This window comes from Rhamphochromis longiceps, linkage group LG20 (assembly GCF_057381845.1).
Source record: "Rhamphochromis longiceps isolate RC_006_pf linkage group LG20, R_longiceps_female_GT1.1, whole genome shotgun sequence".
Lineage (NCBI taxonomy): Eukaryota > Metazoa > Chordata > Actinopteri > Cichliformes > Cichlidae > Rhamphochromis > Rhamphochromis longiceps.
Genome location: NC_140576.1, coordinates 4,989,263 through 5,061,351, shown reverse-complemented (window position 1 = coordinate 5,061,351; position 72,089 = coordinate 4,989,263). Strand labels below are relative to the sequence as shown.

The 72,089-nt window shown below is 41.3% G+C and overlaps 3 protein-coding genes across 3 annotated transcripts in view; all 3 read right to left on the bottom strand.

Moving 5' to 3' along the window:
* Nucleotides 1–17,201: 17,201 nt before the first annotated feature.
* Nucleotides 17,202–43,530, bottom strand: ctnnbip1 (catenin, beta interacting protein 1). The gene is made up of 4 exons (XM_085394253.1): nt 43,390–43,530; nt 31,416–31,530; nt 30,830–30,920; nt 17,202–17,335 (listed from the first exon to the last, which is right to left on the bottom strand). The coding sequence occupies exons 2-4, from the start codon at nt 31,509–31,511 to the stop codon at nt 17,277–17,279; spliced, it is 246 nt and encodes an 81-aa protein (XP_085250379.1). The 5' UTR covers nt 31,512–31,530; nt 43,390–43,530; the 3' UTR covers nt 17,202–17,276.
* Nucleotides 43,531–44,751: 1,221 nt separating this feature from the next.
* On the bottom strand, nt 44,752–64,294 carry pik3cd (phosphatidylinositol-4,5-bisphosphate 3-kinase, catalytic subunit delta). The gene is made up of 23 exons (XM_085393917.1): nt 63,936–64,294; nt 62,921–63,118; nt 61,948–62,176; nt 60,383–60,609; nt 59,882–60,058; nt 58,676–58,831; nt 58,118–58,207; nt 56,890–57,111; nt 53,737–53,833; nt 53,297–53,427; nt 52,958–53,008; nt 52,688–52,855; nt 51,808–51,929; nt 51,575–51,718; nt 51,360–51,459; nt 51,102–51,268; nt 50,637–50,746; nt 50,391–50,469; nt 50,128–50,295; nt 48,807–48,930; nt 48,458–48,603; nt 48,019–48,151; nt 44,752–47,932 (listed from the first exon to the last, which is right to left on the bottom strand). Exons 2-23 carry the CDS (start codon nt 63,059–63,061, stop codon nt 47,795–47,797), a joined length of 3,120 nt encoding a protein of 1,039 aa, XP_085250043.1. The 5' UTR covers nt 63,062–63,118; nt 63,936–64,294; the 3' UTR covers nt 44,752–47,794.
* Nucleotides 64,295–70,857: 6,563 nt separating this feature from the next.
* Nucleotides 70,858–72,089, bottom strand: part of tmem201 (transmembrane protein 201) — a 12,667-nt gene continuing 11,435 nt past the window's right edge. The window contains exon 11 of the mRNA XM_085393804.1: nt 70,858–72,089. This exon is cut by the window's right edge and continues 570 nt beyond it. The gene's annotated coding sequence lies outside the window, so the exon portion shown is untranslated.

Genomic DNA, 72,089 nt, shown 5'->3' with positions numbered 1-72,089 from the left:
AAGTCCTGAAAGATCAAGCGCAGTCATATCTTAATGACCTCATGGTGACGTTGCAGTAAAGCCCTTTGGACAACGAGAGGCGGAGCCATCAGCTATCAGGCTCCTCTACTTTCCCGTGAAACCAGCTCAGTTTGGGTGTATTGGATACGATTAGTCTCCTAGCCATGCTGCTATAGGCCCAGGAATGCTCCCACTGAGCTCTCTTTCACCCATCATCACTACTGCATGTCATTAACTTTGTGTCCTCTCTCTCCCCAAGGTTTGACCCCTTTTCCCCCTCGATACTTTCTCTCCTTCTACATTTCTGCAGCTGTTTCTGGATCTAAAGTGCCACATTTCCCGATCGGCATGTTCCACTAGTTCATGCTCTTCCTTTGCCTTACTACCCCCACACTTCCCAGCCCAACCGGTTAAGCCTAGTTCTGAGATTTTTTCTTGTTAAAAGGGAACATTTTTTTTCTGCACCGTCACCAAGTGCTTTTTCAAATGCTCCTTTGGCATGCACTAAGTGAATACCAGCGTGTGTTTAACATAATGCATGAGTCAAGTGTTAGAGGCACACAACAGTATATTATTCAGCAATAACCACACATCACCGGCCAATTCAGGACTCATTCTTTGTGTATGTACACTACACATATGCGTGTGTGTGTGTTGGTAGAGCAGGATATATATTTTGCATGAATAAAGCCCTGGGTACATTGGTGTCAGCACTCCCAGAGACCTGATGGGATGAGGAAGCAGCAGATTTTGGCAGCTGTGTGTTGAGAGGATTATTTAGTGAAAGGACCTTCACTTTCTCATTTCGTGTGACCTTTTAATTATTGATTTTCAGCTCACTAGGACTCATCTCGCCTCTCATCTCCTTTCCTTCTTCTCGTCTGTGCCACCGCCTCTCCCTTTATCTTCGCGGCTCTTCTTCTTCCAAAACACAAAATCACTCATAGCAACCCAAACGCACATGCACCAAATTCGTCTTGTCCTTTCTCTCCCACTCGCTTCTCCCTCATGTGCGTCTCCCTGTCTTGTCTCCATATTAAAATGCGTCGCTGCTGGCCGCTAGCTGCAGTGTCAGCAGGGGGGAATGAGGAAGGTAATTCATACCGGGCTGTCACTGAAACTGGAGGTGAGTAAGCACACCTCTACCCTGAAAAGACAGCCAGAAATGAGCCCAGCAAAGGACCTTAGAGGCATCAATAATACAGCATCTCTCCTTGCACTAACAACAGCCTCACACGATCTCATTAAACACTGCACGCTCCTGGTGCTGGCGTATATTTGTACTGTCGGAGCTCAGATTGAGATAAATGGGAGCTCACGCTACCTGCAACGCCCCTGAGAGCACACACCCCCTGAGTTATAGCTATCAGTGAATTATATTATTTGGTCAGATCCACTTAGTTCTCTGTGGAGATGGTGACACAAGCCTCTCGATGAGAAGCGATTCCTGTGAAAAGATGTCGGTTCGTAGAAAGCCTTGGATGTGTTTACACCCACATGAGGTATATTTTAGAGCACCAGCCCAGTTCTCTGAGACACCAGTGTAAACAGACTGTCACGGTTCTCACTGGAGCTCTATTACCAAACCCACAAGGACACACACACACACACACACAGAAAAGCAAACAGCCACATTCCCAGTGACAAGCAGACACTCATTGAGACAAAAATACAGTATATAGAGCATATGTCTGTGTATCTTTGTGAGGGGTTGGACTCTGTTCCAATATGTCACTGTCCCTTGTGAGAGACAGTTGAGTGGGGGTGGGTATACTTGTATCTGCTTCGGTTCTCTGACTGCACATTGGGGGTTTTCTCCAGTGAACAATCGGATTGTTTCCCTGTACCTTAGGGTCTGGGAATCGGTCCTCAGGAGCCTTTGAACTCATGTGTCAACTGAAAGTTCAGAGTACCCAGCTTTGTTGGAGTACCTGGGTGTTGTGCTTGCAGGTGACCCTGCTGGGGATTCCACTGTTCTGGTGCGGGACAACAGCGAGATCTGGAGGTGTGTGAATGAGAGGAAGAGCCTGTCCAATGTGTTATTGGACTTCTGTCACTGATTGTCTATAATGATGTTTGAGCATAAAGGTGTTCGTAAGGAAACCACAGGTTGCAGATCAATCAGTGATTTTGTAGTTGTATTGCTTGTCTATGTCTTGGACATTCAGGTGAAAAGAGGAGCGAGTTGTCAACTGATCATCACCAGCCATGTGGTGAAAGTGTGCTAGAAATCGACGGAGGTCCTCAATTCCCACCTTCAGCAACGCGTCGATTGCATTCCAGAAAGGCTGCCGGCGTTTAATCTGAGTGGACCATGTTCTTCATCTCCATTGCCGAGGGGGCTGCATGAAGATGTGGCTGCAAGGTAGTTGGTGCTTTTTGTGACAGTAAACCCTAAATCAGGTGGTGAACACTGGAGGTGAAGTTGCTGAAAAAGGAGTTCTGTCAGGTTTGGTTTGCTTGTGAGACTCTGGAGGCAGTTGGCAGGTACCAACAAGCCATTGGAGCGTGACTCTTCGAAGTAGCTGAAGCATAAACGGGCGTGTGAGGAATTTGGTGGGGTGAATGAGCAAGATACTCTTTCAGCCTTAAAATGATTCTGGCAAACTCTTTGGCAACTCAGTAGGGGTAGTAGTTCCATTTCGTGGAATGACAAGTCTGAGGCCTTTCATACAGGAAGCAGAGTCTGAGGACGAGCCCATTATTGGGGCAGGGGTCAGTGAGGTAGTTAAACAACTCCTTGTTGGCAGGGTCCCCGGGGGGGAATGAGATGCAGCACGAGTTTCTCAATTCTCTGGATGTTGTTGGAGTGTCTTGGCTGACACATAAAAGTCTGGCACAGTGCCTGGTGTGGTAGTCTGCCTTTTAAGAAGTGAGACCAGTGACTGGCTTCCAACTTTAAGGTGATCACAGTCCTCAAATGGGGTACGCCAGGGTACTGAAGAGCAGAGTCCGTCTGTTAGTCAAACTTCGGATTCAAGAGGAATGATGTGGTTTTTGTCCTGGTCATGGAACGCTGGACCAGGTCTTTGTCCTCTCAAGGATTTAAAGGTGCATGGAAGTTTTCCCAACCAGTCTATGTCTGTTATGTGGCCTTTGAAAAGGCATTCAATCACATCCTTTGGAGGATCCACTTTAGTTGCTGAGGAACTTGTTTCTGCTTCTTTTTGATGAAGTGCTTCTGTTGGCTTCAATGTGTTGGGTGACCTCCAGCTCACACTGGGCATTTTGCAGCCAACTGTGAAGCGGCAGGAATAACAATCATCCTGTATCTCTACCCTCACCTATAGTCACGAGCTTGCCTCAGTGAGCCCCCAGATGAGGTGAAGGAGGTAGCCAGGGAAAGGGCGGTTTGGATCTGGACCTGATAAGGGGTAGAAAACTGAATGGATGGATGAACATCCTGACACACAAAATGAAATACACAACTAAGCACGTCATATAATCCTAAAATAGATGGTTTAAGGCACTGGATTAAGTGTGATGCCCTAGCTTTGGCAGTTTGTTATAGAAACACAAACATTCATTCCTGCCAGGCTGCTGCCTGAGTACCAACACAGTTCAAAATAGTCATTTATGTGCACTCACCTCTAAAAGAGGCTCTCTGCCCCGCATCTCCTCTTTGCATCACCCCCAGGATAATTCTGTCCCAGGTATTTTAGGAATCTGTCTCAGGATAAGACAATCTGGGGACAGCTGCTCTCTAATTTTAAGTGGAGGGCCTGAGGATATGGGTGTCACAGAGAGAGCTGAGAGCCAGTGGATATTAAAACCAGTAAGAAAGCTACGTGTTGCATGTGCGTGGCAGAATATCATTGCACCAGCACCTCTGACTACCATTCCCAAGGGACCCCTCCCGAGGAGGTCAGGACCTGATCTAAGGGCAAAGAGTGAACCTCACTCCCCATCTCCACCAGTCAATTCATGATCCACTATGACAGTTTCAGTTGTTGTTGCCGTGGCAACACCATCTGCCGATCCAAGGAAAGCATTCACAGTGACACCTCCCCCTGTGTCATGGGAGTATAATTAAAGGGTTTGTTTGCTGGTGCAAGTGAGGCAATTGTTAAATGAGAAAATATATAATTTATGTCAAGAAAGAAAAAACAAACTTGTTTTGTGTGATCTGGTTGGTCCATATGCCAGACCTGAAAATAATTAGCTTGAAATGTTGTCATCAGTCACTAATATCTGCATCATCATCTGATGCTAACAGGTGCTAACAGGAGCTGCTGCTGCTGTTACATAAGATCCAGTTGGTTCATTACAGTGCATTAGCATCAGACCACTGATGCTCTGAATCAAAGCTGGTTCTATTACAATCGTGCCAGCAACGCTTTCCGGAACTGGTATTGGCGCATGCATTTCCAAATTCTTACGTGGGAGTCATGCACGAGGTCAATAAGGCGTTCCAGAGTGTGTCCTTCAGCCAGAGGCTTGCTGAGGTGGTTCACAGAGAAGCTACTGCAGGGTGCCGTCTTCCAGATGATCCCGACCTCTGCTGCCTGTGATGGAGGAGGCGAGAGGAGTTAAAAAAGGAGTGAAAAATAAAAACTATGTTTTGTGCAGGGCAAAGGTAGATGTAGCAGCGCCGGGGCTGCAAGAGATCAAAACAAATTTGAACCTCCGTGATGTTATTGATTCTTTGACACAGAGGTAAAATATGGGGATTTCTTACAGCTGTGGCTTGTGGTGTTATCATTATTAGATTGTAATCATTTGTAGAAGGTGTTGAAGCTTTTTCTTGTCCATTTTCTTTGTGGGAAGCAAGAAAGTTACAAAAGGTAGTGATTGCTCTGAGTGTGATGGGCTTTTTGGATGATGTGTTTCTCAGTCTAGGCTCTGTCAGTGGAAAGGCCTGTTTCTCTCAGGCTGATTGCTCATTGTTAGTGTAAAGGGATGAAGCTGGGAAGAAGAAGTGATCTTGTGCTAATTTCTGGAAACAAACAAAAACTTGGCGTGGTGTTGAAAGAGAAAGATCTAGCTAGGCAGGATAGTTTCCAAGCATTGGAGCTTTTGTTAATTACTTAAGGGGGCTTAAGGGAAACTTTAATGAAGATGCCCCACGACTCATGTTTGCACCAGAGGTCCTGCAGCTTGTTATAAAGCAGGCATAATCCCACCGAGACAGTCAGTCTTCATTCAGACCTAATCACAGTTTATAGTTTGGCTGTTCCTCGAAATGACTTCTGCTCAGATTAGTTTGACCTCTGCTCAGAAAAAGACTAATATTTCTTCTGCAGTCAGCAGTGTCTGCTCCACCTGCACAGAGTTATAATGTCAGAGGAGTCACTATAGGCTACGGCCACACCGTCACAGTGGCGTGATGGATGTCAGCTCTGCCAGCTCCTGCTGAGAACGCTGAGTCATTTATCGCATTCCCAGCGTTCAGCAGTACGCTGCACTGGCTTCAATGCTCCGAATGTTTACCTGAGGTCAAAATCCACAAATAGCTCCGTGCATCACTCTTTATCCTGCTTTGAATGAGTCTGATTTGATAGTTTATCATATTTAGCACTTGCATCAACAGTTTGTTCCAGTTTATAACCTGAGTTTCAGGCGAGGGAAAACAGAAATCTCAGTCTACAGACTCCATCGTGTAGCGAAAAGAAAGCAGAGTAATAAATACAGCTTTGAACTTGAGAGCTCCGAGTCTGTTTCATTAATCAATGCCAGAGCTGCTGCTGGCTGTTCATCTTTCTTCTCCTCCCCTGCCTCCTCAGGGAGGAATTTTATCACTTTAAGGTTTGAGCATTTTTACATTCCTCCCTCACTCATTCGGTGAATTGAAATGAGAGAGGGAGTCTGGAGAATTTTATGGAGTGTCTACTTTTCATTTTCTTTCATTGCAAACCAAACAAAAATAAACAAAGTTGCGACAAACGCTCCAACCAATCCAGGGTTGTGAGGAGAGGCTGCAGTTGAGCCCTGCTGTCACTGGAAGACGGGCGGTCAGTATCTAAAAATACAAAATTTGCTCCCAGTTTTTTGAGTTGTGAAATCCAGCTGTCCTGTTTGAGGCACAACTGTAGTTGGCTGCAGTACTCGTGTTGTTGTTGTAGCTGGATCTTCTCTAAACACAGTCTAAGAATATGCCGGTCATCCAGCAACAGCACCCTCACTCACTCAAGCTTATTTCAGTCAACATACTTCAGGCCTGATGGCGCACCCATAAACTGACACCAAGTTACAGACCTGTGTTGATATTTTAAGGCTTGAGGGGAAACTTGTGCGTATGATTCTTGAATAGTAATTATATTTATACCCTTTGAACTGTTTGTATTTGCACATATACAGGATGTTGGGTCTGGATTTACCACCTGTTAAATTATGTCACTACACTCTGATAGCATAGAAACTATTAATTAACCATTAATAGATACAAAAATTAGACTAGCTTTCCAAATCTCATTGTAAGTTCTGGGTTTACTCTAGAATGGTTTAACACATGCAGTCTCTGATTATCCAACACACCCTTGTGAATTCTCTCCACAATATTCTCCTTTTCAGTGTGTCAAATGCAAAGAGCGGAGATGACATCTCCATATATTTTGCCTACGCGCTGTAATGTGTGCACGAAATAAATCTCATTCAGAGGAAGCACTGGAGTGGGAATCCTGGAGGTGGACAGGTATTTTGATCCCGAGAGTATATTGTGGAAATAAGCTTCTGTCAAAATGATATCACAGCTAGAAAGAAGTCGAGCAGATGGCGGGAGTTGGTACGCCTTCAGGGGAGCTCAAAGACTGAGTGGAAGCTGTGGATCTTTGTTGCCACTGTTTTGGCTGTTATGGTCAGTGGTTGACCCCACAGCAGCTCAATGGCCATATGGCCTGGTTTCACAGCTACCAGGCACAGCAGGGATTTAGCACAGCATGGAAGAATGTGGAACTGACTCTGGTGGGAAAAGCAATGTTTCATTACTGCACTAAAGAAATGCTGTTATGAATTAAACAGCACTTAAAGGCACACAATACAAATGCAACTGTGGCATTGAAACTGATAGCAGGTACGGTCAGCATAATAATAAAACACCAGGGGAAGTAGCGGCTAAGTGCTGATAATCAAATACCCTTGGTAAACTGATCATCAGTATGTGTGATCACCTCTATAAAAACAGAGGTTTTGGCATTTTGCTGGTCCGTCACATTCAGGTGTTTATTAACAGAATTTTACAATCTTCCCAGGAGTGAACGTACCTGCAAATTCAACCGTTCAATGCTCACAAAAATGCAAGAAACTCAGCAATAGCTGCACTAGACTCTACAGGCCTCAGTTAGCATGTTGAATGCTAAGATTCATGACAGCACACACCAGGAGAAAGCCTCTTCTCTCTAAAAAGAACATGGCAGCATGCCTCAGGTTTGCAAAGTTGCATCTGGGCAAATCACAAGACTCAATGACAAACAAGATCTAAGTGGAGATGTTTGGTCATATTGCACAGCATGCCATCTGGTGAAAACCAAACACAGCACATCAGCACAAATGCCTCATAGTAACTGTGAAAGTTATGATGGAGGGGTGATGATTTGGGCTTGTTTTACAGCCACAGGACCCCGACCTCTGGCAGTCACTGAGTCAACCATGAACTCCTCTGTATACAAAAGTATTTTCGAGTCAAATGTGAGGCCGTCTGTCCGACAGCTAAAGCTTGGCCGAAAGTGGGTCATGCAACAGGAGAATGATCCAGAGCAGACCCGGTCCGGACCTCAACCAGACTGAGATGCTGTGGTGGGACCTTACAAGAATTCTTTCACAATTATGTGAGAGACTGATAAAGTCATACAGGAAAAAAACAGCTTCAAGTTATTACTTGACTCATGAGGTGTTCACAGGACTGCAGAGAGTCCTGTGAAAGAAATATCTCTGTCACAGGACTGCACGTGAGCATGAGGAAGAAATCGATTTGCAGTGAGAAGTAATTCCTCTACTTTCATGGCAGAAATGGAGAGCAGTAATGGCGGGTATGTAATTTCAGATGCCTTTTCCTTAAAGCATCGGCACATCAGAGGGACACATTTTATGCAGGATGTACCAAACGTAGGTGAGTTTTGGTGATATTCCCCTCAGGATATACATAAATTAAATAAAAGTTGTTTTTAAAAAATAGTTAAATTATTTCTTTGTTGTGGTGTTCAAAATATGGATGAGTTAAAGCAATATGTGAAGAATCTTTGGAAATTAGACACTAAATTAGCAACATTATTGAGTTTTGTGGAAAATTCTATTTTAGCAGATGAAGCAGTGCCTTCAGTCTGATGGGATGAGTGGGAGCATGAAGAGAAAGCCTGACAGAGAATATGATATGATAAGATAGTCCAGCCAACTCAATTTTTTTTATTATTAAGCTTCAAGTACATAATATATAAAACATGACAGATTCATGTGAGATATAGTCTCACACCATGGAAGGAGATTATTCTACACCCTACAGGGGTATAGAGTTACATGAGTTTTCAGCAGGTACTATCTACTAAGAGGGTTAATATGTTTAGGATAACAGTAAGACAGGAGTTCACAGCCATACCGGCAAAGCTGTGAGGCTGTATGCACATCTGCATGTCCAAGACAGCTGTAGGTGAACTAAAAGTGGCAGCCCAGCTCTATCCTTAATTCATGTGCGGTCACGAGCTGTGGGGAGCTCGCGCTTTATCGAGCACTGGAGAAAGTCATGACGAGTAAAACAGATAAAACTGAGACAATTGTGCACCAAAGAAGTTTTGCAGACTCCAAAATGAGCCAGAAGGTTTGTGGAAAGTATGGACTCAAGCCTAAACCTTTTATCCACATGAAGCTGCTTCAGTATTAACTTTAAGAGTAGCTGAGAAATAAAGGTGGTCTGCGTCAAAAAGACTTAAGGAAACCATTGTAAGCGCTGCTTGTTGTTGCTGCAGAAAAGGGAGTCACATCAGTCCAACTTTTTTAAAAAGCATCTTTCTGATTGGCTCGTCCCAGGCTCAGGTCATGTGACATGGCTGCTTAACTAAACAAGGAGAAGCAGCATTATTGTTGGATGTGGATGGACCTGTAGTCAGTTTTATGCATCACCAACATAGAACCAAAATAATAAATGTATCATCAGGTATGTAGACTTTTCTGCTTGTCACTGCATTTTGTTCAATTAAACTCGGGCCTATTTTTTGCATATCTTGCACTGCACTGCAACTACTAGCTAAATTTCATTATTTTATGGAGCTGATTGTATTTTCGCTTTCATTTTATTTTACTCTTAAAATAACCCAGCCCTGCCAGTTAGGATGTCTTTTATGTTGGCTCGCATCTCTTTCATCTCGCTGAAAAAGCCTTTGATGTCTCGGGGAAAGCTCGCTTTGAAGAACACAAATAAACCTGCCTTGTATTTTCTTCATAAAAATATGCGTTTCTGTATGTAACAGTCATGCTGCGGACGAGCACAAGAATGATCAAAGTTGTCTTATCAGCAGAGCATCTGATGCAGAAAACCGGTTTCATTTCTCTCCGTGAAGCGAGCATGAGGTGCTGCAAGTAGATGAAACTTGGAGCAAATCTCATCTATTAGTCATGAGGTTTAGGGAGTGTGTATCTGCAGAGCTCTGTGCATGCCCATGAGTGACTGTGCAGTGCTGCATTACTCCACATGTGCCCCTCTTTGCCTGCCTCCCTTTTCTCTGGATACTCTTGGCTTTGCCCAATGTGTTGAGTCACAAGGTAGGAAGGAGCGTCACCTCCCTCGCTCCTGGAGCTGCCACGCTTTCAACTCGCTTTTCGCTTTGAAGATGAAAGTCGGAGCTGATCACATTCATTTGTCCCATAAAATTATATCCTTCCCCCTCAAACGTATGGGGGTGGAGTAATTTTTAGTGCCGGTCAGAGAGTCATGTGGCTTTAAAGTTTCTTACTTTCAATAATGCTGACTTTAAACTCTGGTAAAATTTTCAGAATGCTGTCAGGAGTCCAAGAACCCACTTGGGAAAAGAAAAAGAAGCAGTACTTTTCAATTGCACACCGATCAACCACAAAATTAAAACAACTGACAAGTGAAGCGAATGACATTAATCTTCTCATTGCAATGCAAAGGTCTGCCACTGCTGGGAAAGCTTGCGTCCTTGCCCAAACCTTGCTCCATAATGGCAATGACACTCCCCCACAGCTGCAGTCCAAACTGCTCAAGACATCGATGGAGACCTACCGAGAAGTTCATATCTTCTATAATCAAATCTTATAATTAATTTTTTAGATAGGTTAATAAAAATACTGAAGTCCTGAATGTCATAGGCATTTTTTTTTTTCTTTTCTTACAGTCGTGTTTACAAATTGATTACAGGCTAGGCAGACAAACTACCCCTACCCTACATTCATCCTCCTAAACTTCTCCCTCCCTCTTCCTTCATTTTACCCCATCCCTAGCATCCTCCTCAGTCACACCAACTCTCTGCATGTCCTCCTTAACTACATCCACAAACCTCCTCTGTGACCTTCCTCTTTTCCTCTTGCCTGGCAGCTCCATAATAAGCATCCTTGGTCCAGTATCCACTGTCCCTCCTCACCTTGCCTCTCTAGCTTTGCCTCCAAATTGCTCAACCTGAGCTTTCCCTCTGATGCGCTCATTTTAATCTCGTCCATTCGGATCTCTCCCAAAGAAAATCTGAGCGTCTTTAGCTCGGCCACGTCCAGCAACACCTCGTCTCTTTCTGTCAGTGTCACCGTCTTCAAACCAAACAGCACAACAGCTCTCACTACCATCTTTAATATGTTCCCTTACTGCTCTCCTTCTTTCACAAATCATCCCTGACACTCATCTCCACCCACTACAACCCGCCCGCACTCTCTTCTTCACCTGTCTGTTACTTTGGGTAGCTGACCCCAGGTATTTAAACTCAACCTGTCCATCAAAGAAGAAGGGACTCAGAGTCAATCCTTGTTGTATTCTTGCTCCCAACTTGAACCCATCTGTCACTCCTGCCGTGCAACTCATCATTGTCTCTCTGTCCTCACATTTGTCCTGCACCACCCTCACACACTTCTCCGCCACTCCTGACCTCCCCATGCAATACCATAGTTCCTCTCTCGGGATGTTATCATCTGTTTCCTCTAGATCCACAAAGACACGGCAGAACTCTTCGATACTTCTGCATCAACACTCTCAAATCAAACATCACATCAGTAGTTCTTTTTCTCTGCATGAAGCCATACTGCTGCTCACTGATCGTCACCTCTCTGCTAGCCTAACCTAACTTCAGCAGCTCTTTCCCTCATCTTCATTTTCTTCTTTCTTGAAACACTGAAATCAGAAGAATCAAACTTAAGTAAAGTTGTGTGTAAGTGGGACTGCAAGCGGGCTTTTGTCCACCAAGACCTTCAAGGTCATCTTCATGATTTATTAGTCAAAAAGTGACACATGCACACCAAACTTCTTAAAGTACGTTTAAAAAGAACAAAGAAAAGGAATATATACAAAACACAGCACTATTCAATTAAAAGTGAATATTCCAGAGAGCGCTTCCTTATAATGCAACAACAGGCGCTGCTTTAAGAAAAACCATCCTTTCAAACTTATTTCATATTTTAAAGAACTTAAATTCACAAGCACTGATGTGACTGCGCATCACACAGTTGAAACGTTTCTTAAACAGCTGTCCGCAGTATATGAACATCATGATGATGAGCGCTGCACACACACACACACACACACACGCAGAGTTGCGTAATGCAATGCGATTGTGCCGGTGGCAGTTATCAGCTGGTTGGCGCACAGATCAGCTGCTGCGCGCCGAGCTCTGGGTCTGATCTGCCTGACATCAGATAAACACAACGTCAGCGCTCACGTGTACAGTGAGAGTGGGAGCTTATGCTGCCGGGGAGAGAGAAGTCCTCTCACATGCTGGCAGATGAGAGTCGGGCACTGATGTTCCCCTGTTTGTCTGAGAGGCTGCGTTAAAAATAACTGATGGACAAAAAATGTTTCCCCATGTGGATATGCATAATTGTTTTTAAAAAAACAAACAAAAAAACCCATGCAAGTTTATTATATGCACACTTTCATCTACACCTTGGTCCAGTTACAGTTAAAAGACATCTACAGCAGCTGGCTTGTTATCCCCAGAGCTGATAAAGGTATGGGAACAGTAAACAGATGTTCATCATTAGCAGAGGGAAAAAAAAAAGAGGGAATCCCTTCTTCAACTTGGCGACCAAGTAGCGCCCCCGGTAATTTAAACATCTGCCTCAATGAAAAGCCGACAGGGAATTGCACAGTGCTGTGGTTGGTTATTGCTAGATAATGAGGTAAATGAGAGAGCTTCAAATTTTTCTTTTTTCATTTGGAAAGATGCCAGTGCAAAAGTGTGTCATTTCAAAGGACGGTTGTTAAAAGTTTTTATGGGTAGGGTCATAAATCTAATAATTAAATGAAGGTAAAACTATCTGAAACCTTCTTTTGTGGTTCCATGTTGGTCCCAGAGTGGTTGGGCACAATCGCTGCCACATCAGTCATTTGTGAAACCTCATTGAAGCCTCGTTGGTACCATTTCGGCTGCTGCTGTGTTAATTTCTTAAGCGACCATCATCAGACTAATAACAAACTGGACCAAAACTGGATCACAGATTTCACAGGTGGTTTGTAAGTAGCACTAAGACAATCCCACAAAAACACCACAAACATCATGTGGAGGTTCACTTTAGTTACTTGATTGAAGGAGGTGAGTCCTGGTGATCACTTCTCAGCTACAGCCGGCATTCACTAGCCAGTCAGTCACATCTCTTCTTTAAGCCTTAAGTTTAAATTGGTGGTTTATACTTTTTCCTACCCTGGCCTTATTGATATGAAGGGGTAAATTAGCTTTAGAGAACAGGTTTTTGTCCCAGGCTAAAAACATGTATTTTAAGCTGCAAAATTTGGCATTTTAACATGTTTGTCTATGCAGGTTTACTTGATGTTGGATCAAGGATTAAGTGGCAATTCAAGGAAATCCATTCTGGCTTCATGTCTTGTTTGCCTGTAGATGGGTTCTGAATCCGGCACTATCACTGTGATGTATGTGGGAAACAGTTACCTGCTTGTTTTGGAGACAATTTAGAAAAAGTAAGCCAACAAAGAAGTGCCAAACACTACAGCCACTACAGGCTGCCTCCAAAAGTGAGTCACTCCCCTTACACCCCAATGTTAAAATGCCAAACTTTAAGGAGTCGTACACTCGAAGCAGTAAGCAGTGACCATGAAAACTCAGTGACATTCAGCAACGACAAGGGAAATAACTGGCAAAGCAAACTGGGCGGGTCAAACTTTTCTGAAATTTGAGGTGAGCAATTGAAACGACTGCCAATGAGGGTGAAGAATATAAACAGCTGCAAATAAATTGCCATCCTGTAGCACCTATGTCACTATTTGTGGAGGAATTTCTGTTTAATGTGAATTTCTGAGTATAGAGCCTGTGATTTATCACAGTTAATTGCTATAAAATCACAAACAGACTGCATGTAATTGTCAGCCTGTACCGATTCAATTGCAAACTGCTAGCAGGCATGTTTCAGTCTCAATGACATTTCAAAGGAACCATTTTGAATGCAGCAGATTGTGAGTTCATTGTACATGGATGCAATAATTATTGGTTGTGTTGTGGTCTCCAACCACTCTTGTCCCTAGTGTATCTGTAGCATAAACAAAGATAAAAATAAAACCTTGACACTTCAAAATTGTAGAGTACAAAACCAGTGGGAGATGTCACAGTAGATATGTCCATTGCTGCAGCTCAAGCTCACAAGCTAAAGCTCCCGCAGTTTTGAGATCAGTGTCTTAAAATTCAGATTTGATCAAATGTGGCCCCTTGGTTTGGTCTACAAACTACATTTTTCACTTATCAACAGGAACAAAAGGTTAATTCTCTTTCTAAGGCAGATAAGCTGAACACAAACAGCTGTGATTTTGCCCTTATTATGACTCCAGAATGCTTTTGTTCCCTGGATCTGGCCTCACCTCAAAGTTTATTTGAGTTTGATCGACTTTAACAGGAAGAAACGAGAGGAAGACGTTTTCACCGTTTAAAAGTTCTTTAATTGTTCAGTTGGTATAGGATTTGGAAGCATTGAGTCAAGACATGGTCAGCAGCCATACAAAACGAAACCAACTAATTAACATCGACTTGAGAGGGGGAAAACAAAACAAAACAAAGGCAACACACATACATTAAAAAAGAAGACAATTTAGCCATCGTCAGGTGATCACAGTAAAAAGACGCACAGTCCTAGTCTCAACTCAACAGCATGCTGAAAGTTCAATGATTCGCACAAACTGACATTCACTCACAACTCGAATAAAAGGCTGCAGAACAACCCTGATAGGCAAAAAAGTACAGTAAGACACCTCAGAGAGAACAAAACAAAGAAAACAAATCAATGCATAGACAACAAAAAAAAAAAGTTTCAAAATAAAAGTCAACCTAAAGACAAATTTCTTGTGTTGGCCTTTTACATTGCGATGATTGAGGACATTCAAATAGAAGTTATTGCCAACAGGATATAACACTTGGATAACACTTACCCATAAAAAAGAGATCATCTTTTTAGTTGTTGTTGGTTTTTCTTTCTCCAGAAACATTTTTAAAAGAGCTAGTAGCTTCCACAAACATCAAGAATGTACAAACAATGGTCATTGTGGCAAGGCTTTGAAGATCCTCGGCTGAATGAACATTAAAAGCCACGAGGCAGACATGCTCGGCGTCGAAACATTACAGTTATTTTAAGTTATACAAGTTAACAAACTGTACTTAAACACATTTAATACTGAGCAGTTCACTAGAAAATAAAAGCATGTCCGGTGTTATCCGCTTAGCTATTCCAGTCGTGTCAATTAACAAGATTTATTTATTTATTTTTTTTTTTTAAACACTGACAGGATAAAAACGTGTTTACAAAGTTTTTTTTGTTCTCAAATCCACTGAACCAAACAGACTCTCTGTGCTAAATATCAAAATGTATTTTTTTGCAAATATCCCACTGATAATAGTGCAATAGATACAGTACAGTCAGAAACATACTCCCGAGGATTTAGAAACGCACCGCTTTGCGTTACCTTTCTGAAAGTCGGCTGAAGCAAAAGGAAGCGGAAAGGTTTTTAAATTCTCAGAGTATCGCACGCACTCCTCGTGTTTGGCGCCATGTCTTTAGTTACAGGTAGTTAAAAATTAGAGTTTGTGACTTTAGTGTGAGCAAAGAGCCACTGATGGTTGATGACGTTACAGAGCGACTCGTGGTTCTCCCACCTTTAATGGTGTGTTTGAAGAGCCGGTTGTCGACTCGGTAAGCAATAAATTACAACTACAGCCTGTTTCCTTCCTAACTCTCAATTTCATCTTACAACTTAAAAAATAAAGAAATAAAAAAGTCAAACAATTGGCACACTTAATTCATGTTTCCTATTTCCCAACTATCTGTACAATTAAAAAAAATTTTTTTTACATGTCACGTCTGGGGTGAACGTGCACACTTGTGTTTCATGATTGATGTGATTACGTCTGGTAGTGTTTTTAACTCTTCCCTCTCTCTTTTACAGCCTGCGGGTCGAAAACTAAGCGTCAGAAAGAACAAGCGGGGCCTCATTTATAAACCGATCCATGGATTTCACAAAGAAATAAAAGAAAAAGAGAAATGTGTCGATTTTCATTTACATAGACCCCGCTGGTCATGCCGTGAGCCTGCTAACCCATGTAGTCAAAGATGAATGATTAATGACGGGCCTGCTGAGAGTGTTACTACACACATCAATCAGCTGATCGTACTAGTATTCATGCAAGCCACACGGAAAATTCCAGAGATCAAGTCATACTTGTTTTTGAAAACATTCTGGGTTAATCTGATGAAGGAGAGCAGAGGTGGGTTAGATATCACTGTGGCTTACTTCTTTTAGCTGATGACATTTCCGTGTGGAGTATTAAGGGGCGAATTTAAAAATCCGCACCTCCAAATCTGGCGTGGTTGTCTGGCAGAAAAGGATGGGGTGCCAACTCTGGGATGGAAATGAGTTGATGTGTCTAGTGGAAGAGTTTCCAAAGGAAGGGAAGAAGGTAGCGGGAGATTAACACACGGGCTGGCGTGGTCTACACTGAATCTATGTTCCCAACTTCATGCACAGTTTTGGGTCATGAATGAGCCCACAGATACAAGCGGCTAAAACGAGCTTCCTGAGAAAGACGAGCAGAGTAACAGACAGTCTGAGGAGCTCAATCGCCCGGGAGGAGTTCACAGTAACCCTGCTATCACCTCCATCTAAAACTAGCTAGCTGAGGTGGTCCAGAGCACTTGGTTTCCTATAGGTGAGATGTTACGGGCATGTCCAGCTAGAAGAGATAACATCATCTCCGCTGGCTCGGCAAAGCCTCAGTGTCCCTGTAGGAGAGTTGGAGGCAGCTGCTATGGGGGAGGGAGGTTTGAGCATCTAAGCACAGAGTGCCTTCCCTTTGAGCTGGACGTGGATAAGTGGCAGAATGGATGGATGTTTACCAAATTACACGGAAACTCCACTAATGGGAATGTTTACGTCTCCGCAGAACTACAAAATAATATATGTCTTTTTTTGTCCTATTGATGGGGTTCAACGCATTTTACTTTATTTCCAGAATGCAGGGTCGAGTTAACATCTGTATCTGTAGGGGAGAGCATTTTGCATTTTTCATGTTTATAAATGAGGCCCCTGGTGGAAAGCAAACAAAAGCCTTTATAACACAACAGCTAAACCAAAAACAACTTCAGCCCAGCGGGGTAAGCAGAAATAATCAAAATCTCTCCTCTAACACTCATCAATCATCGCTCTCGCTGCTTGACCAAAACTATAATTCTCTTTGCTTCGGTCAGCCCGCTGGTCAATTCTACCAGCAACAGCAGATACAACATGTAACACTGCTAAAAAAAAGAAGAAGTCCCAATACAAACAGAACGATACACATCCAAACCCTCCTAAAAAAACAAAAAACCCAATGATAATCATCCACACGATCTGAGTGTTTTCACTGACTGCCTTGGTGCCAAAGCTTCAGCCCGCAGTGACCCACACTTGAGTGCATCTCAGGTAATGGTGCGCCGACTTGTACGAGGAGGAGTCGAGGGGTGGAAAAGGCCGGGTGGAGGGTGAGGCAGCCCCCGCCCCGTCTCTTCCCATCCTCTTCTGTCCCTCTCAGGCATCCTCCCTTCACCTCCTCTCCTGAGCTCAGCAGGGGTCGTGTTTGTGGAGATTAAAGGTGGTGTGGATCACGTGCAGGGAGGGATTGGGGGTGAGGTGGGTGGGACGAGGGGCGCGGGAGCCAGGGTCACTGTCGTCGATCCTCCGTCTCTGACCGTGAGAACGCCATCACCACATCCTCTGCACCTGAGAATCAACGTGAGACACAAATACAGACTTTTAATGTGACATGCTTTTTATCTAACACCAGCATCGATCGATAAAGTACGATAGAAAGGATAAAAAAGAAATAAAAAAACACTACTTGGGCTACTTGTGCGCTTACATTTGACTTATGCCGTGTCTCTACTGTTGCACTGTAACACTGCTGCTGCTGGGCCCTTGTGGCAATAGATACACACTTTGAATGAAGTAGTATGTCATCAGTGACAACAGCACATTGGAAAAGGATGGAAAATGCCCTTCATTTTGTTCGCACTAATAAATGCTGCCGCCTGCACAAGCTGCAAGCATCGATAAAAAGCTATTTAGAGTTTCTTTTTCAGACTGTCAGAAATATCATAATCGTAAATTTCCTTTATTCCGGGACATCGTTTTGAGGCTATATTTCCCACCTCTAGTAGCCACCCGGACAGGACATGATGGAAAACCAAAAAAGGTAAGGATTTTATTATCAACTGGGAAGGAAACTTTACTTCCAGCTTCAGAAGATAAGCTGTTAAAAGAAACTATTTACTTTTCTGACTAACAGGAAACGTGTTGTTGCCTTTTCTTAGAGTCGGTCTAAATATTGGACTAGGCACAGAAGCAGTAAGTGCAAACACAACCATACAGAAATACTAAGGAACTTTTGCGCCAGTCATGAAAGATTTGAGAAGAGGCCTCGGGCAGAGACTTATGAAAGTTACCTGATGCATTTACAACAAAGTCAAGTCTGCGAAACATTTGTTGGGCTGCATGCACAAAAAACAAGGCCGCTCTCTGCCGTGAGGGATCAAATTGCATTCTTCTAGCTACATGTAGGGCTGCTCGATTATGGCAAAAATGATAATCACGATTATTTTCACTGAAATTGAGATCACGATTATTTGACGATATTTATTTAACCCTTTAAGACCTACCATAGAACCAAGTCCACCAGAGCTTATATTATTATTTTTTTTTTACATGCTGTAGTGCCATTTGTGGGAGCATTTCAAGTTGCTATACATCAATACAACTGTTATAGCCCATATTTTAATAATATGTATGCATTAAGTCCATAGTAATTACATAAATTGCAAAAAAGTGCAATAAACTACAAAAAAAATTGAAAATCGTTTTTGTTTTGTTTACATATATTTCTACTTGGAGAAATTTAAGAGGTTTATCCCTCAAAACTTTAAATAAAATAAAGTTGCAAAAAAATAGTTTCCCACCACAGGAAATTTATTTTGAGTGTCTTCATAGTTTTATTTTGGAGATACAGCAATTTTTATATACTGCAGGAAAAACAAAAAACAATCCTATGATGCAAATGTGCATCATTTCACTGTGGGAAGTGTTACGAACAGCTGATAGTAACGGCAAAGCGTGTTTCTGGAATATTATGTTTTTGTTCCTGCAAGCGCTTTTTATGCAATTTTTGCAAAGCTATATGTGGAACGAAACCGTGACCGAGGACAAGCTGATGGCATCAGATGTAAGTACAACTCCTCCGGTTTCATATGCAAAACAAATTATTGCGCTAGCTTACACGGTTCAGATTCTACAGGGATTTAAAAATAGTTACGCAAAACGGAGCGTGCTGCTCTGACCGGCTTTAAAGGGTTAACAATGACTTTAAAAAAATAATATAAAATAGTGTGCAACACCACTGAAGTTTTTTTTTTAAACTCTCTTTTCAACCAACGGCAGTCACTCTCCAAATAACTTCTGCTTAGCTTTCCGAGCTTCCCTCGGGTCCTCTTAATCAGCGGTCTCCACCCTTTTTTGCGCCACGGACCGGTTTATGCCCGACAATATTTTCACAGACGGCCTTTAAGGCAGGGCTCTAGACTAACTTTTTGACATGGGCGCACCGGTACGCCTAAATTTTTAAAGTTAGGCGTACCGGCACAAAAGTTAGGCGCACTCAAATTTTTCAACCGCATCGCTTAACACCGCAGTTTTACATGTGCACTTTCTTTGGGGGGGAAGTCCATACAGACAATATTAATTTCTAAATTATTAACTAACAAACTTGTGCTTAAAGTGCTTTGTCAATATTGTAGAAAATGTTAAAAACTTAATCATCATCTTGGCCTCCTCTGACGACCTGTTTGCTGCTGTAAGGCCGTGTTTTCTGGATACACTGTGCTTTTTCAGCATTCAAATATTGATGGCACCGTGTCAGAGCACTGGCTATGAATTTCAGACAGATCAGGCCTTAACTTAACAAAAAAGTTATCAATAGTTCTTTTCATCTTTTCTTATTACCCACAGCTACAGTACATCCACTTCTCTCAGGCCTAGGCTGCTCACTAGGGCTGAGTATCATCACTGATTTCTATAATCCATTCAATTCCGGTTCTCAAAGTCCTGATTTGATTCAATTTAGCCTCAGACAGTCAGAAATATTATAATTCTGATCATTTATCAGTACTGATACACATGAGACTTCATCAGAATTGTGAAAATCACAGCAGATGCCTTTGTGTGAAAGTAACTGAGAATAAAACACAGGAAAACATGAAGGAGATTTTCCTGGTCTGGCTTTTTATAGCAGATAACCTTAAAAATATTCTGCAATTTTGCATAATTTTAAGAAATTTAAATTTCTTCAGTATTGAACAGCAGAAATTAGGCTTTCTTGTCCGAGGTCATTTAAGTGAAAAAAGAAAAAGCGCTGTAAACAACGCTAGACTGGTGGGTAATAAGCGAATGAATAATGCAGAAAACAGATTTGAGACGGGAAACTGTTCCTGAAGTACAGAGAGAGAGAGAGAGAGCTGTGCAGGAAGTGTGATTTTTATCGTGGTGGAAGCAAAACAGCAAAAGTCAGAGGGAATTCATGACGACATTGATCAAATGTGAAGCGCAGTTTGCTGCTTCTTTTGCTGCTGGCTCGGTGAATTTTGGTTGGAGAGAGACAAAACCTGCAGCTCAGAATCAGCGCAAAAAGACGTAAACACAGCGCGGACCCGAAGAATCGCTAAGCTCCGACAGCGTGTCCGTGTTCAGGCCGTCGGGTGAGAAAGCCGAGAAAGACGAAGCTGATTCTGATGTGTTGGGTCCGCTCCGTGTTTAGGTCTTTGTGTGGAATCCGTTAATGAATTGATATCGCTTTATTCAAGCTACTCACCTCTCTCTTCCACCTGCACTTTCAACTGGACCACGGCCAATCAGAGAGGTCCCGCCCCTGACTATCTCTGATTGGTTTAGTCCACGATAGGGGCATAATGTGTGTCTGTTGTTGACCACACGGAGAGTTACAGAGATTTTTTTTTTTTGTTACCGGAACAGTTGGTCGCACCTGTGCGACCAAATATTTATTTTTAGTCGCACCACTGAAAAATTTGGTCGCATTTGCGACCAAATTGGTCGCACTCTAGAGCCCTGCTTTAAGGTGTCGCGGATAAATGAGGGAGGGGCTAATAATCGGCTCAGTCATTTTTAATGATCGTTGAAAGCCCAGATCGTAATCGTGATTAAAATTCGATTAATTGAGCAGCCCTAGCTACATGCATCTATCCCGGTCAGTCTTCCACATGTTTTGTGCTATCGGAAAACCCAAAACACGTTTGAGTTCAAAGTGTGAAGCCAGACAAGTTTTCCACAGGTCCTAGGATCCCGTCGGTATCCTGTAAATCCTGTCAGCTGTGACTATAAAGCCGAAGGGGAATACCCTGCTGTGAAAATCCTTTTGGTGCATGCAGGTAATTTCGTGTATCGCCATATATGTATCACCTACTGTGGGAACCCACCCTCCTCAATCTGAAATCACAGCACTCTGACTGGAGATACTGCAACACCCTGAGTGGCTCACTGACCTCCTACATCCTGCTCTGCAATGATAACACTTAAATCTGAGGCTTCAGCACCAGTCAGTGTCCTCTGCTGTAGTACAAGTGTGTCTGCCAGTAAACTGTGTGAGAATCCAGCAGATTTCCAATTCGTGGAAAAAACTATCAGTGTTTACCATTTCCTTTATTCTTTCTGTGCTCGTTTCATTTTGCCACCTTAATGAGGACCAACCGATAATTACAGCCTCATTTGTGTTGAGTCAACTAATGAATCCTGCCAGCTACACAAAAAGGACTTTCTCAGCTGGCTTCTGCTTAACAAGAAATCATTCATTAGTCTGCTGCCAACTGTGATTTGTCAAGTGATTTGGACACACACCCACCGAGTGTGTTTTTTTACTCTCATAAGTGGATATACATTTTCCACTTCTGTTCACATAACATTAAATAAAATATACAAAGGTAATTCAGTGCCTCATATATTCAGCTGTTCTCTCATATTAAGCACTCCGGCATTCAGAGTTTAAACAAAGAAGAAAATATCTAGTTGTCAAAAAGGAAGTACTCTCCCTCTTTTAATTTTAAGGTTTTACATACAGGACAACACAACTTCTTCACATCATTGCTTCAGTTCATTGATGTGTGTTTGCATTCATTCATGCACAGCTCTCTTAAGGTCCCCCCCCACAGCATTTCAATCAGGCTGAGGTCAGGACTTTGACTGCAAGATGTTAATTCTTTTCTTTTTCAGTTATTCTTACAGATGTTTTGCTTTGCTCGATTCATTGTCCTGCTGCATGAGGCAGTGTGGGCTTCAGCTGTCAGACAGCCTCACATTTGACTCTAAATACTTATACAGGCTGCAAAACAAGCGCAAATCATCATCCCCACCACTGCGGTGACAGTTGGTTTGACTTGTTTGTGCTGAAATGATGCGGGCAAATGGTTTTCTGCAAATGTGTTACTGTGTGTTATAACCAAACGTCTCCACTTTGGTCTTGCAACTCTGAAGGTTATTGTTCTCAATGTGCAACTTTGCAAACCCAAGAGAAGCGGTTTTCTCCTGACAAAGCTTCCAGACAAGCTATATTTACATTTAACATGCTAACTCAGGCCTGCAGAAGCTGAGATGAAACTTTATTTATTTTGTTGTTTTGTTTTTCTGACCTTGGGGTGAATTTGCTGGGATGCACACTGGCAATGATTGTTTGGCAATGGCCTCCTAACCCTCCCCAGATTGTTGGACCAGCAACTATTGCTTCTCTAAGATCACGACAGATGGCTTTCCTCCTTGGCATCATGCTAACACACACCTGAATGCTGCAGAAACAGCAAACTTCCAAACCCTCTGCTACTTCTCGAGGTGCAGATACCTGTTTATTCTTATTAGATTTTGTGTTTTTTAAGACGCTGTCTTTTCTTTGTCACATGACTATCAAGTACTTTTGCACCACTGCATAACTGTTGCTGGATAGGATGTCAATGGGCATTTCCTCCACCAGCTCTTCAAGTCAGAGTGATGCCGGAGAGGCTGATTTGCACCCATGTGATAATACAGTGGCTTAGCTAAATCACAACGAGTGACTGGGGGTCATGTGTCCTCCCTTATGCAAGCTCTAAGCAGGCAGCACCCTCATCTAAGCTAAATAGAGTATTTCAAGTCTACTGTTGCGTGTTACATGTGAAAAAGCCTAGCGGAAGATAATGTCCCAACCTGATTCATTTGAGAATGACGTGGGAGACCCCATTAATGTCTCCCAAAACCTTAAATTAAAAAAACTACCTCAACGATGAGAGGAGAAAAACGATAGCAAGGTGCAATAGTCTACATCCACAGTACGCATGAGCATGTGATGACATAAAAACCATCTAATAAGCAACATCTAAGAAATCTCATTAACACCGAGCTCCACACCTTTTCAAATGGTTAAGAAGAATCTCTATCAGCACCTCATGTGTGCCTGCTATAAAAAGCCTTTCTTCTCTTCAGCCCTGAAGTGCGTGTTAGATTTAATTATTATGGAGTAGAGCTGGGCGATATATCGAGTTTTTAAAAAATATCGATATATTTTTATACGAGATATAAGATGTGACAATATCCTTTATATCGATATAGTCTATGTTACGTTATAATTATACTTGTGGAGCCGCAGGTTTGCCTCTCTTTCGTCCACTTTCGTCTTTACGCAATGTTACTCGGCCTCGCCTCTCCTTCACTGAACACAACTCCTCGTCCCCCATCGCTTCACCTGCAGGAAGCGACAAGATGGACACGGCAAATCTCCGTTAACGAGTTACTGCGCATCGCCCCGTGCGTGGGGCTGGACGGCGTCAACGTGTTAGCTAGCTAACCACGCTAACGAGCTAACCACGCTAACGCCATGCAGCCCAGAGGGGCTGCACGGACTAAAACCCTTTCATTTTCTCAAAAGTTGACAGCGCGCCTTATGTATGAATTCTGGTTGTGCTTGATGGCCGCGAACCGATTTTATGTGGAACACGGCGCTCAGCAATCTGTCAAAAAATGTTTTAGTACGACTTTAGTAAGCTACGGAGCTGCACCGCTTGATGGATTGTCGGAGCATTACGGCTGAGCCTCGCGGAGTTATACGTACTGTGCTTCAACGTAATATTACCCTACTGTGTATAAGGACTATAAATGGCACCTGTTAAGAGACGCGGTTGCGAAGCGGATTTCAAACTCCAGGCTGTCAGTCACGCAGTACAAGTTGGGAACAGAGCAGCTGTGAAATCTGTCTTTGTTATTGTGCTCAGCGTCTTTTAGTTTACATTTTGACTGCACAATTGTGAGCTTTTTGTTATGCACAAAAACAACATTGTTTTCTTTTATTTATGGAGCATTATTATTTAATAAATGCTCATAATTTATTTTTGAGTAAATTTTATGTACATCTGCTCTATGTTAATAAAAGTGCCTGTGTGACATCTGGGACACAGCTTTGACTAAGAACTCTCTTTTTGTTCTTACTTTATGGCTTAAAAAAAATATCGAGATATATATCTTATATCGCCATCCAGCTAAAAAATATCGAGATATGAATTTTGGGTCATATCGCCCAGCCCTATTATGGAGATATGAAAGTAGGCCAGGGACTGTGAGCCTTCACATGTATTTGGCACAAAGGGCGGACCCTCCTCATCAGACGGCACAGACCCTCCAAAAAAGCAGAATTTTGTTTTTAATTTGCTATCGCTCTGGGAAAATAATTTGCATCTTTCTATAGCGCATTCAGGTCATCCTGGAGCTTGATGAGATCAAGATTTTTTTGAGGGGGGCGGAGGGTTAATGTGATCTTTCAAGCTCCCCCGCCCATGGGAGCTCCCTGGCTTACCCAAAAGAGACTACCGTACAAGAAAGAAAAAAACAGTGTCAGAAACATGGTGCTTGACTTCAGCTCATAACACAAACCTCATCTGCTCTGAGACACCAGGTGGGGATAAATGGTGCTTGAAAAAGAGACAATTATGTAATACCACACAATAGGAGAGTCGACCTGAATTACACCTCTGCTGAATAGCACGGATCATGTTTTGGTGCAGCAGCGTGTAATAACAGCCATTCATCAGAATAAACGCCTGCCTGAATTATTTTGTGTGATGGGAGTTCGTTATTGTGTAGCGGGCGGTTCACGCTCTGAGCAACTTGGGCAGAATAAAGCAGCCGATAGTTTCTCCAAATACTTCCACAGATGGATGGAAGGGCTTTATCTGAGCACTTTGCCCTGCCACACACACACACACACACACACACACACACACACACACACACACACACACACACACACACACACACACACACACACACACACACACACACACACACACACACACACACACACGCCAACAAAATGGAAACGTCAGGTCCCTCAACACTGTTGCCTAGCGACAGATAAAAATCACAACTGCATCACTCCCGTTGCGGCCTATGAGCAAAAAGCTTTCGGTCTGTTTCGTTGCAGCTCTGCGTCCAGCCCCCTTTCTCCTTCCTGCTCCCCCACCCACCTCACACTGGCTCCTTCCTCGCCACACGAGAGCGGCACAACACCGGATGGTGGATTATATGAATACAGTGACAGTAAATGTGCTCAGCCCACCAAAAGAAAAAAAATAAGAACATTAATGCGTTCACATGAACATATTCATAAGCAAGCAGCCTTTCTTCGCTTCTCTGAGACTACAAATCAAAATGTGGTTGCCTGGGATTAACTGCAAAACACACAGGCCTGCAGAAAAACCTCAGAGGACAAGAAAACTGTGAATTAACCCAAAAAGAAGTTTGTTTGATGTCAAAGGCGCCAAGCTGCACTCCCGAGGGTGTCTCCAGCCTCTACATGATGACTCTAGTGTAGCAGCGAGGAAGCACCAGCAACACTTCAGGTCACAATCTGTGCAGGGTCAGGCCAGGGGATAAAGGCGTGGGACACCCATCATCCCCCCAAACTCAACAACAGCAGGGGCGAGTTAAGAAGCGTGACACACAGCGGGGAAGTGTGTGTGGTCCAGCTCAAAATATTTACCAAACACAGTGGGTCTGTCGGCTCAGAGCCCTGCACTTCTTCCTGCTTAGTAATTATTACAACAACATAATTTTAAACGGTCTTTTTAAACAAGATAATAAAGCTCAAAAACTTTGTGGTTTAAAAATAAAAAAAGACTATTTTAATGCTATCCTTTATAAACAAAACTGTACAGATAGATTTGATCTGTTTGTAACAACATTTGTTTTTAGAGAAAAGAACTAAAAATCAGTTTTGGTTAAGGAGATCATAAAGCAGTTCTTTCAGACATACTCTAACACACCTTCTGGCAGATTTGGAATAGAGATATAAGGAGAAACTGAGGCAGACGTGGTACTTAATAAATCTGAGTGCTGGGCAGCAGACTCATGCTGCAGTGAGGAATCGGATAAAGCCAGGATCAATACGGCTATGGCCAAGCCAAGAAGCCAAACAAAGCGGGGGGAGGGGGTTTGCTCAGTGCTCTGACCTGGTCTGAATATATTGATCAAACATGGCTGCGGTGAATGAATGGATGAGACAGACAGAAAGAGACCTGAACATCACAGCCAGGCTGTGCAATTAGCACCCCAGCCTGGCCCTTTCATGACACCTGCTCCACTCCTACCAGTGTAGCACGTCACAACACCACCGAGGCCCAGAAGGGAAGGTCAGCTTTCCTGGGACATCTGAGGTTGCCATGGCAACCCCACTCCTCCTCCACCTCTATTGTTGAGGCCATGCAGCATCCTTCTGGGAGGAATAAACTTCCCTCGTCAAATCAGAAAGGATAACAAGCCCCGAGACTGCTGCCTTTATGAGCGTTTTGACAAACCGTATTGTTTAAAGTGACATGACGCCAATTACAGAAAGCTGTGGATAAAAGAGCTAAAGAGGAGGAATAAAAAGCCCTATTACAAAGACAACCACTGTATTACTGCGCGTCAACTAGTGTGTCAACGAGGTCTCTGCATCATAACGTGTTAATTCGCTTTAAATAGACACAGTTATTGTTCAGTATTAGTCAAAAAGTGGCAATTAACACTCAAAGGGAGTGCCAAAAAACACAATTTCAGGATTTCTCACTTCAATGCCAAACATGGTAACAGCATTTAAGCACAGCTTATTATCCTTCTATGCAGATTAAAAAAAAAACAACTTCATTAAGGCATTACATTAAAAAGCTGTGTGGAAAAAACCCCGTCTCAGCTACGGAGCCTTCGGCAGAGAATTCCTCTTTGGCCTGATTAAAATCGCAAAACAAAATTCTGTATTTGCATGTATGGTAATCAGCCAATTAAAACTATCTGAAATGCAAATCCAGTGACCCCTACTCTTACAAGAAATATGAGTGGCAGAAAGCTGATTTTCTATTGTTTTTTGTTTGGTTGTTTTTTTTCCCCCACAAGGAAGAACCAGTAAAAAAAAATCTGGCAGTTGAGCAGAGTCTGAGAAAATGAGTCTCATGTGAGCTACATTCCCACTCAGTCCACTCGACATGATGAAGACTGAACACTTCTCTGCTGCACATCATTTTTGCACCAGAACGTGCTAAGCAGACAGCAACCCTGATGGATCAGTCACATCAGTAGAGCTACACCTTAGGAGATGTCTTGCAGACAACCTAACCTTGATTTCGAATAACATCAGAGGACATTCACTACTCCACTGTGCACGCAGCGCCCTCTAAGCACCCCACCACCTGATCTATGACGCCATGTGTGACACTATCGCTCCATGCTGACACCCCTTGAGGGTGCTGGTATCAGAGCATCCTGCGTCAGCATGGTCAAACTACACTGCGTTTCACATAATCACAAACCAGTATTGATGACCGTGTCACCCGTTCGCGACGCTGAGAACATGGGCAGACCAATTTTTCCCCAGACAGAAAAACTCAATAAGGAGATTGAAAAAAAAAAAGAGGCCTATAATTCAACATGATCATGATGCTGGTATTAATAAAACGTTATCAATATCAACCCCTTAAGTACTACGAAGCGAATAATAATTAAAGCTGTAGCTTCAGCATCTGCTGCAGAGATTAACCAGAAGTTTATGGAGATGCAACTGCCAGCTTGACCCACCCTCACTTATGGCAACATTTTAGTAACAGTGTTGACATCCTTGCCAATCTCATTTAGCAACCAAAGAAAACCCCAAACAACTGAAGATAACTCGCTGGTACAGACAGTTCTGCTGGTTCATCCGGCGGGATGGTACAGGTCTCCTGTCATTATAATGAAGTGTGAGCAGTGCAAACTAGATAGAGTACAGCATGAGTCAAACCTCTCGGTACAGGTGTTCAGAATTTGTCTAGCAGCAGAAATACACATTCAAATACATTCTAGTGCAAACGCCCTTTCCTCAAAGTGTATGAATAAAATTAGCATAATTACCTATGTTTATCAGCTTGCTGTGTGACTCACTACCAGGCAACAAATATACTTCCTTTCATCTTTTTTTACTCCCCAATTACCAAGTGTAAATGAGATCAAATACTGGACTTTCTCTTCACACCAACTGAAAAGATCCCATGTGTGCTGATCCCTACAAACCGCTGTCCTTCAGCACAGCGCTCAATATTTAAAACAGATTAACTCTCAGCAATCTGCACGATGCTTAATCACAATACCTCAGACATAGTGCAGACCACAAATTATCCACTGGCACACCGAGGAAGTGGCATGCTGCCAAATGACACTAAATGTGTCCGTTTCTGTGATGTATAATGCAGACTTGGAGCGCCATATTCCTCCATAATTGATGAGACTCTTCCTAGCTTTATTGACAAAGCAAAGACTTTGCATGGAGTGAGAGGCGGCGAGCACAGCAGCATAAACTGACAGCTAGACTGCAGTTAAAAAAAGAAAAATGTACATCATAAATTAATGACTTCAAACCAGTACTGATCTCCCATTCGGGTGCTGTAGTTTGAAATATATGACACGATCATACGTCCTGTCTGCTGCAGTTCTTTATATTCTGCTGCCTGATGAAGGAACGCAGTCTAATAATGAAATACACATCATCAGTGATGCAATGACCCATATTAAAAATTCAATGTCGCGTCCCACACTGCACAGTGAGGGCGCGATTAACAAAATGTCAATGTACTTCGGCGGCACGGCGCGGCACAGCACGTCGTACCTTTTACCCGCACCTTACTCAACACCTTATATAATCACAGCCTAATCCCTTCGACGCAGAAAATGTGATGTTTCTAAATTCAAACATGATTGTTTCCCCACAGAGCAAGGACGCAGACAAGGACACCTAACACTTCCCTCTGGGTGAAGCATCAAAGCCAATTTTCCAAGCTGGAAGCTCCCCTGGGGAACCCAATATCATAAGGGGCAAAGCAAGACCGGAGCCCCAGCAGGTTCACCACAGGAGGACAGCGGGACTCCGAGCTCGCAGATGTGTTTTTGGACTGAGCTAAAGTCTACTCACAAATAAATAAATAAAATAACAATGCTGCTGCTTTTTTAGGTAACTGCAGTGCCTTTTCACATATAACATTTTGTTAAATATAGCGCCCTCAGGTGGATTAAGCTCAGGAGCACCACAGACAGGTTTAGAAAGCTCAACAGCATCCTCTGCTGTCTTGACAAGGCATGACCAGCATTTGTAAGGTTACATCTGTAATGAAGAGTGATTTACAGAGCAAACATCAAAATATTATCCATTAAGTAAAGCAGAGGAGAAACTAGTGATGTGCTTGAGCTGAGGATGAGTCAGTTGTTTCCAGCCAGTCATGCTGTTTGTGGCGTGAGTAATCTCGCAGCGCTGGTGGGCTGCTGAGTCGGCCTCCTGTGCACAGTCAGCGAACCAGTTCGGCCTGCTGGGGTGCAGACTGTAAAGGATGATGTGTGTTGAGGGATTTTCCCCTTGTTTTTGGTCGGGCATTTTTTCCTCTAAGGGTGGTGTCTGTGGGCTAATGTTTTATAAATGTTTAGCAATAGCACGCTGCCATAAACACCTTTGATTTGTACATATTTACAAAAAACTATGAAAATTAGAACTATACTGATATGCAAAATAGGAGTACAACAGGGTTTTTGAGCCTTTGGGGGTTGAATATGAGGCCTCATCTCATCTCTATGAATTTCGCTGCCATTTGATAAACAAAGATAGTTAAAAATTTGTCTTTTTACAATAACAGTGATTTTCTTTTCACCCTGGATAAAACTTACTGGGGCGTGCCAAAACCATCTTTCTGCAGTCCTATGAAAAACTAAGCACACCACATGGTTCAGTAGCTTGTAGAACCACCTTTAGCATCATTAACTTAAGTCATTATTTTCTGTATGACTTCAACAGTCTCTCACATCATTGTGGAGGGATTTTGGCCCACTCTTCTTTACACAGTTCCTTCAGTTCATTGAAGTTTGCCAGAGATCATTCATGTACAGCTCTCCTAAGGCCCTGGCACTACTTTTCAATGTGGGTGAAGTCTGGACTTCGTCTGGGTCATTGCAACACATTGTCCCGTTGAATGACCCGGTGGGGGCCAAGCTTCAGCTGTCAGGGATATGGCCTCGCATTTGACTCTAGAGTACCAACATCTGCACTTTGGTCTCATCTGTCCAAAGGACATTGTTCCTGAAGTCCTGTGGTTTCTTCAGCTGCAGTGTTGCAAGCCTACACCATGCTGCCCAGCTCTTTTTAGAGAGAAGAGGCCTTCTGCTGGCAACCCTTCTAGCCATCATTGTTTAGTGTTATTCTAATTGTATTGCCATGAACATCAACATTTAGCATGCTAACCGAGACCTGCGGAGTCTGATGTGTAGCTCTTGGATATTTTGCAATTTCTCTCTGTATTGAACAGTCTGACCTTGGGGTGAATTTAGTGAGACATTCTTCCAGGGAAGAGTGTGGCAGTGTGTTAAACACCTAATGCTCCAGACCTAAATTAATGCCAACTGACAAACAGATCTGATTTTATAATCAATTAATAAAGTGCTTTTGTTTATCAGCACCTAGTGGCTACTTGCCCTGTTAATTTCTATGGAAGCAGTAAGGGCGTAGTTCATTTTTCACAGAACAGCATGAAGTGCTGAGAAAACTTTTTCACATGAATGTATTTTGCAACTACATGAACAAATATTTCCTAATAAAAAAATGCTTCAGCTAAAATGACTGCACCGTTAAACTGTGTGTGTGTGTCACAGCCTTACCCTGGTCTATGTTGTGCTGCGGTAGCTGGCTCATCTGACTGTGGACCACACCTGCGTAATTTCGGAGAAAAGCCTCTTCACTCGGCGTAAGCTGAAGAGGAGTGAACAAAGTCACTTTAAAAATCACAAAAAAGTAAAAACAAATTGAAATACTGACCTCAAAGACTAAGTCAAATACTTCTGTTCAACATGCTGATTAATGAAACATAGCAATTCTCCCAGAAACAGCCATGAGGCAATTTAGATCCAAAATATTTTGATTTTTAACATTAATTATTTCAAAGAAATTGATCTGTTTTTCTTCTCTCTGCTCCTTTAGCACACATTGCTTGAACAAACAAAATGTGTGCCAAATAAACTGAGGACTATCTTCTGTTGTTGTTTCACTCTAACAACATCATTATTAGGTGATGACCTGTGCAAACTGCATAGATCAGTTGAAGGTTTGGCTAGGGAATGGATTTCAGGTTATTATAATGTGTGTCTTTGCCAACTAAAGCAATAACCACAGTGTGCATGAGTTGTGCGTGCCTAAATCTGAAACTTCAAATGGCAAAGTTTTGCGGTAATCAATGTGTCTCCTTACATTTGATCCCATTTTCTTGAGCATGAGCAGGACCCGCACTTTCTGTTGGATGTACATGTCTTCAGGAGACTTTCCCGGGGCCTCCTCGCGGTTCATCCCCCCTGCTCCTGTGGCTCTGGACACACAAACACATCAGCATTACACAAGATCTGTGAAAATCAGTTACACAAACACAGTATTGATATGAGACAACTGGGTTGTTTCAGTGACACAGTGTGACAAGAGCCAAGCTCAAAGAGTGATTAGGCAATAAAGATTAGACCATTTCAACGAGTATCTTCAGCAGTTGTGTTATTCTGCATATTCAACCTGACCAAACTAAAGACACAAATTGACTGATCTACTGGAATTTCCCCACTTGATCCTCTCTCTTGAGTTTACAGAAAATGGTCAGTGAAAGAGAAAATATCCAGTTAGTGGCAGTTCTCTGGGCCTTTTTGATATCAGGGTTTTGAGGAGAATGGCCAGACTGCTTCAAACTAACAGGAAGACAACAGTAACTCAAACAACCACTTTTCAAAAGCTAAGGTCAAGGTATGTCAAAGGGCATCTTTGTTAGTGTAACACCTCCAATCTTGAAGCAGGTGAGAATAAACAGCAGCAGAAGACCACACCCCGTGTCACTCTTGTGAGCTAAAACAAGAAACTGAAGCTTCATTTCACCAAAATTGGACAACAGAAGGTTGGAAAAATGCTGCTTGATCTGATGAACCTCAATTTCTGCTGCAACATCTGGAAGGTAGAGTCATAAACTGTCACAAACAACACAAAAGCATGGATCCATCCTGCTTTCCAGGCGGGTGGTGCTGTAATGGTGCGGAGAATATTTTTGTGCCACACCTTGGCCTTCATTGTACTTATTGCATTGGTCGGTCTGGTTGGGTACGATTTATGTAAATTTCATCAGCATTGTCCATCAGGATCTTTCTACTGAGCATTTAGATTAAAATTTAGATAAAAAAAATGTACCAAATATATATCCACAACAGGCCGCAGATTTTAAAGTATAACAGGAATGACTACTGAATCAGAATCAGAATCAGAATGGGTTTATTGCCAGATGTTGAGGTTTACAACATTAGGAAATTGCTGCGGTGCTTCAGTGCAGACAATAAGAATTAAAGTGCTATGTAGAAAGAAAGATATGTGCATGAGATATACATGAGATATATACATGAGAATAAGAATTATGAGTGCTACGTAGAAAGATATATACATGAGTGCAGTTGGTGATCAGTGCCAAACATGAAATGATGCAGTGACACAGCGTAGGGTCATGTGTTAGTGGCGGGGACAATCATGTGGTTATTGTTCATGTGTCCAACAGCAGAGGGGAAGAAACTGTTCTTGTGGCGAGAGGTTCTGGTGCGAATGGACCGGAGCCTCCTGCCTGAGGGGAGCAGGTCAAACAGACTGTGTCCAGGGTGAGAAGGGTCAGCTGAGATCCGGGCTGCACGCCGCAGTGTCCTGGAGGTGTACAGGTCCTGCAGAGATGGGAGTCTGCAGCCAATCACCTTCTCAGCAGAGCGCACAACACGCTGCAGTCTCTGTTTGTCCCTGATAGTGGCTCCAGCGTACCACACGGTGATGGAGGAGGTGAGGATGGACTCGATGATTGCAGTGTAGAACTGCATCATCGTCCGTGTTGGCAGGTTGAATTTCTTCAGCTGCCTCAGGAAGTACATCCTCTGCTGGGCTTTCTTGATGACGGAGGTGATGGTGGGCTCCCACTTCAGGTCCTGGGTGATGGTGGTACCCAGGAAGCGGAATGAGTCCACAGAGGTGATGGGGGTGTCAGTCAGGATGATGGGGGGGAGTGGGGCTGTGTGCTTCCTGAAGTCCACAATAATCTCCACTGTCTTCTGGGCATTCAGCACCAGGTTGTTGTGGCTGCACCAAGACACCAGACGTTCAACCTCCCTCCTGTAGGCAGACTCGTCCCCGTCAGAGATGAGCCCAATGACGGTGGTGTCATCTGCGAACTTGATTAGCTTGACAGACTGGTGGGTGGAGGTGCAGCAGTTGGTGTACAGGGAGAAGAGCAGAGGAGAAAGAACACAGCCCTGAGGGGAGCCGGTGCTGATGGTCCGGGAGTCCGAGACATTCTTTCCCAGCCTCACGTGCTGCTTCCTGTCCGTCAGGAAGTCAGTGATCCACCGGCAGATGGGATCAGGCACATTCATCTGGGAAAGCTTGCCTCGGAGATGGTCTGGAAGGATGGTGTTGAAGGCAGAGCTGAAGTCCACAAACAGGATCCTGGCGTAGGTTCCTGGGGCAAACTGGGCAAACATATGTTCAGATGTCCGTGTCGAAACAGAATATAATCAAGGCTCTTAGGCTCAACAGCCTACCTGAGTTTTGTTCATGACAATGTCAATGACAATGTCCAACTCTTAATGACCACAGTTCACAAAGCTTAAATAATTTCAAACTGGTTTCTTGAACGTGACAGTGAGTTCACTGTACTCAAATGGCCTCCACAGTCACCGTCACTGTGTCATCATATCAACATGAACCAAAAATCTTTGAGGAAACTTTCCAGCACCTTGTTTGCTTTGCCACAAAAAAATAAGGCAGTTCTGATATATAGATATATCGGACAGCCACACCCACAGTCTTCCAGTACTTCCAGACTACTTCATATAGTTAAAGTGCAGGTTTGGCTCTTTGCAGCATCATTAATATTGCATGGCAGTTTTTACACAGAGCTCGCCCCTGCCTGTTTCCATCTCTTATTCTCCATCTAACTAATGACCTATTTTCACTGTCAGTCTGCAGAGATGCGAAAAACAGGCAAAGGGGGAAAAAAAAACCGGGAGCAAAAAGAAGGTGATAAAAGGAGCTGCCAAATCCAATGTGTGTGACAGGAAAAGGTTCTGCTGTGATATGACACACACACACACACACACACACACACACACACACACACGCCAAGGTCGGCTGCTGTCACATTAGATCTCTTTTATGCCGCACCAACCAGACAAGCATACAGCACGTCTTCATATCAACCCTGAATTTAACCGCAAAGGGTAAACACACAAGAGAAACAATTCACACAAAAGAGCAAAATAAATCATTAAAAAGGATAAATTATGTGAGGAAAAAAAGATTTAATAGAGAGAAAATATCAGCATGCATGGCAGGATTTGTTCTTCTGAGAATATTTCATAAGAGCCTCAGTGACTATGATAGCACTTGCAATTTATTTTGGCCTCTTATCTATACAAAAGACCACTAATGCATGTTGACAGGCTGTTTGATGTAGGGTTATATTTAATTGAGGAGCTGGCTTGCTGTTCCCCCTTTCCAGAGCCCTGGGGAAAGAGGATGAATGGGGTACCGTAGGCCACTGGCTAGCGTTTGCCACTGTGAGCATGTGGATTCATCCAGATCAGAGCAGCTGGAGACCATGCTTCTGGCACTTTGTAATTATAGCAATCTTTGGTGACTGTTTACTGCAAGTAGCTAGTACTTGACGTCTCCTTGTCAGCTAAAGGAAGTAGCAGGACGCTGAACAAGGAGCAGATAAATACATTAGTTATTCCCTTCAACCTGAGCATCAGCTGTAGCTTAATTGGAGAGCTGCTCCAGAAGACTCAAAGCAAGAAAGACATGAAAAGACTGAGACGAGCTTGCCAGCATCAGTTCGGTTGCTCAGTAAACCTTCAGGGGATTGGCGGTGATCTTGTGTGAATTTATTTGGATGGGGGTAGTGATGGAGGGAGGATGTTGGTAGAGGGTGCCGGGGAGGTGTCAGTGTCTTTAGATCAGCAGCAGCGACACGTTTGATCACTTCTCCGAGCACCTAACCTCAGACAAACACAAGAGCTAAGACTCCCGGAAAGAGACCTACCAGCACGTAGACGAGCAGCATGAAGAATGAATGAAACTCAGGAGCTCCGATCTGCCTGCACACTGGGAATATGACAGTCATTGAATATGACTAGACAAAGAGTAGAGGATGAGGAGAGCGTCTGAAGTGAAACATTAGACTAATTGCCAAAAAGTGTTGTCTTGAGATCTATGAAGGCTGAAATGATGATGGAACAAAGACCCATCAGTTGTCTGTCATATTTTGAGATGTGACAATGTAACCATTTTCCCCCTCCTGCTGCTGGACCGACATATTCAAAATTCACCATCTGTATAAATAGGCCTACTGCTTTCATGACTGAGGCATTTCAGATCCTCTGATGTTTCCTTTTGAAGTTTAAAAACTGTCCATATTTAGCACCATGTCTACCCGGCCTCACTACTGTTTAGAGAGTTACAATTTGTATTTTTATCAGCCTGAAATGATTTTATTTTATCTCACATTCACAGCAATATCTGCTGTAAGAAGAACAAACATGCCGCATAGTCCCATAAGGACAATTTCGACAGAAATGAGAAACAATGTGGAAAATGTAAATCAGGACGATCAGAGATATTTTTTACATTATCATAATGTGTTTGAGAGTCACTTAAAAAAGAATCTTCTGTGGATTTCATCCTTGCTTCTCCTGGCTGGTAGAGAGCAGAAGGATTAATTCACAGATGACTATTTTGGGCAGCAGAGCAGCTACAGAGATAAAATAAAATAATTACAGCTCTGGTACAAACTGAACCGGATTACAAAATGTACAATGCTGTAATTAACGCTGTGAAGATGCTTATAGATCGAGTAGTTTCACACATGCAATCCTACTAAACAAACTGATTTTCCAGCCACGTTGATAATTACCCAACAATAATTCACATGTACTCTGTAGATGCTCTCAGTGAAGGCTAAACTAAGCTTAAATAACAAGTGACAGTGGGAGAGCAGAAAACAGAATATGTAGTTCTATATGTATATTGTCTAATTTTAAATTGATAAACACTAAGATATCAATGCCAAATTAATGTTTTTTCCCTTTTAATTTTACTGTGTACAATGTATTTTATTTTATTTACATGTTCAAAATAAAACAGACAACCAACCAAACAACCCACCAGCGTAGGGTAAAGTCCAGTTTGAGATGATTTTCAAACCATATAACAATGTGTGTCCAAACAATCATGTTTATTTCATGCAGGGTTTACTTTTACATATCTGACAAATAAAAAAGCCACATCAAACTTCAGTCAGTGACTTCATGCACAGTGCAAAACTTACATTATTGCTAAGTGAGATGTGACCACCTTATGCCTCTAACAGCATCAATCTTTGAAAGGTCCTTCGCACGAAGGTCATTACGCGTTTCCGAGAGTGCCTGCTGCAGCTTTTCTGTGGATTTAGTCTGTCTTGCCTCTTTATGTTATCTCAGAATGACTCCTTGATGCTGGGGGCTCCATGGGGGCCATGCCATCTGTTGTCGGCTCTTCTCGTTGCCAAATCTTCACGAATCTGACTACATGCTCAGGATTGCTATCACACTGCACAAATTAATTTGGGGGTCAATAAAACCCATCAATCGTGATAGATAAAAACCTGCAGGTTGTTCTACTCTGGTTTTTCAGAACATGCACAGAAAACCACTAACAATATCATCCAGGAGGCATCTGGATCAGACTTATGAACAGTAGAACTGCATTTGCCACTAATTCTGATCAATTCTTTGCCAAAAAAACCCCAGACCCAAACCTTCAAGAATCTATATTCTTCAGCGCTGCCTGTTGTAGTGCTCTTAGCTCTTCTTCTACCATAAATTTACAACCAAATATTTTAAACTTCTGACTCATCTGTCCAGAGTGTCTATCATTATTTTTTCCACATCCTGGTTTTTCTCGCATAGGCTTTGTTTCCAAGTTTCAGCAACGCCTCTTTGACCAGATTTTTCTATACTGTAAATACGTGCACCGGAGTCCAACCATCGCTAGCTGCTAGCTCACCTAAATCTTCTTATTTCGAAAGAAAGTCAACTGCTGTGATCTCAACATTAATTTTGTGATTCATGAGTAGACAACACATCTGGTGTCTACCACTAGATAACATGCCTTCAAAAGTTGATACTTTTAATCAGCACAATAAGGCATAAGATTTAAAACAGAAAACTTCATAATGATTGTATATGTATGTAAAAGATTCAGACATTAAAGATGCAATATAGGAGTAAAACTGTCTCCTGCTCTGCTGAAATGCTCCGAATATAAACATGGTTAGGCATAGTGATATTTGCTGCCTACTAGGATCATGCTAGCAATATTCTGGTGTGCTCTGCTGTGTAACGTCTCAAATCCTTTCAAGGACCACAATAAGGATCCTGTCAGACTCCTTTGTATGTTCCCGAGGTTAGGTTCTAGAGGTGGGCTGGCTCAAAGCTACGGTAATCCCTCGAGGGATACTCAGCCAGCCCCAGACACATACGGCTAATATTCCAGACATAATCAAAGGGTTTCTTTTGTGCTGATCTAGCTATAATCTCCCCCCTCTCTGCCTGTGTTGTGCTTTTGTCAGTGTTGTCTTGTTGGGCTGAGCTGAGACATCAGGCTCTCTGAGCCCCTCTAGGCAGTGGAGCTAAACTAAATCATCACTGAAACTAAACTAAAGAGTCTAAAAATGAGAATGCCTGGAATTTTATCGTGTTTTTGTCTCTATTTTATGGATTTTTAAGAGTTGTTTTGTCCATGACTGACCTATAAATGGACTAAAATTTCCAGTTGTACTGAGTGTGTATCCTTACAGTGCTCATTTTAACAATTTCAGTTCAACCCTCTATAATTTATGACTTTTAAACCTTCAAATAACAAGGGCAGTTATGCAGCATGGCGTGGGCATACACAACAGTTAGTCGCAGTCCAAGTTCTTTGATGTCTTTGATTAATGTGGCATTGCATCTGAAATCCCAAGCTATGTGCCATTGTTCAGCCTATCCTGTGAATTACTATTAGCATACATTTCTACGGATGCACTACTTAGTACATTCACATTACTACTTGAGAACTGGCTGGAGATATGTTACCATGGTAACCCAACCTCGTTTAAGATTAACCAAGTAAAGATTAGGAAAATTTTTAAAAGTATATTATGCCTAGCAAAGTGAAACCATATATTTAAACACTTCAAAGGAAGAGCTACTGACTTAGATCTCAGTTGCCTTAATCTCTGTCTAGCAATTTCTTTCATGTACTACTGCATTGCATTGTGGGATATTTATGCTGGTGTAATGATTGGCATACATCTGGCCCATTTATATGATGTACCTAAATGGTCATTAACAGTTAAAGTGCATTGTCCCTTTTCAATAAAATAAACAGATTTAATGGGTACTCCCCATTTACAGGTATCAGGGTGTAACATAAATGAGGTTTAGCTTAAACTGAAGATCGGCCTATACATGAACAAAAGTACTGAGATGCCCTGCCCTGATTGCATGTGGTAAGAGACTAAGTATCTCTGACTTCTGCAGTAAGTCATACTAGGGCTGTGCCACAACATACCATCCATGACAGTACAGGCAGAAAACTGACAAAACAGTGTCATGTTACATCAATCGATAATATATTAAACATGTAAAGTGTTTATGTTATCTAGTGCACGCAACAATCAGACAAGGCCAGATCCTGTTTTTGACAGCAGGAGCTGCACGCCAGCCTCCGATGACTATTTAGTACCCACAAAACTATTCGCGCTAAACGTGGAAACAACAAATTTGTTTTCTTTCTTTCTCTCCCCCTCTTTCTCTCATTCATTCCCCCTGTCCTATTTATTAAAAAAAAAAAAAAAAAAAAATGACAAAGGATGAACTGAAGCTCTGCCATCACGTAATGTCGCATACTGCTGTTTCTGATGTCATTTAAAAAAAAAAACAAAAACAAACAAACAACAAATTTGTTTCACCACTCACAGCAAAAGAAAAACACAGTCGTGTAAAACCAGGCTACGAAGGTGTGTGAAGAGATGCTAGCAGCTGCTGATGTGCAACCCAAAAGTAAACAAATGACTGAACCGAGCATCGCCGGAGTGCCGGCTAAGTGCACTCCATACAACAGGAAGAGCAAACATTGGAGGGAAATTACTGATGGGGTTGCATTGTGGAAAAGGAGGGCTTTAAGCAGCTGGTCAAACAGAGAAAAATATCAGGTAGGAAATATTTTTAATTTCAGCTTTAATATGTGACTATATTGTCCTTGCTGCCCTACTGGTGCACCATAATGCTACTGCTGGCACATTGTTTCAGCAGATTCGCACTTTGAATTACGTAGTCTGTCTCATTTCAAAAGAACGATTTTGTTTGCACTAATAAATGTTGTTGCCTGCAAGCTGTAAACATCAATAAAACTGTCCTCAGAAATATCATTATTGCAAATTTCCTTGAAAAATTATGATATAACTGTTGGGCTTTATCGCCCACCTCTGAGCTCATATTTGGTTGGATTAGTAAAAGGTCTCTATGAATACTTTTTCAGATTAAAATTTAAATCAAGTTATGATAAACGTGCAGGAAAATAAATCTCACGTTAAACTGTGTAGTTCAACGTGTTATGAAATATGTACTCAAATCATGCATTCCTTCAGTATTTTACACATTTTAAGCTTTTTATCTACCTCGCATCAACATTCAGCTCAGGATCACCAATTAACCTAATAGACATGTCTTTGGACTGTGGGAGGAAAACCTAACAGGCACAGAGTGAACATGCAAACTTGATTCGAGAACCAGAAACCTTCTTGCAGTGAGGCTGCAGTGCACCACTAACATTATATATACACTTTTTAAAAACATGGAGGCAATTATTGTTTCCACTAGTGTCTGCACGTAAAACAACCAGAATGACAGATCACATTGTACTGCTTTTTTCATCAGTGCGTTTTCTCCTGTTATCAGGGTGAAACATGGGACACGCGTGTCATGCTTGCCAAGATGGAAATAACAAGCAAAGGCCTTACTTTAAAATGACTACTGTCACCAATGTTTGCTAAAAGTGCACAGTTAAAGATTGCTCCCACTCCAGCAAATGGGATTATGCTTGATTCAAATGTCATTGCAGTGCCACATCTCTTAAAAGCCACTACACATTCAGTAATGCCACTTTAAAAATAGAGACAGGCCTATTGCTCGCATGCTGAATATTTTGTGTTGAATTGTGATTATGTGTGTGTTGGTACCCATTAGTGTCTCTGAGAAACATAAACTTCTCAAGACCATTTCAGGACTCTGGCCTGGCCTAACAGTGCAATGAGGGTCTGCTGCCAGGGATTACAGGATGCAATGTGATAGGTCTTCACATTTGCTGAGGGTCAAGCAGGGCGGAGGCTGCCACTGTTACTGGCTCTGCAATCAGCTGCTCACATGATGCATGACATCTGATTTACAAATCAAATTCCTCTGGCCAGCAGAACTCAACTGCATAGGGTTCTTGATAGGTCAACAGCTTAAACTGGGGGAGGAAAAGCCGAGACTGTAAAATAACTTGAATGGAGTCACGGGCTGCTGCAACATCCCGAGCAAATGTGTGAGAAACCTAAGTAAGCTTGGTGTGGCTGCCAGCTGAGCTGCCAACAACCTGGCCTGGTTCTGCACAGCAGCTGTGCTGCTGCAGGTACACACATTTACGAACACATGCTCTTTTCTACCAATGGGTCATTGCGTGTATTAAAACTAGCCGACTGGAATTAGGGCGGCACAATGTTGCCATTCAACACTGTAGTTTGGCAAATTTAGCCCAATCTTATCAGTTTTGTGAATTCTATACTAACACAACGGGGATGCAGCATGCACTGAGATGATTAAATATTAAATATCAACATAGTGTAATTTTCATTTTGTGGTTTATTGAGAGTTTTCGGGCCTTGTTAAGTGAAAATTTTAAATTGTCATAGCCAAACATCCCACATAAGGAAGTCTACTTGACACCCAGAGAATTGAATCCCTATTGAACGGGCAGATCGAGGTCCCGACACAACAAGCCGAAAGGCTCCGACTTGAACTTTGTGTCTGTCTGCATGCTGTCACCTCTTCATATGTACAATGTTCCCAACAATGGTGACAGTAAATGGGGGACAATGGCCGTGAACTAGTTTGTGGGAACATGATTGATAAGTAGGTCATGTCTTGTTGTCACCATGTGAGGCATGAACTCAACCCTGCCCAAGTGTTCAAGCTTTAGCAGGGCTTCTCCATGTATTCAACTATTCTTCAGCTAATTCTTTACGTCCATCCCGACTTCACTTTTTCCCCTCCTAGATGGTTCAGAATTTAATTGCAAATTTACATCTGTAATGTCACGGCTTTCCTTTGAATTTTTTAAAAAAAAAAGTTTTTTGCAGAAACATTTTACATTAAAATTCACACGACTTGATTCTGCGGTTTTGTCTTCTTACGTCTAATTCGATAAAGCCACTTTTCCCACAGACTGTACCATATTACAAAATAAATAATTTTATTTATTTTTTTACGATCACAGAACTTGTCAAGCTTGTCAAGTTGAAACGGAAGCTGCTGCCTTAAGATGGCCCCTCGAGGGCACTGGCTGCAAGATTTTCAAAAGAACCAACGTTAAAGGCAGGGCACTAAATTCTGATTTATGAGATCTATGTGCTTGGAACAATAGAACAGACAGACATGAGCATCTCTCTTAACTTCCATAAAACAGTGTTTTTAAGTCCAATTCTTTAAAAAAAAAATCTAATCTGGTGTTCACTGGGAATGAGATTGGGCGTGTAAGCCACGAGTAGACGCAAGCAGTTCTAGTGTTGCGGTGTCAATCCACAAAAGTCTACTACGTGGCCTGGTTAATGCTGACAGGATGACAAGTGCTGTGCCAAACACAGAGCAAGCAGTCATGAGATAAAACAGCATTGCCTCCCAAACTCTGCTGGCAGGCAGCTGATGAGGTCCCCTCGGGGCTCGAGGAGGCTGAAGAGCAGCGAGCACGAGGAGGCCAGTGGTCCTAATCTCTCTGAGAAATCCAGACAGCTAGGAGAATGTGCAAACTAAGGCAGGCTTTACATTACTGCGGTCCGTGACTGGTATTCGTCAGGAGATTTCAAGTGTGCTTGCCAATGTGGCAGAGCCCCAACACCCACACTCATCAATGCCCTGCTCCCAATAGGGTGCCAGCTTTGCCACTCTAGGAATTGTCAGCTTTCTGACATGTAGGAGGAGGAGGTGGTGGTGTAAGCAGACATGGGTAACTGACGGTGTGGCACAATGCATCCATGGGTGAGACCATCCAAAAATAGAAAAGCAGGCTTGTGGGTTATGTGAAAAGCAAACTTGAACACAAGAAAGTGGCCAAAAACGCTTTGGTGGAGCTTCATGTTTAAATTTTAAACTCCAAGCCCAAGCATTGCCTTTGGGTGGGTGTTTGGGGACTGGGACAAATGTACTGTGCACCGCATGGAATTTCCAGCAGGAAACAGAAGGAGCCGTTATCTGAGACACGTTATGAACAATATTGTGAACATCGTGAGCGTGAGTGCAAGTGATTCAAACAGCTACGATATCGCAGGGTCATTTACAAGTCTTCTTAAATCTTCCCCAAATGTGAATAAAGCAACAGAAATGCCCGGAAACCCAGAGTGAAATAAAAACAGCTGTTTCTCTAAGAGGTGGGCACGCACGACCGTGGACTGGTTCCGTTGTCATGCTGCGGGACGCAGACTGTTCAAACTGTAGCAGCGCTCTCGCTAGCAAGCGGCGAGCCTCAGTCCGTTTTCGATGCGGGTCTTAAGCTATATCCTTCACGGGAAGGAAAAATGTACGGACCACACTCGTTTCTTTAACTTCCGAGTGGCTTTTGTTTTAACGTAAACACCCGCTTCATTTAGTCTCCACCAAAAGGGAAAACAACAACCAGGCGCTACACACTGGCAAAGCGGGCGATGCTAACCAAGCTAGCTCGCTAGCATGCCCCAGACAAAAGCCTGAATGAAGTTCCTATGGGTGCAAACACCATCCAGGTATCGCTGCTCCGCCAGAGGTGCAAACGCTGGGATTCGAGCACACGCATCGTTCCTAAACCCCCTGACAACGTTTCCCTCGTAAGAAAACTGGAGATTTGTGCTTACCCCTCCTGGTCCAGGTTTACTTTCTTCTGTGCTCTGTTTGAATGGTGTGTTGTTGTAGGAGGGCGTCCTGTTCCGGGGTCACATCCCTCCAGTCGGCAGAGCTACGGCGAACTGACTCAACGCAGCGACTCTCCTGCTGGCTCCCCGGTACCCCTGCCGGCCACCAGGGGCGCCACCGGCTCAGCCATCACTGCACACTCATCAGTGGAGTCTGAGCCGTGAAACGTGGTCTGGGTCCGACAGCCGGGTCACCAAAGGGTAAATTCGGATCTCTGTATGGCTGGTCTTTTTAAAGAAATAAATAAGGTGATGCCGGAATTAATACAAAAAGTGAGAATGTACAGAAGGTATTTCTAGCTCTTCATAAGTTAAAGGAATCATAAATAGTAAAATAATATATTCGTTTAGGTCTATAAACTCAAGTTAAATTACATTCATGTGAGTTTGTGAGCATAAAATTATTTATTTATTAATTATTTCTTTTTAAAATTAGTTTGTTTAATTTTATTTATTTTTATTTTGGAGGTTAACTGTGGTGTAGACTCTTTATGCCTTTTTTTTTTCAATACTACACTAACAAAACAACAGGACAAATTAGGACAAGACAGACAAACTGTGCATTTAAATACAAATAACATACATTCAAATAAAAAAAACAACAACACAGGTTAATGTTGAAGGTGTATTTGATGTGCAGTGCGTAAAAGCTGAACACAGGCATTACTTTTGTTAGTTTTTGGCTCAAGAGAGAGAAGAAAAAATAAATTAAACGTAGTTAATAACAATAATTATAACCATTATAAAATAAAATAATAATACTAATAGCCATCATTATCATCATCATCCTATTTCCTATTTCCATTGTCATCGTCATCTTCTTTTTTGTTAGTATTATCATTCAACATATTATCATCATACATATGGCTATTAAAGTATAAATGAGTCTCTAACTACAAGTTAGAACCTTATAGCTTCATATAGCTATACTTATATCTACACAAGTATAGCTTTTATAGATTGTGATTATAATTAGTTAAAAAGTTAAAAAGAAAAATAATACTAATAAAAATAAAAGTAAAAAAAGGAGTCACTTGGGTCAAACAGGTAGGGATTATGTTGTAATATGTTTTTAAATGAGCCTCACCATCGCACATCTCTGAGCCACTTCCGTGTGTAATAGTTTTTCAATAAGATACCTCAGGCTGTTCATCACCTGTTTTGTGTCTGGATTGTTCATTACATGCAAAGGTTTTCGGCCATATATGCCCTATAAGCAAAACTGAATGTGACACTCCTGATTTAAGAGAAAGCTCACAAAATTCTTTTGCAAAGAACCACTCAGTTAGTTTTGCAGCACTTTTAATTAATGTCCAATGAAAAATATAATTTTCAAATTTTTTTGTTGAAAAAAACCCAAAAAAACAACCAACAATTCAGATTCTTACTTTTCAAAAAGACATTCCTGCAAGAAACTTATTAGCCAATTGAATAGAAAAGTTGATACTGCTTTACCACTCTCAAATATTTCGATGAAATATGATCAAGTAAGAGAGAAAAACACAAAAAAGCAGTCATGGTTTTACATAGCTTCCACAACATACTCATACTTAATACAGATAATCAGGCCAGACTGCAATATCTGTGACCAACATCTATACCAAAACAATAAACAGATGCGGACACATTTGTTGGACTTTATCACATCTGCAAAAACCACTGTACATTATCACAAATCACTTTATTGCCACTTCCTCAAATATGGAAGCTAAACTGCGAATGTTTCTAATAAACAAGGGGGCTACTGTGTATAAGGAGGTACTGAAACTAGTAATTTATTTTTGTAGTGGTGTTGCACACCAGACTGATATGACCTAAAGAATAGTTGGAGATAAGCAAGTCCCTCAGACTTGAAATGCTGATGAATATTTAGGGAGAAATGGAACATGGGGGTGACTTTGGTTGATTTGGCCTTTTTCCAATCAATCTGCCTATTTGAAGTTGCAAAAACGAGCGTAACATTCAGTTAACAAATGGCTTGGATTCTAGAAAGTTCTCCCTTTACACTCTGTTTACTGACATCATGTTTACCTCCTCATAACATCTGAAGCACAAGTAAAAACAGGATGCAGAGAAAAGTCTATACTGCATCTCATAATTTTTAGCTGCACGCATGTTAATCAGGGCAGAGCCCGAAACTGATTCAGCAATATACTTTACAATTTGCAAAATAAAAAAAACACACACACAACAAAGAGTAGCCCATTAATTTGTTTTTCCTGACTTAAACATGCAGTGCTTAGTGGAGCCCACATTGAAGGACACTGGCGAGCTGTATTTTAGGTCTGTTCCACAGTGAATCGCTCAGTAGTTTAAGGTACCTTAAATCCTCATGCTGTGTAATCTACACCTACACTTGCTCTAACTGTACAGAGACTTGTACAAAAAGTAGAGACCTTTTAAACCGTTTTGCAAAAATAAAAGAGGCTATAAATAGCACATTATTTTCTTTCATTCAAGTGGACCCTGCACGACTTACGGAATGACATACAGCATGTAAAGTAATGCGAATGCACCACAAAATGAAATGACACAGCATACGAGCTCACTTTAAATAAACGCCATATTTTACAGCATCAGATATGTCAAAGTGTGGTTGTGCTTGACACTGCAAGCATGAAATCGCCCTCATGGGACCTTGTACACCCATTAAAAAAATGCAATGGAGATCACAGTTTAAGTGCATATTTAAATATTAGAGAACACACACACACACACACACTCACAGATGCGTACTGCTCTTTCTAAGATCATAGACCTAGTCCAGGTTTACACTTTCAAAGAAGGCATGACATCAATACTGCATTTTGAGAAAAACATCCACAAGTCTATGGCTTACATGAGTCTACGGATTGTCTTATTCTGGGACCTGCTGAAGCTTTTTTTTCTGTTCTTTTCACCAAACATATATGAGATCTTTGCCTTGCGCATAAAAAAAAAATCGTATATTTCTCCAGAAAAAGGGAATAGAAAAATAAAATAGAATTGTAACTTCAAAATCTAAAATAAAACTGATTACACTTTCATGGTGTCTTTTAAATATGACGCTGGAGTCAGCAGACAGTCTGCTTAGCTTAGCATAGTTAAAGCAAAACAGCTAGTCTTTCTAAAGGAAACAGTCACTTTTAAAGATCACCAATTAACATGGACTGTGCGCAGTGCTGCAGTGGTGAGCACTGTCACCTCAAAGAAATAAGGCTGGTCTGCAGTGGGGGCTGTGGTGGAGTTGGCATGGTCTCCTGTGCGTATCCCTGTGAGGTTTTTCCTCCCGCGGTCCAAAGATATGCTTGTTTGATTAACCAATCATCCAAAATGGTCCATAGATGTCCATGGATGCGAGGAGGGACATTACCCCGCCCCTTTCTCAATACCACATAATATAAGCTCCACCTTCCCTAGTACCCTAAAATGGATAGGATAAACCTAGTATACTTAAATCTCACTTAAGCTAAAAGGCAAGTAAGTGTATTTCTTAAAATAAGAGTAGTATCAGGGTACCTTTAGCTATAGGTACACACAGCCTGGTACACAGGCATGTTTTCAAAATAAAAGTCCTACATTTTCTTAGACTATACTATAAAATGCTTCATGTGTATTGGCACATATTCTTCTTCAAGGCAACATTAGACAACAATGTTAGAACGACAAAAAGCATCACCTCTTTTTGAAATATTCTTTGCGACCTAACAAGTACATCAGCACTCATTAAGTAGTTACCACAGTTAAATAAAAATACAATAATGATAATATATATATTTTTTAAAAAGACACGTTTTGCAAAGATACAGTTGAAATGAGAGGAAATAACCTCATAACAGCTATCGTGGGTTGTAAACCGTACGAAAGTCTTGAGGTGAAACTGCTGTTCCCTGCCGAACAGAGCCTCAAGTCATCATAAAGTTAGTTTGCAGCTTGCTCCCTGTTGAGTAATGCAGTCGATGAGATGAACTTTCTGTTTCGGTGATTCATGACACTTTGCATGAGCAGGTGGTTTTCAAGTAGCAATTTCAGCAAATCAAAAACAGGTTTATTCTCTGGGTTGAAATGCTCCTCGTGGCAAAGACATTCCACTGATATATGGGAGGAGGATGAGTGCGATGGATTTTCTTCACTGTGAAAATACTTGTGTGTGTGGAAGTGATGCTCCAGGATTATCTCATTATCTTTGGATGCCTCTGCTTAGTTGTTATTTACCACATACAGGCCACTGAGATGTAAACGTTTGCTAAAGAGCTTTTCAGAGTCTTTGAATTCCTTCTGTCAAGTAAAATATTAGACTGTGTTTATGTGTATAAGTTAAAAATCCATGTATTTGGCTGGGCCTCATGTTTAATTGGTTCAGTGTTCTTCATGGTCTATTATCTTTGGCCAGTGAGTGCATCATCCAGTTGACCTTGGTCTTCCAGCTTTCCCGCAAGGCTTCGTTGAACTTTACTTTGAAGTTCTTCAGCGCCTCGTCCTCTGTTTTGCCCAGCGCTAAAGAGTCCTTTTAAAAACAAGAAACCACTAATTATTAACATTGTTGTCATTCTCCTCATAATCATTAACTGCTACATCATAACTGTGGCATACCTTTAGATACTGTATGTCTTTGAAGGACGTGAGTTCAGGTAGCCCCGCTGCCTTCATCATGGCGAAGAGGTTGACAAACAGCGTCCCGTTCCGACACAGGATCTTATAGGCCCGCTCACAGTACTCCCTGAACCTGATGCAAAAGATGCAAAAACAAACACGTTTCATAAGTTAGCAGAACCCCAGAACAATCCATCCATCCTTTACTGCTTATTCAATTCAGGGTCACAAGGTGCCTGGTTCCTATGCCAGGGTACACGGTCTATTACAGGGCCAAGACAGACAACACAGACTCCACACAGAAAGGCTCCAACTGACAGGTGGATTTAAACCCAACTCCTTCTTGCTGTAAGAGGACAGCGCTTGCCACTGCACCACTGTGCCAAAGTCTATAACTATAACTACGTACGTGTGTTAGAGTTACATGTTTTTATTGTACCTCTCAAATTTCTCACTGTTGTTTGTTCGTCCTTGCTGGATCACGTGGACAAAGTCATACGTCAGGATAAAAGGCACGCGCTCCCTGTTGATCCCGAGTTTCCGCTTGAAGTTGCCCAGGAAGTGCCCAAAATCAATGTGGAACAGCTAAAAAGCAAAGTCTCACTTTAGTCACTATGTCTGAGTCTCCCAAACACTGACTGACCTAAACAATTTGACTCCAGCATGTTTCACCAAAAAATTATTAGAATATTACAAAGCACATTTTTTTTTACCAACTCCAACCAAAAACATTACACATCAATCAACAACATAATTTTGCTGAGATTCAAACGTGCAGTAAATCTTACCTGTCCAGTTTCCCTGATCATGATGTTGTCATTGTGACGATCTCCGATGCCCAAGACGTAAGTAGCTACACAGTAGCCAGCGCAGGACAGTGTGAACTCCTCTATCGCTTGATCAAGTTTGTCCCTGGTGACATAAAAGGTCACAGAAACGAGGAAGCAGAACGTGAGCGAGTTGTGTTCTTACAGTGCTTTCATACTTCTCTTATATTTCCTATATCAGCCTGCATTACACAAACGCAGCCATGAAGCAGAGTGTCATCGGTGACAGAGCATATGAAATGTTCAAAGAGGAGTTCCTGTGGCTGATTAACGCCTGATCGTCACATCCTTTCGCAGCCTAGACGTGCGGAGGGTTCATTGTGTTTTTTATACTAATTTTCTCACGCTGCAGTGTCCGGGCTAATTATCTTTGTATTCTGTGGGGCCATCAGCCTGGACACACCAACGCGTGAAGTACAGAGGCTTATTCATTACTTCTTCAAGGAGCTTTTAGAATAGACAAGACCTTCAGACTGTCTGGCATCAAATAAAAATCTACTCTCATTTAATGCTGCTAAAGATGCTGCCAGCCGGGGCACTTTGTGCTGCTCTATCCGGTTTTAAAATGCTACAAGGAAAAAAACACTTTTAAGAAAACAATTTAAGTAAAAAAAAGAAAAAGAAACTACAAGATGAAGCAGTACTGTTTACTGCTCACAAGAAGTGAAATATTTATATCAAACTATGCAAGTTTTCCTGAATGGGACTGGGAATAGGATGAAGGCTTGTGTGCCTTAAACACCCTTTTTTTCATATTCTTAAATCTTATTTTCTGTCCTTCCCCTCCCCCTTCTTTTCCACATGAACAAAAATGGATAATTGATCGCAAACATATTATTGTTTTACTTAAAAAATATCAATACCCATCTGTGGCTCAATATACGCGGCTGCTTTGTGCTAAAATCAAGAGGAGTCGATGAAATGATGAGATGCCGCTTTGGAAAATTCACATGATGTTATCGCAAATTTCAAATTGAAAAACTTCTTTCTTGACACTTGACAAGTCAGCGCTGTCCTAGGAGGACTTGGGGAAGTCCCCACAACAACCTGAGGGAGGTTTATGGGGGGAAAAGGGTGCATATGCGGATTAGCTCACCCCACTCCTGCTCTGTGTCTTCTGTGTGGTTTTATGTCATGCTTGGCTGTGTGTATAATGCACCTAATTTGCTTTGCTTTTTGAGGTTAAATAGGGTCATCACCTCTACAGAGTGTCTACACCAAATAAGATGACAATCGGAGAGCTTCTGAGAGTTGCCATTGTGCCAGAGTTCATCGTACTCACTCGGGATTCTTTGATTTGAGCCAGTTAAGCAAGGCGTCCTTGTTGAAGGCAGCGGTAGCGGCGCTGTTGCTGCTGTTACGCTGGATGTTGGCAATTGTGTCAGAGTTCTTCACAACCTCGATGAGCCCCATTTTGTTCCCGGTCGACAGGCAGCCGTACGGGATCATCCTGTGTTTGCCAAGTCGAAAAATGAACAGCGTTAAGGCTGGTGGACAAGATTTCCCCGTGCACAAGAGGCAATTAGTGTAAGAACCAGCTCCTACCTGAGATCCAGACCTTCTTTCTTCCACAGATTCTCCATGAGCTGGATCATCTGCAGGGTCAGCATGTCTTGTCGAAGGTCTAAAGGTGACAAGGAGAAATTGATATATCTAATCCTAACTTTTCTCTCGCATGACTCGTTCCAAACCCACAGTTTTTATCTTCCCAGCAGATTTGAATGTGCAAACCAGCCCTTAAACTAAAACAGGCACCTTGAGAAAGGCATGTTCGACCTTCTTGTCTCTTACCATCTCCATTTTTGAAGATAATGCCCACCATGTCTCCTTCAACTGCGGGATTCTTGAACATCAGCCAGAGTGGCTTCATCTTGGAGTCCATAAATCTGCATCTATCAGTACTGTAACAGCAAAAATGCTCATGTTCATTTTCATCCTTGTACATATATTTTTGCTCAGTAACTGATATCCCTTGTGATCTGTTGTATAAAAATGATTTTTTTTTGTCCATGACGACACTGACAATGCGCTCATATGTTTGTAGGAGGGAGAAATGAGAGTAAGTTGCTGTGATCCTGAATCAACTGAAGAGTTAATTTCTCCGTGTACCACTTAAATGTATTTTTTTTTATTCAGTAAAGCCAGAAAAGGAGCCAAAGTGGCCTTTGCAAAATCCAATAAGGAGGACAATAATGCATAAAACAATTATGCTCTCTTGTGTGCGTTTGCATTTGTGTGTTTTTCTGGGCCACTAACCAGATCTCAGAGAGGATGATGCTCGGGTTGAGTGGTGACAGAAGGTCTGACAGGGCCTCCAGGTAGGACTCTTGTCTGATACACTGCTTCAGGTCCTCTGCCGTCACCTTCTGGGAGCCCAACTTGACAAAGTCACTCAGAGCCTTCATTTTGCCCAGAGCCTCATTCTGAGTGTGTGAGAGTTAACACAGAGACTGAGAATCAGTTGAAAACACACAAGATCAAAGCGAAGGTGAGTAAGAATCAGGAGGTGATTACCTGTTTGGTTAAGAGCTTGATGTGATGGATATTTCCCCTGCAGTAGGCCTCGAGAATCAGGCCAAAGCGCAAACCCACAGATGCCACATGAGTCTCTGACCTACAATAGACACAAATCTCCAGTCAAACAAAAAGCTGACTCGATCTTGTTTTTCTTTCTGCTCCCTTTTTTCTAACTAGCTTGTATTTTTTAAAGCTAGCCCCTTCTCACTCACCTGAGATGCCAAAACAGAAAATGTCCGATCCTCCTGTTGGACAGTGCCCGTTCTAACAAGAAAGTGGTAAGGTCACAGTCCAGGTAGGACTCGTACTTCAGGACCTGGACCAGCTGGATCAGATAATGAAGCAGCTCATCATCACTGTGTGCAGAGAAATGTGGCTTATGCGGTTAACAGTCACAACACAGCATGCCTGGCACTGTAAGCTTCTGAAACAGATGTGTGTGTACCTGAGCTTTCTGAGGCATCTGATAGTGAAAGAACGAACCGCTGGGTCGGGAAAACTGTAGTCTAAGAGCTCCAAGGCGTGGATGGCAGGGAGGTCTGGCCAGTTCCTCAGTAAATTCACCATCTGAGGAGAATCCAAGAATTATTTTCTAACATGATGAGAAAAATCAAGGAGATTTTGACAATTTGAAGATTAAAGCAGGCTGCTGATGTTAATTCACAACTCGATATTTCTTTCTGCGGCAGTGACATTACTATAATTTTGCATGATTCACTGTTAAAACATTCCTTAGTTTTGAAGCTCCAAAAACCTGTAAAGTCACACATTTTCTTGCTCTTGTTACAACAAAGGTTTACTGCAAGACCTCTGTGGTTGGTAAATATTACCAACATAATATTATAAATAAATATTATATTACATAGATCAGAGCTCATGGTTGCCTGTTTTCTATAGATAGAACTTTATTTTGAAAATGTAAAAGAATGAAGTACAGCTGGCATTCATGGACGTTTGCTAAAACAAAATAAAACACCCAATATAAACTATTAGTTGTCTGTATATAAGAAACTAAGAATACATACTGATATGGATATGTGTAACTGTAAAGAATTATAGACCCTTCACTCACACACACAGATACACACTTATCTACACTACATAGTATTCATCCCAGTTTTAATAATCCTATATAGACTATCATTTCAGATGAAAAATTTGACTTCTTTGAGCTTTTTTCTGATTCGTTCACTCCTTGTTTGAAATTTTGGCCACTTTAACCCTTAAAGCTAAGCTAATCATCTGAAACAAAAGGTTTTACATCTCCAGATCGACTTACAGACATCAGTGAAAAATACAAAGAATAAATAACGCTTTACTCGTACCTGAACTACATCCTCACGCTTATTCCACTTGGTGATGAGGAGGAGCTTGGACAGACTTTCAGGATAATGATCGCGGACTTCGGTGCGGAGCTTCCACAGGAGCTCTTTCTCGTCCTCGAAAAACTCGGTGTAGTTTTTGTTGTCCATGAATTCTTTGAGCTTAAAGTACTACAGAGAGCACATGATCCACACACAAAGTTATTAAATTTTCTGCTTTAAAAACAAAACAAAAATTCTAACAATGTAAAATTTGTCACATGTGAGTCCTACCTCGTCTTTAGTGGCTAAACTTAGATCACCATTCCTCTCCATGTCACATATCTGAAAACACGTGAGGATTATTGCTTGGACTGACTGTCATCAAACAAAGATCCAAATATGTGCTTCAGCCTCAATAAACATGACACAATAATTCTGTGTAAAAATCATAAAATGACTTCATCATTAAGGAAAATGTTTTTTGGTATAAACTGAATGTATACAAATCCTATAAATTTCATTTAACTATATTCCATTAAATTTAATAAAATTTTACACTGTACTTCACGTTAGTTCACCTTTTTTTTTTTAATTGTAACTTTTTTTGTGTAGTCTTTTGGGAGATAGTACCTTTTCAAGTGGAGGGTAGTAGAGGGGGTGTGGCCGGATGTTGGGAAAATGAATGAGAAGTTCAGCGGCGCTGTCCACATTAGGGTTCTTCTCAACAGTTCCCATCGGGTTCAGCAGGTCACTTTTCTCATCTGTGATAAAAATATCATATATGAAATGATGAAATGTTCCATTTGGTGGAATCTTCTTCTCAGTTTTTAGTCTTTCGTCTAAGAAAACCACTCCCCCGCCTGGCAAACAGGTACTTCAGCATCTGCAAACAGGCTATCTTATTGCATCATAAAACACAAAATGTGTCACTATGTGTGATTTGGGCGGCAAGACGTGTCACTCTGGGCATTTCAGAAGCTCTCTGCGTGCTTCAAAGTGTTGTGGAGGAGGTGTTTTTTAAATTTTTTGAAGAGGATGAAAATGTAAGAAGAGGCAAGGCTGAAAAGTACCAGGAACACACGGCCATGTGGATAAGTGGAACTCCCCAGTCTTCAGCTGGTCCTTGTAGTCAAACACCATGGTGTTCACCCAGGCTATTGGACAATCCTGAAAAGACAAAGAGAGAAACTTTATTGTTTCACTTCACACACCATCTTCAAGCTTGAGGATCTTGGAAATGGTTTAAAACTGAGTCAGAGAATGTAAAAGATGTACAGAGGAAAACGAACCTGCATAGCTTGCAGCCTGAGCTGAATTATGTTTCCTCAGTTGTAATAAAATCATGTGCAATACTTGGGCAATACAAATCTTTTATATTTCAAGCTCTTTCCTCTCTGAAGATAAAAACGTTTGACTGAGAAATCTTTTTTTTTTTTTTTGCATCATAAAAAATTAAAATCAAGATTCTCTAAAGGCAAAGCTTTTTTATTCTTTAATCTAAAATGCTTTGAATAATTAACCATCTCCTGCCCAACATGTGCTTTATTTTAAAGGTTCACTTGAATTCAAAACTTTAATATTCTAATTGCAATAAACACTCTGAACCTTGATTGCGGTATATTTAATTTAATTCACCGTTAGACTTAGAACCGCCTCCAAAAACATGACAATAAAACGTTAGGAGAATGATTCGTTTGTATTTCTAACTTCTAAAGTTCTCTATAAAAAGAATTTGGGTTCCAAGAAATCAGTAGAAAAATGACTTCCATTATTTCAGTGTGTTAAAAACAACAAAAACACAGTTAACACATTCAAGTTAAAAAAAAAAAGAAGAAAAAAAGGCAGTGCACATAAACAAGAGCGGCTAAAATAGCTCAACTTCCGCCAGCCTTTCTGCCGTCTGGCTGCAGGACTTCTCTTCCAGGCAAACAAAGAGAGAAGTGGCTCAGAAAGCAGAAGTGGTCTTAATGGCTATAAAACACACCTGGGCTACATGTTTTGGAGGTCTGCACAAACTCGAGCGCACAGCTGCTGCGTCGCTTCAAAACAGAAGATACTGCGACTACAGTAAAAGGGGAATTTGTTGTTCTTGTTCACTGTACCTTTCATTGTATACAGGGGAGGTTTGTGGGGGCTCTTTCAAATGTGGTATTTGAGTGTACTGCCACCACTGTAGCAGCTGTGCACCGTCCTGAACAGGACATATTTTATATTCATTTATATGACATAAAAGGAGCTGCTGCAAGAAGCTGCTGAAGCCAATCAGCATCCAACTGAATCCAACTTGCTTATAGTTAAAGTAACATATTAAATTTTGCATGTATTAATAAAATGAGAGGTCATTTGTTTGCTAGTAACATGCCGAGTGGAGCTTTTTTAACAAACATTTGTCATTTCGACCATAAACAGAAATGTGTATGGCATTGGTGTCAATTAATTAATTTTATCAAAAGTATGTTTTTTCCCCTCAGGTTAAAAGTTTAAAAATCTCTCTATGCTGGAAACTTCTTGTTATATAGAAAAGAAAAGCATAAATTCTCTTAAATGACTAATAATTAGTAGCTGCTCATGAATTTCTGTCAGTTGAATGACTGATTCAGCAGTTAATGTAATAAATGTTTTAAAGATAATTGGTGCATTAATGTCAGATCAGGTGTTATTGTCATTAGTATCTACATTTTGTGCTTTTTTAAACTATATTTTTGGGCCTTCCTTGTGTCAGGACACAGGGGAAGACACACTGTAATTGGATTCTGGGCGGATCTGAACTTTTTGCATTAGCCAAACAAAATACAGGTGTCCTGCTGAACCCAGTCAGCTAAACCAGCGTTCAGTTACTGACTGGATTTTGGCAAACAAATTACTCTTTCTTGGAGTGTTTGCCTCGCAGACCTTCAGGTGTCCTGATCAGCCTTAATTTTTCAGTTTAACAATTACACTGAAGTGTCGCCCTGGTATCACATACTTCTTAGTCAATACTAATTATTTTCAATGATGGAGCTGTAGCTAAACAATTATGTGCTTATCTTATTGTTAAACCACTAGTTTAAACCACAAATTATTATGATTTTTTTTGTTTAGAAATAAAACTTCATCATAAGCGGTAAAGCTTTGTGCAAACGATTACAATGCTTTTTATATTATCACCATTATTACTATGTGCTCCACTCTTCAAAATGTAATTTCACATCATTTTTGCATGCTTTGCCAGCCATGTATAAATGTATGCAAAGCTATATAGAAAAGCTGTCTGTCATGCTTATTGTTGTAGGCGCACGTGTGCCTTTGTGTGCAGTGAGGTTTCTTTGTTTCATATATATACACACACACACACATATTTATATATATATATATATATATCCTGTGTTGTGTTTGTTTGCCTAAAACATCAGTGAGAAGTAGGTCTTTAATCCTCAGTTTGATATATATCTTTTATAAAAATGTAGCCGTTTGCGTGGCCCATTAGTGCACTCCTTCACTCATTCAATTTTTGTCGTAATGCGATATACTAGCAAAGAGTCAATCAAAGAGAGAGTTTGTCTTCTGCTGCAGCCCTTACAGCAGAATAAACCTTTGAAAATGCAGCTGAACAATTGTTAAAACAGCTAGAAGAGTTGCAGGTGTAAATCCAACTACATGGATTTAATGTGTGCACTTTTCTTGTACCTTTCTCTTTGTTGGCTTTTCTGAATTCATGCTTGTTAATCAAAAAAATGTTGCAAAGCCCTGCTGTAGATAAAATTGCTTTGTAATGTCTTAATCCCCCTCCCCCGCTAAGCTGTCAGCGAGCATGTAAATTTAGAAGGTTCAGTGTATATATGTGTGTGTGTGTGTGTGTGTGTGTGTGTGTGTGTGTGTGTGTGTGTGTGTGTGTGTGTGTGTGTGTGTGAGAGAGAGAGAGAGAGATGAGGGCTGTGAAGATGAATTTAGAATTCCTTGAAAATGTTAGCCAATTCCTTCCTTCCTTGGACCGATGTGCAGATAAAAGGGCTGAAGCGGATGAAGTGTTAACCGCAGCCTTGCCACTAAGCACACTTGCACAACCCGACGCAGCAGAAACAACAGACCCACACAGAAGCTACACGCACTACACACAAGAGAGGAAACAGATCTGTTTGTGCTTGCGAACAAATTCACACCACCAGCCCAAAACACTGGCCTACTCAATCGAACGAGTAGTACGCTGAGACCCCAAAAGCACCACGAGTTACTGACACACTCACCGCTTTCTTGTTCTTCTTTTTGGTGCCGCGGGGCTTCTTGGTCTTTTCAATGACGCCGTAGAGCGCGAAACACAGGCGGCTCATGCGGGGCAGGTCGGCCACGTTTATGTCAAACTCCAGCTTCTGATTCCACAGCGGCTCGGAGCTCACTGTCACCTCCGAGCTCGTCACCACCTTACAGAGCAGCTCGCTGCCATGGAACAGACCAGCCTGCACTACAAGCTGCAGGGGAACCACAGATACACAGTAGTGATTAGATGGAGGCAAGACATGTGGTTTGGAAGCCGAAGACTTTAGCACTTTAGTGTGAAGGTGATTGCTTGTGGAAGATTTACAGACTTCACGAGATGATTCAGAGTTTCCTGTGTAATTCGAGCTATGAGTCAAAGAGTTTACACATTCGTAAGCGCAAACAGGTCTCCGTGCAGAGTCAGACACAAATGAAAAAACAACCGCCAGAGACGTAATTTAATACTGCACGACCATTAAGCTCCTGCCTTTCGCCAAATCAAGATAGTCCGAATTAACATTTACAAAATATATGAGCTGATTTCCCCCCTTCCCTCCAGGGGTTGTGTTTTCAAACCTCTGCTTGACATCCACAGACATGACTGATAATTATGCAGCAGGAAAAATTAGTCATGAGTCATGATGCTCTAAGGCAGCAGCACCCAGGAGTGCACTTGCACTTAATAACCCATCCAAACAGTAATGTAGTTAGTTATGAAACAGAATTACAAAGACAGACACACATTAACAGAGTTCCCACTCTTTCTTTCACTCTTTCTTCTGACACGGAAGGGTGAGCATGGAGTATCAGCGGATGTTTCCACATCCTTTGGCTGTTCTCGTACGCTCACTGACAGTTGTCAAATTTTGAGATAGGTCAGGAGCCCGTCTGCAATAGTAACATGCAACGCCTTCAAAAAAAGAAGTGCATTTGAAAGCGAAAGAGGGAGAGCATGTAGTCTGTCTTTTTTCTTAGAATCTAGGCCTCAGAATGAGACGTAAAAACCAGATAGACACTCCCCACTTCCTGTTTTGAAGTTTTAACCAACCGCCTTGATGAATTATGGGAAATGTGTGGTCTGTACCATGTGACCCCCCTTGTCATTTACATGTCAGCCCCGCTGTTCCTACAACTGAAATTGAGATATTGGTAAACAAGTGAATGCCACATTTCATTGAGCAGCAAAGTGAGAGAAAACCCACGCAAAACCACACCGACCTTCATTCCCTCGTCTGCGTTGACTCGTTTGCCTTGCACCAGGTGAATGTGGAAAGGCTCATTGATGGACCACAGAGAGGAGGTGTTTTGCTGTAGGAAGAAGTCAGAGGAAAAAAGGGAATTTAATTTCTCACTGCCTTGCATTCACACGGTTGCTCCAATTTCCTGTTTGGCCACAACTCAAAAAAACGAAAAGAGGGTAGACGCAAAGTAACATCTACTTTCAAAAGAAAGTTGGGGGGGGGGGACTTTCTAACTGAAGACAACTGCCAAAAGATTTTTAGCTGCTTATCTGACGAGCTTCAGATAAAAGTTTCAAAACATTAACAATATTTTTTATTATGCTAAAGCAGTTCCAACGTATGCTGCATGCGCAACTACAGCAAATGAAAGACAAGCCGTCAGATGTAAATTATCTACACCGAGCTGCGTGGCTTATTTCAAGTGTGCCAAAGTCCGCAGGCTAGTCGAGTAACAACTGCAAGAAAAGAGAAAAGGGGGAAAAAAAGAGCATGTGCTCCTCTTTTAATGAACGACAGCTACCGCCTGACCTCTTACCTTCTTCAGTGGCAGAGGAGGAGGTCTGGATAAGGAGCGACTCTTGTACACCTGGTTGCACATTCTGCCCTGCTCCTCCTGACATTTGGTGACGGTGGAGTAGTGCACCATGGTGAGGTGGGGGTTCTGGCCATTTCTCAAGCACGAGAAGATGTACTGAGGAGAGAGACAACAGAAGATTTACTGGCACAGCCATCAGTCAGTTCACCCACAGATATTTCCCAGTGTTCTGATAGCGCTGGTTAGCTCCTGAAGGCTGTTCATTTGCTGTAGGTTAATGCAGCTCAAATCTCATTATGTGTGGATGGATGCAGTTCCTTTCTGCAGGGCTGCTATACAGATATGAGTCACCCCTGCAGGTAGTTGGAGTTTCAAAATCAACAGTGGAGTCTCCGGCCACCAAAATCTTGACTTAGCCTACTCCTAACCGACAGTCATTTCAGTTATTATGGACCCACCTGCACAGGCTGAACGCAGACAAACGACACTAAACAGAAACTTGCACACATTCACAGAGAAAACAACAGCTTGTCTAGAATATAGAGAATGCAATTCACAGTTTCAACAAAGATCAGCAGAGAAAGTCCAACTTTTCACAGTTCGTTTTTCAGTTTGTGAATAAATAGATAAACCTTCATCTTAAAGGCGCTGTGGGTTAATATGTCAAAGAGCATGTGTATTTTTTTTTAAAGACGGATGCTGATATGAAATCAATTAGGTAGAATAGTTCATACTGAGTCTAGCACATGCCCACAGGAACGAGGAGGATAAAGGCCCCCTAGGTGCCCTCTGAAACACTTCTTTGTGGCAAAACAGAAAGAAAAATGACATCTGTGCTGATTATTTGTTAGCACATTTTTATGTCTCTCTGCAACTCGTCTAGAAGCGAAATACAAAAGCTATCATGGCAGAAAATGAGCCTGAAAGAAAATTGGACTCTTGGGAATTATCATCCAACAAAAACACAAACCCAAAATAAAATTTGACAAACCTACACAGGATTTGCCTCAAAGCCACAATACGAACATCTAAAATTTCTAGTCCAGAATTTGGTTAAAAAACAAAAATGGGACTGAGTCATTAAACCAACAAAACCAACTGTGAAAAAAGAGAAATAATTAAAGTGATAAAGTTAAAAAAAAAATTCTATGCTGCATTTTCACACAATTTTCTGCTCCAAGAGTTTATTTTATTCGATTAACTCACTTTGAACTGACACAGTGGGTGTTTCCCATAGATGAAATCCCACCTCCCGTTGACCTGTAAGGTGTAGTCTTCAGGTTCCTGTCGCATTAAGCGGAAAACGGTAGCCTTCTTCTTCAGAGCGCTCTTCATCAGAACCAAGGGGAGGTCATGAGGGTCCTGCTGTAGCATGAAGCTTTCCTGTAAGAGCAACAGACAACATCATTCAAATAAAGAGTACGGCTTTACAGAAAATCTTAAAATTGCTGCTTGTTCCTGAGTGTTGTTTTGAAGGTAGTGTTTATGGTGTGGGAGGGGGCTTTCCAAAGGTGATCACATTTACTTAAAATCACCTCCACAATGTGTCTGCACAAGGTGGAACCACAGTTTTTCCAATCAAAGCTACTTTGCTTTTTGCGGGTTCCCTGCTGCCCCATCATACCAGAACATTAAATTTGATTAGTTTGAACAAACTGGACTGTATGACTCATGACAACTTAAAAAAACAACAACTGATGAACTCACGTCAGAAGCCTCAAACTTGACATTAATGAAGATCTTCTTGATGTTTTTTGTCTTGAGGCTCTGCGGCAGGGAGCAGCATGGCTCCAGTTCACATGGGAAGCTGTACTCCATCCACTTCTGCCAGGGCAGACTCTGTCGATCTTGAGCCTTTTCTTCGCAAAACGCCCTCATCTTGGTCCGAAACTCATTTACCTCGTCATTCTTCTGAGCTTCAAACTCATGCAGACCTGGAAAGTTGGTTAAAAAGTAAAAGGAGAACTTAGCTTATCATTTAATTAACTGAAACACGAAAAACGTTCAGATGAATAAAGAAAACATAGAAAAGAAATTATGCCATCAGAATAGCAAATTTTCCCTGACTAAATCTATAAGAAACATAGGCTAAAATGTAACAATGCTATTAGCCACGTTTAGCTTTAAGTCTGTATATTTGAAAACTTTATCCCTGAATTTTTCAAAAGTTAATTACACGTAAAATATGAGTGGAATCATATTATAACTATCTAAAGAATAATTATCATTCCACTCATAATATATTCAGAATACATGAGAATATGGGGGGGTTGCTAAACAAATAAATTAGCTTTAGCTAGTTAGCCTAGCCGAGCCCTACTTTTTCAGGTTAGCTACATTAGCTTATAGTATCTTTGGTTAATTCACAGAATCATTATTTTTAATTACTGTGAACCTACTGTAAAAACCAGAAATTCCTACAGCAGTGAAAAAACAAGAAAGCTTCTGTCATTTAATGATTACTTTTGTGTAATATGAACGGCAATGGCTGTAAAACCTATATCTCAAATTTAAACCTTCACATTTTTCAAAGCTGTGAAGCGGGCCAGATTGAAATCTCTGCTGGTCAGATTTTGGCCCCTAGGCTTTATATTTGACATTATTGGCTTATAGCTAGCCAGCAACCTGCTTTACTTGTAAAAAAAAAAAAGACGATTAGCATCGTGGATATACTGTAACTCAGAAAGAAAATGCTTTTTTGTTAATAGTTCCTTCTTTTGAGCAAAGTGTTATTCTGCTAACTTTATAGTCTCCGAAAAATAAGAATACTTTTGTTCCAATTAGCATTTTAACTCTGCCAAACCAAGGCTTCAAAACTACAACCACAGCAACTTTTCATCAGTTCTCATGCTGTAAGTGTGCTGTGGCACTTGTTGCAGGGGTCTGGATCAACAACTGAGCAAAAGAAGACATTTTTGTGGCACTAAGAACATAGCAGAGCCACAGTAATGGTGACAAGTGGATGAGATCAAAGCTGCTGTGCAAACATTAAGACGTTATCAGGATGAGTGTTGCAAGTCAGAAACTCTCATTTCATTTCTCTTTTTTAAATGCATACAGTCACTTGTTCTGTCTGACTCTGAGAAATCTAGTAGACTGGGCAGCAATTCAGGGGACTCGAGCCAGACTGGAATATCTCTATAGCTTAATGACAAGAACTCTTCTCTGTAATCATGACTGATTTAATCTCATAGAACAGTACCACAAACCCTTAAAAGCAAACAACAAAAAAACAAACAAAAAAACCCTCTATAGACACTGCAGAGGCCCACCTTTGCCAATTAACAGGCTGATTTGGGCGTTGGTGAGTTTCTCCACCCGGTCGCCCTCCCTCGCCACCAGCCTCAGAACACACATGAAGGGCCGCACATCACTTATGCGCCTCGATTCTTCCTCCAGCTCTTCCCTTTCCGCCGTCTCGTTGATGCAGGTGAAGACGTATCCATCAGGATCGCCGAGTCCACAGAACAGGGCCTCACTTCTCGCATTTTTCCAAACCATCTGAAATAAGAGACAAGAGGGATAAATGAACACAAGAGCCCCAGTTTTGATGAGCTGCCATGCCCAGTTTTCATGAGAAAAAAAAAACAAGACTGTCCAGTTACTGTTTTCAAAATTAAAACAAAAGCAAATGATCCTCTGATTAATCTAATGAGCTGAAATAAAGCAAGAAAATCATTGTTTCTAAAGCTTTCCTAAAATTCCTAGTGAATTAGCAATGACTGGAGGGCCATTTCATCTATTAATCATCCTAACAGCATCCATGAGTATCATTACCTAACGCAGCTAAATCAAACAGCCCGTAGTGGCAGAAGTGTTGGCCCGTTCAGCAGCACGTTCACATTTTAACAGCAGATCTGCTTCGGCAGAGTGCTGGCTGTGTTTCCCAGGGAGGAAAGCTGCAAGCTCCCTCTCTGTCGGAAGCATCAGAACCGGGGAGCATTGTCTGAGCGGGGGCTGCGTTTTAATTAGTTTAATGTCTGAAGAAAACATTAAGTCAACCAATTTGTTTAAAAGCGTATTATTGTGACTGACAACAAGATTTTGCAGTCTGAGCGTCTGAGCTGTTATGCTGCAGTCAATCAATTACAGTCTCCTGGAAATACAGTGCTCTCTATTAATAGACGCAACGTGTGATTACATTACACATCCACATATCAGTGAGGAGTTGAGGTTTCAGAGACCCTTTTAAAAGCAGATGCCGATGCATGTGAGCGTTGGGTTGGGGTGGGAGGGACACTGTACCTTTTTGATGCTTTTGATGGTGTCGTTTCGAGACACGGGGAATTTGAGGAAGATCCCAGTAGGCAGCAGGAAGTCCATGTTGATCGCCTGGTCCCCCTCCTTCTCCCACTCCTCCTGCATCCCATACTTCCCTGGGGGCATGGTGACGGCCTCTCATTTACTGCCAGCTCCTCTGCTGCTCACCAGAACACGAGCCGGCTGTCCACACACAGAGCAAGCACAGCCGGGGTTAATATGTCCACTATTAACAAGTGTCCCTGCATGAGCTGTCTGCTGTTTGTTCCCAAAACACTGGATAATGCATCTTTAAGAGGTTGTAGTTGAAAAAGGAAGAGGACGTGCAGGTTGTAAATAACGTGAATGAATGGTAGCTTATTGAAGGGCCTGGCCAGGCACCTGATCCCCTTCCTCCTGATGGTGATATAAGAGCACACAGATATTTAAAAAAAAAAAGAAGAAGATTAAGACGACCTGAGTGCTTCTATCACGTTTACTACGTGCAGTTCTGCCTTTAATGATCAAAAGGAAATATTCAAGGGTCAAATCAGGTGAAACGGCGCTTAAAGAAACTTCAGCTTTCTGGTACATCTGCTGAATAAAATGCAAATCAGAAAAATGGAAATGTGCTTCTGCTTCCCGCAAATGTAACGAAGTGTGTGTGCAACGAGAACAAGTAGGGTTTGCAACGTAAAGTAATTCTACACTATTGATTTTCTTTGGTAAGAGGAAACTTGCGCTGTGTGCGCTGCATGTGAATAACAGATGTAGGCTGACTTGTGCCCACAGCCTAAACAATGATAAATAAATAAATGTTAAGCTTTTAAAATGAAGCTCACAGGACCGGATGGATGTCAGATACGCTGTGATATATCTGTATATTTTGAAATGAAAGGCTAGAATGGAAATAAAAAGATACGGCGCATCCAATCCAACACGCAAACGTGACGCTGCGCCGTTGTCAGTAAAACTTGTGTCATGGCGAAAGCCTTGCCAACCTGTTAGCGCACACACTTGCCTGTCAGCTCTACAACCCGGTCATCTCTTCATGGCTTTCCCCCCTTTTCCCCCCGTCTTCTTCTTTTTGTTGTTTTTTATCGCAGTGAAGATGGAAGACGGAACATCACGGAGACGTGGGTCGCTCAGATCCGGCGGCTGCAGGATCTATCCGTAAGGAGGAGATGAGCAGGGTGAGGTGCTGTAAATCCGAGCGCTCGTACGGCTCCTGTGAAGCAGTGGAGTGCCTCCCTGCCTCGGTGCTGTGCGCTGTCAATCAGTGGGGCGCTGATGTTGCGCTGACCCTGACGGATGAGCGGCTGCGCGCTGCCTCACCAGCTCTCTCGCTCTCTCTCTCTCTCTCTCTGCTCGCGGGCCAAGGGACCGTCCGCCAAAAGTTTGCGCGAAGTGAAAGTACACCGCTCTCTCCACCTCCCGCCCTCCTCCTGTCTTAGGTGATGTATGTAGGAGACTTTAAAAAAATATTTCAAGCTAAAGAATGAAACAATTAACTAAAACCAATTTATAAGAATTTAAGTAGAAGCCGAATTAGTCGCAAGCAGGTTTGGTGTCTGAAAAGTGAGTCACTTTCTGGAACTTTCACGCTATTAACGCTGATTTAATTTCCGTATACAGGCAGCAGGGGAGCACCTGCGTGAGTAAAAGCCTGTGATGAAAGAGATGTTTAATAATTCTGTCGATGTTAAATAAGAGGAGGACTCAGTGCGTCACCGAGTCGATGGGAAACTATTATTTCTTTCATTTTGGAGAATATATATATATATATATATGTGTGTGTGTGTGTGTGTGTGTGTGTGTGTGTGTGTGTGTGTGTGTGTGTGTGTGTGTGTGTGTGTGTGTGTTACAACGCGTTGTCACACGTGACTACAAAGGCAACGTGGGATTTGGAAGGTAGCGGTAGTGGTGGAAATCTTTCAAAGTAGCAATACCACAATGTGGATACACAAAATGATCCCCCCCTCCTGAGGGGAAATATTTGAAAATCTTGTGAGGGATGCAACATTTGGCTTGTTTCATTCATGAATGAGTGACATGAACGAGACATATTTTTGAGTAATAGGGACATAGTTTGTAAGCTGATGCTTTAATTTCAATGATGGTATAGAAGTTAAAGAGCAGTCCAATGCAACCTTTTTGGCTTTAAGGAGAAAAAAACAGTCTCACTTATTCTATAGGCAAACTAATTAACCAGTTATTCATGTAATAAATCTTTAGATTAATGAATGAAATCATCATTTTGCCTCTTGATTTGGCAACATCATCAAATTAGGAAAGTTTTGCCAACCTTTCAGTGAGGGTAATAAAACATAAGTAATTTATTAAATGAACAAAGATAAATTTAAGTAGGTTATTTCCTCTTTTGATTTCCTTCCACTTTTGCGAGTTTCACGAGCCAAAATAGATCAGACGAGGCTTTTAGTTTTTGGAATTCACACAGAGTTTAATTCAGTACATTCCCAGTTATTTATGTCTGAATTTATAGCTGCAAATAAATGTAAAGAAGCAGATATTTTGTGGGGGAGGAAAGACAGTAGATTCCAGCTGGCAGCCAGTCAAACATCTTAAATAACAAAATTAATCGTGTTTCTTCAGACAATTTTTTTCTTCTTCTTGAAATGTTGCCGTCTTCTGTCAAAGTGAAAATCTTGCTGGGAAGCCTGCCTTCCTGTTTTCTTATATCTGTTTAAGACTATTTGTACTTAAGCTTTACCACAATCAGTGAACAAAGACACCGCGCTCATCATGGAAGTGGCTCCCGAACCACGGCGGTTGTACTACCATAGAAAGGGGAAATGCAGGGGCCAACAACAACAGCAGCGTGACTTTACAACTGTTCACTAACTAACATTAGCAAACAGACAAAACAGGTTTTTCTTTTCTCTGAATTCTGTGCCAGACTTTTTCTTAGCAAGTCACATAACATGCAAATAAATAGATGATCTCAGTTGTGTTTGTTCAGTTTGGTTTGCAGGTGTTGATATTTCTGAGTTGTGGTCTGGTGCTGCTAGATACGTTAGCTTCCTGTTTAATGAGAGGCTACTGTCTTGAGCACTCAAGAGCTACAAGATTCTGATCAGTATTTAGAGAACACACACAAATATGTGTTTGTGAGTTCACCTCAGACCAGCTGGTAAACCCCCCCCAAAAAACAACAAAAAAAAACAGGAAGTGATTGTGCAGAAGAGAAACTGTTTGGCCAGATCGGCAGACTGAAAGCATGAATGCTTCCCACCCTTTGCCCCGAACGGAACTATTTTTCAACTACGAGCCAGAAAAACCCCTCGACAGTAAACAAGCTGCAGAGCTGAATCTCGTAAATGCGCTATTCATCTCGAATCTGATGGCAACTCAAGATTAAACTCAAATTAAGAAAACATTAGAGTTACAGTTTCGATAAAACTGAAAGTATAGCCGTTAATCAGGCAGTCCAACACATGGCACAATAAAAAAAAAAAAAAAAAAAACACCAACAAAGTTTAGACAGGAAACTTTTACAGTCATCATATAAACACATGTAGTTTGATCACGTGATGTTCAGACGTGTGTGCCTTGTTTACCGTCTTTAAGCTTACCCACAGTTCTGTGGTGCATCAGGAAAAGGGTCTTGACTTCCTTTCTGTGCGTTCTTAAGAGCTCGTGCTTCTTTTTTTATTCATATGCTTTTTCTCTTATTGTCCCTCGACTTTCTTTCTTAATGGGTTGTGTAATATACGACAGAGCAAAGTGGCTTGTCAGTACTATCAGGTCCCCATTTCTGTGGTTCAGAGAAAGCCGCTGTTTAACATCGGTTTGGCTCATTTATGCGACAGAAATCCCCACCAGTTTCACATTCAGGTAGAAAATGAAAGTTTTCTTCTTTTTTTTTCAATCCACTAGAGAAGTCTATCACCTAGATGTGATTAAAATGTAATAAAATGTGCTGAAAAGGAGTCGTGTTTTCCAGCTGGCATAATTTAGCACATTTGGTTTTGAGTTCACCCACGTTAAAGCACGTTGTTCGCCGTCTAGTCACGATACTCAGAGCTTCTTTGCATCACTTTGACTCATAAGATTCCCCAAATGGTTTTACAGTCTGCAGCCAAAACTCTGCTGCTGCCCTTAAAGATCATCTCACGTGAGGTCAGACACAGATGAAAAGAGATTTAAATGCTACCTGTGAGTTTCGTGACTTCTCCAGACACCCAATGTAGTTTTTGTGGAACTAAAATTGAGTAAGAGATGAGAAGAGATTTGAAGATGAGCCCAGTTTGGTTGCAATAGTTGAGTAAAACATTTTAAAAAGAAGCGGAAAGAAGAGGAAACCTTACATTAAGGGTGTTGTATTTTGTATATACATTTTAATTCAATTGATTTATTTAAAGGGAACAGTGCATATTAATGAACAACATGTCACTTTTCACCTGCCAGGTCAGAGCAAAAAAAAAAAAAAAAAAATAGGAAAGTTAACACAACATCAGACAGTGTACAGCAGTATGGTTCAGACAGCAATATGTAAAATTACAACATGAAAATTCACAGTACAAGAAGAAAACACATAACAACAAATAAATATAAAAACATACAGCATCAAAGATGACACATAAAATTAATGGTAACAGATCTGATTCCTCTTTAGCCAATTCACTTGTTACAGCAGCACAAGAAGAAAAGGTCAATTAGAGATATATTAAAAAATAGAAGTAGAAAAAAAGACAGAAAAAAAGCCAAAATACTATATTATGTGCACATGGTTACTATAGCTAGTACATTTTTTTTATTACAGCTGGAATTTTATTCCAAATATTATAATAATAAACATTATTTGGGGGTAGGGGATAGAATCAGAATCAGAATCAGAATCAGAATACTTTATTGATCCCTGGGGGAAATTATTAGTTGAGATAGTTGAGAGATACTGATTAGTAAATAACTGGACATGAATACATGTACAAACAAAGGCAGCATAGCTCATGATAGCACTTTTTTTAGTTATCTAGAATAAAACAGGATCCAAATTGGATTGAATTAAATAAAGGTAAGCACAATAGCATCAGGAAACTCATCTTCTTGTTCTTTGGATGCAAACATATCTATTCGGTTTAGTTTAATTTAGTATTTTTCACTTGGTTAGCCCCACCTGCAGTTTCAAGGGGGCTTTTGATGCATGTATTTCACACCCTTTGCCGTGAAATTCATGCGGTGTGTCTGAATGATCTGAAAAAGAGGAAGCGTGCTGTGAAAGGATTGGACCTAAGATTAATCTTTGAGGGAGTGCACAGGGGATTCCAGCAAAGAGGATGAGAAACTGCTCTTGCTGACTGAAAATGTTCTGTCAGGCACTGTAGGGTAGACCCGCAGACCCCTACAGTCCAGTGCTTTGCAATTAATATAAGTCCAGAGAAGTGCTGTGTCACAGGAGAAAAACAGCAGCATTAGTAACTAAAATTAGATTTTAGTAATTTATAGAAGTTTCATTTCCTAAATCTACAAAATGTCTCAATATAATTGCAGTGACTCAAAGAAATGCATTTATTTCTAAAAGTGTCTGATCTAATGCAACCAGTCAGATTCTACCACACTGCTCTAGATGGAAAAGCTAAACATCTTAGCTCCAAGTGGAAGAACTGGCAATGACACTGTTGTACAGACATTTGAGTCGTCTGTTTCCCAGATTATTAATCTTACTAACCGCAGGGATCACCCGATTCTTCATCTCAGCTGGTGAAAATATTTCACTCTTCCAAAAATATTCAAAAACTGCAAATGTAATGCGATTCTCATCACCTCCACCTTACTTAAACTGCAGTGCTGCTTCTCATTTTAAGCATCATATCTGCAGAACATCAGCACATAATTAGTGATGAAGTCAGCATAACAAACTTCCAGTGTTTCACAGTTTAAATATGTTGACTTGCTTCTGCATGTAGCTTTTGATTGGATTTAAAATGATGAAGTCAGCTCAATGAAAAACTATATTACTTTCATTCATGTTTTCCATGGGATTAAGAAAGCATAACTTACAAATGATGAATTGAAATAAGAAAATGTTGTGGGTAGTTTTGTGTTTGTTTAAAAAAAAAGTGAACATAGACAGTGGTGCAGGGAGGTTAAACTCCTTTCATATCACGGGTCATATATGACCCACTTTGAGATATGTTATTTAGAAAATGAAGTGCTATTACAACACAAAGATTTTAAGTAGTAAATGTTTAAAATTACAGAAATCTATAACTTATTTATTTTGGTGTACTATAACTGGTCACTGGCGTCCAGATTGGAGTCTGGTCCCTGCTTAAGAGGTTTCATGTCGATTGCTTTCCTCTCACTCGTTCAGTAAGTAGAGTGAAAATGTACTTGTGAGTGATGCCAACTTCAATGCGAAATGGTTGAAGTTAATCAAAAAATATTGAATTTCTAAAATTCAAAAGGGAGAAAATATCACTTAAAAGATTTGAAACAAGTTTGCACAATTTAATTTGTTTGATTAATTCAGCATTCAGGTTTGTAGAGTCATGGTTGTTACAGAGGGTGCAATGAGCAATCTCGAACACGTTTGCCGTTTACATTTGCTGTATTTCACCATTTATTCTAAACAATGACTCAGTGTTAAGCTTAGGCTCCCTTCCTTAAGATGATAATGCGATTTATGAAGATTAAAGGTGAGATGATGTGCAGAGAGGAAGAAACAAAATAACTTATCTGACGTTAACGCAGAATGGGTCGTCCATTCTCTGGAAAAAGGAAGAACCAAAAATAACATCAAAACTTAACTTGCAATGAAAGTGGAGAAAACAAAAGTGGAGGAGTACAGCTCAGGGCTTAAAGGGAAGGAAATAAAGAATTACACAGATGATGAATAATGAGATATGAAGATGGCTATTTATGAACTTTGGACAAGAAAACAACACATTAAGATCAGAGCGCAAACATAATTCATGTTGTTATTATGTGCAAGTTATTTTAGAAAGAGTCATAAAGTTACCCATGATAGGTCAGAAAGATATAATGGCATGATTTATGGTATTATTTGGTCATAAATAATTATTTTTTATACCTAAAGCCTTTTTAGAACTAATAAAAAGAAAATGTTCTGATGAAAAGAAGTATATAGTGGCTCTATAATGTAAGGGTACACACACATTTACCTTAAAAACAAAAGATCCCAACCCATCATGGTTATAGTGGAGTGAATTTGTGGCTATAAAATCGAAGTTTCCCTCCTACAAGACTCTTTCCTTCACCCTTGACCGCTGCCTGCAGTCCACTTACAGTTAATCTCTCATCAGCTGTGTAAATTCAGCTTTTCATTGCCATAGCAACCCTTAAAGATAATCATATGTTTTAACACTTCAGTGCAAGCTTCAGTTTGCTGAGGCAGGCCAGAGATCAGAATATTTAAAGACTCAGACAATGCCTAACGGTGCCAGAAGGGGGTGAGCTTAAGGTAGGCTAAGGCACAACATTTGGAAGCACACTGAACACAAGTTTCAATCACTTTCATGGCCCCATGTGTATAAAATGGAGCAGCTAGGTATGCAGAATATTTTCTCAAACTGTGGAGAGGTTTGGAGATGCCCCTTCCTGTTCCAACATGACCGCCATCACTGCACAAAGCAAGGTCTATAAAGACACAGATGAGCAAGTCTGGCTTGACTGGCCTGACCCCAACCCGACACAACACCTTTGAGTTGAATTGACGTGAAGGCAGCGAGCCGGGTTTTCTCATCCAACGTCAAAAATCCCTATAACACACTCCTGAACTTTATGGAAAGCTTTTCCTATGGATTGAGAATGGCACTTCACTCAAGTTCATATGTGTGTGTGTGAAGGCAGATGAGCTAATATCTTTTGGCAATATTTTGTAACATCTGTTTTGATAGAGCAGGTGTAATTACACAGAGGTAATTAGGGAAAGAATTTTATTTATTTAAAAAAAAAAAAAAAAAAAAAAAAAAAAAAAAGCACAGGTCCACATGAAACCACTGTTGTTCCACAATTACAGATCAAACGTGTTGCTTAGTACAAGGGAATAACAACTAGACAACCTCTGATTTTAAAAACTGATGACGTAGGCTGCGAAACAAAACAGTTAAGTTCAAATACATGTTCAAACAAACTGACTTTCAAGTGAATAAAAATAATGATAGCTTGTCCATTCCAGAGAAAATTAACTGGATTTTAAGAAAGCATCAAGATTTTAGCACATTTCATACTTTTTCAATGACTGAGTCAATTTAGAGTCAGGAAAAAAAAAAAAAGTCAAGCACAAATATCTGCATACAACACTGAATGATTAAAATGAACACTACAAATCATTAGAAAGCCGTCCATTGATAGTTTTCTACAACTATTGCCAGACAAATGTAATAATTTATAACTTTGGTTCAAAGTAACTTTGCATAAACCAATAAGTAAACTTAATATTGCAACAAAGTCAAATTACTCACTTAATAATTCAATAATCACCTGAACAGAACAAAATCTTTCCAAATTTCATACGACTTTTGTTTTGCATCACATGCAAAAGAAACACAAACCTATTTAATTGCAGCTTGCGAATCTAAAAATGCACAAGTTTTCTGAGAATCGGTTGATTAACATGCACACAAATAACAATCAAACATCCGTGCTCTCAATTTCAAACAATTTTTAAATCACGTAAAGTAGAACACGTCCGCCAATTCAGAAAAACAAGTGCAAAAATATTTCCAATCTGTAATAACGTACATGCTTGACTATGAGTAATAACAAAAGTAACGTATAAATTAGTTCACAGCTGAGTTGGCAGGAAAACTTCCCTCTCTGCGGCTTGCTTGTGCAGACAGAGAGACAGCAAACATAATTTCTTCCATATACTGGAAATGTTTTATTTTTATTTTTAAACCACACTTGACCTTAGGAGCTGTCACACTTACAAACTTGCTTATGAACAGCTTTACAGTAAGAAAGAACCGAAACTGAATCGCTTTGGTGAGAACCCTTTTTGTAGTGAACTGCTGAGAAATGTTTATGAGATGGAAATGTTAGGAATTATTTTGACCCTAAATAGGCCAACAATAACGGAGCACCACTTTTTACTTTCCTCAGCTGACATGTAATGGCACCAGTACAAATACCAATAAAACAAAACCTAAACCACAAGAAAACATGTCGCTTAACATTTACCAGTTTCTGG

Bases quoted from the DNA above. Each gene is read 5' to 3' on its own strand.
- ctnnbip1 (XM_085394253.1), bottom strand. From the start codon at position 31,511: ATGAACCGCGAGGAGGCCCCGGGAAAGTCTCCTGAAGACATGTACATC. The intron at 30,921-31,415 runs GTAAGGAGACAC...ACTCCTCTTCAG, and splicing joins TCAAGAAAATGGGATCAAAT to CTTACGCCGAGTGAAGAGGC. The intron at 17,336-30,829 runs GTAAGGCTGTGA...GTTGATTCTCAG, and splicing joins GCAGCACAACATAGACCAGG to GTGCAGAGGATGTGGTGATG.
- pik3cd (XM_085393917.1), bottom strand. From the start codon at position 63,061: ATGCCCCCAGGGAAGTATGGGATGCAGGAGGAGTGGGAGAAGGAGGGG. The intron at 53,428-53,736 runs GTACTTTTCAGC...TTTTTATCACAG, and splicing joins CACATGGCCGTGTGTTCCTG to ATGAGAAAAGTGACCTGCTG. The intron at 50,470-50,636 runs GTAAGAGACAAG...TGTCACCTTTAG, and splicing joins TATCTTCAAAAATGGAGATG to ACCTTCGACAAGACATGCTG.